This window comes from Salarias fasciatus, chromosome 14, assembly GCF_902148845.1.
Source record: "Salarias fasciatus chromosome 14, fSalaFa1.1, whole genome shotgun sequence".
Taxonomy (NCBI): domain Eukaryota; kingdom Metazoa; phylum Chordata; class Actinopteri; order Blenniiformes; family Blenniidae; genus Salarias; species Salarias fasciatus.
In genome coordinates, this window is record NC_043758.1 from 24,878,062 (window position 1) to 24,949,656 (window position 71,595).

General features: G+C 42.7%; 3 protein-coding genes across 5 annotated transcripts; 1 reads left to right on the forward strand and 2 right to left on the reverse strand.

Moving 5' to 3' along the window:
- Positions 1 to 257: 257 nt before the first annotated feature.
- Positions 258 to 22,659, forward strand: mrps22 (mitochondrial ribosomal protein S22). Of its 2 annotated transcripts, none has more exons than XM_030108572.1 (8): positions 258 to 360; positions 19,396 to 19,553; positions 19,651 to 19,815; positions 19,929 to 20,072; positions 20,634 to 20,717; positions 20,914 to 21,059; positions 21,143 to 21,251; positions 22,349 to 22,659. In XM_030108572.1, the coding sequence occupies exons 1-8, from the start codon at positions 264 to 266 to the stop codon at positions 22,439 to 22,441; spliced, it is 996 nt and encodes a 331-aa protein (XP_029964432.1). In that variant the 5' UTR covers positions 258 to 263; the 3' UTR covers positions 22,442 to 22,659. The 2 variants fall into 2 exon arrangements, with proteins under 2 accessions (XP_029964432.1, XP_029964431.1); XM_030108571.1 differs by lacking the exon at positions 258 to 360 and adding an exon at positions 17,122 to 17,279.
- A 218-nt stretch (positions 22,660 to 22,877) lies between these two features.
- Positions 22,878 to 37,397, reverse strand: LOC115401018 (COPI coat complex subunit beta 2). The gene is made up of 22 exons (XM_030109143.1): positions 37,286 to 37,397; positions 36,728 to 36,865; positions 36,547 to 36,633; positions 35,374 to 35,500; positions 35,126 to 35,274; positions 33,594 to 33,740; positions 33,335 to 33,434; positions 33,081 to 33,223; positions 31,716 to 31,915; positions 31,392 to 31,502; positions 31,109 to 31,197; positions 30,919 to 31,025; positions 30,694 to 30,837; positions 30,483 to 30,613; positions 30,179 to 30,386; positions 29,828 to 29,938; positions 28,649 to 28,863; positions 28,481 to 28,573; positions 26,733 to 26,913; positions 26,524 to 26,595; positions 24,132 to 25,100; positions 22,878 to 24,052 (listed from the first exon to the last, which is right to left on the reverse strand). Exons 1-22 carry the CDS (start codon positions 37,286 to 37,288, stop codon positions 23,963 to 23,965), a joined length of 3,615 nt encoding a protein of 1,204 aa, XP_029965003.1. The 5' UTR covers positions 37,289 to 37,397; the 3' UTR covers positions 22,878 to 23,962.
- Positions 37,398 to 39,192: 1,795 nt separating this feature from the next.
- On the reverse strand, positions 39,193 to 41,072 carry LOC115400669 (retinol-binding protein 2). Of its 2 annotated transcripts, none has more exons than XM_030108681.1 (4): positions 40,929 to 41,072; positions 39,783 to 39,955; positions 39,579 to 39,680; positions 39,193 to 39,302 (listed from the first exon to the last, which is right to left on the reverse strand). In XM_030108681.1, the coding sequence occupies exons 1-4, from the start codon at positions 40,999 to 41,001 to the stop codon at positions 39,249 to 39,251; spliced, it is 402 nt and encodes a 133-aa protein (XP_029964541.1). In that variant the 5' UTR covers positions 41,002 to 41,072; the 3' UTR covers positions 39,193 to 39,248. The 2 variants fall into 2 exon arrangements, with proteins under 2 accessions (XP_029964541.1, XP_029964540.1); XM_030108680.1 differs by having other exon boundaries at positions 39,777 to 39,955.
- Positions 41,073 to 71,595: the final 30,523 nt, after the last annotated feature.

A 71,595-nucleotide genomic window follows, 5' to 3' on the forward strand; every position in this document is an offset into this window, starting at 1 on the left:
TTTCTGTATTGATGAATGTTGTCAGATGGATGGAGAAGACTTTGATGGATTCTACTTTTTCTTGTAATTGTTTCTTGTAAAATTCCAAAGAAAACAGTGGTGAAATGAATTAAGACCTCTTCACGTCTCAGGGAGGAAACCAGCGCTGGACTGTTGGAGCAGCCGCTGCCAGGTTAGGCGTCATTAATCCTGTCCTCCCTTCTTTATCAACCTCCAGCATCTGTAGTAATCCTGTTTCGCATGTAAACCTCCAACAGATACTCATGCAAAGAAGCCGGGGACTTTCACTGAAGAGCTGGCAGAGAACCAACAGGAACTACCGTGAGGATGAGGGTGGATGGGAGCCACTCCAAGAGCAAGGTGAGCAGAGTGCAAAGAGAAGGCGATGTCCTCCATGAGCCGGAGACAGTTCCAGGGCAGCAGCAGCGCCTTTTTCTCCAACTGCCCAACACTGTTGCTTTGGACTTGTCATAACCGTATTGCAACAATATGGGCATGCAGAGCTGTGGTTGTAATCAGGCATAACAAAAACTCTTCACATTACATCATGACAAGTCGCACAAGTTTAGTCAAACGTCTCCCTGCAGGTTATGAAGAACAGAAACAAATTAAACTCGGCGGAAACAAAAATGATTCGCAGCACACGCCTCCATTTTGGAAAATTCGGGAAAAACACTTTTTTAGTCCGCCCACTTTTATCCTAACATCCACATCACAAACAAAGATGCCATTGACACCAAATATTCACAACAGCCCCGAAATAAGGAGACCATGCCTCGCTCGTGTGCTAACCAAGCCCGTACTTCCAAACCAGATACGGATCTCATCTGATCCACATTGAGCATTTGGAAATACTCAAGAACACTTTAATTATTATTGCTGTATAAGTGAGCGCTATAATAAGACAAAAAAGGTTCAAAATTCAAAATGTGCATGACAGGTTTGATCGCATTAGCAGGGCATTTAAAGCATTTTGAGCTGACACACAGTGTGGTACTTGTGCAGTAATTTGAGAAGGGGGGGCTTTCAGAGGAAAGAGGCTCAAAGCTAAGTGAGAGCAGCTGATGTTGCATCATACTTCAAACATTCTTCAAATTAACAATATGTCAAAGGCTATGGCGCGCACACACACACACACACACACACACACACACACACACACACACACACACACACACACTGATCTGCTTTGAGATAAGGAGAAACTCCAGCACTTCCACAGACAAGTCCTCGCTGTGTGTCAGGTTAATACGACGAGGAGCTTTAGAAGCTGATCTCAGCGCCTCAACCTTTCAGAATTGCATCTTGGGACCATAAAAGGGACAGGTCCCAAAAGTCGTGGGGGTGGAGTTGCACCCCACGACAATATCATGCCTTAATCCAACCGTCTCCTATAATCCTGAGGTTATGTTCTGAAGCGGCAGGGGGGGAGATTCTCACCAGTGGCGGACGTCGCAGATGTTTCTGGAGCCGTCCGAGGCCAGCTGTTGGAATGTTTTCCCACCGCATGAAGAGGCAAGGCCTCAATGAGTCACGTGATGGAGGTCATGTGACCAAGATCCTGACCGACACATCCGAAAGCACGCTGGGGAGTCACACACCAGGCTGGTTGAACCCTTGACTCGTCATTGTCACAGTAGTAAACATGTAAACCTGAGTTGGTTGGACTGACGCATCTAACTTGTTTGGGTTTAGAAGGGACATCTTAGCATAATCAACACATCCTCATATATCAAAAGCATAAATGCTCCAGTTTTCACAACGAAATGAACTAGAATGAACTACAACAACTGACAGACAGGAAATAACTTGTCAACATTCATGCAGCTCAGAACTCATAAAGGTACAAATTGCAAATCATTTTTCGCAGTTTGGAGTGTTCACATGACTAAAACAATGTCCATTCCATGAATGATTGGCACACAATGCTCTGCCATCCATGTAAACCACAACCAAATCAAACAAAGCTTGTAAAGTCAGTATTAATTGACGTTGCTTGTACACATGAGGAAATACTGCTGCCTTATGTAGTTTACCTGTGCTGAAGACTCCTGGCTATTTTCATTTCAACAACATTAAGAATGGTTTATCTATTCAGAAAATACTAAAATTGCTCATGTAGATCCACAAATGCCATTGCACTAAGTTATTGAAACTTCTCACTTTCAAGTTTCCAGTTTTGAATTTTACATTCAGGTGCCTTTCTTCTACTTGTAGGTGGTAACTTTCCTATGAATAATTTACTCAAAATTACATCAGCATTTACAAGAATACTGAACTTTCTGGACTGTAACTTGCAACATTTGTAGTTGTTTGTCTGGTCATGCTACTTACTTAAAGAGGTGACTTGCATATCAAAATTTAACTGCAAAATAATCAAATACATACTATTTCTGACAACTAGAAGTCACTATTTGACAACAGAAAGCTGCTACGGTACCCCTCAACTGTTGCCAAAGCACAGCTTTGGTCAGATGCACTTTGTATTTATCTTTTTATAGTAGATCACTTGTCTTGTCATATAGTACTTATCTTTATATACTATTTATTCCCATGAATTTTTCATATTTATGTCCTTGTTATCGTGTGTGTTTCTTTATTCATTGAATGGGTCTGCACACAACTCCGATGTTTCAGGACAATGACAGTGGACAGTGTAAGATACTATTCTATAAACCTCCATTACCACTGTATTTCACTGACAAAGCAAGGATTGATTAATTGATTAATTGTTACCGGAAAGAAAATTGACAGAGGTGAAATGAAAGAAAAATGATAAAATCAGAAAGAGATTATGGTGTGTGAGGACCTTGTGAGGTCTCGGAGACAAGGAGAGAAACTGTTATTGTGATGGAGAAAAAAAGAAGGCAAATCATGAGCTGAAAATCATGACAGCCACTGATGAGGAACAAACTCACAGAAGGTTCTGATACTGCTGCTGGATCGGGATTATCTTTGGTGCAGTTATGCTGGAAAAGTTAAGTCCAACTTATATATGCCTTTTATTGCTTCTGGATGGCATGTTTTCTGACAGATATAGTCTGTAAAATATGTTTAAGTTCCAAATGAGTTGCTTCTGGTCTCTTTGAGGCACTAAAAATAGAAGGTTGATTTAAAAAAAAAGATCACAGTCTAGTGTAGATGTGCTTTATGTTGACTTGTTTGGGTTTATTGAAATTCTTCTCTCCATTGTGAGTTTTCTTATTCTTAACAGACAAGAGACAAAGTGTTGGACTATATCAGATTTTTTTGTGTGTCTTTTTATGCTTAATGCAACCACCAGAAGTCTCGTGGTGCACAGTGCTCCTCCTGACCTGTTCCTGCATTGAGTCTCAGAAAGAATGAGCTGTTCCTCACACTGCAAATAGAAGCTTTACATGAGTATGAAGATGTTTGTATTGACTTGTGTGGATGTATTGAACATGAGCAAGGCTCTCCTGGGTAAAAGTTTGACGCGTCCGACCGCCCCATCCTCCTCCCTAAATAGATGCAAACTCCATCAAATCACTCCACATAATTAGTACAACCACAACAAAACAAGCACATAATGGTCTCCTCAGTACCCTGGAGCAGTTGACCCGTGGTGCTGTTTTTAGTATGAGGACGGGTCCAACTGATCAGGGGGCCTCGCAGCTGACTTTTGTCATTGCGGCCGTCTCACTGGGTCGACCGGCCTCTGGGCCACTGATCTGTCGCCAGAGGGAGAAGAGAGGAGGCGACAGGCAGCCGCATCAAACGCCCGGAGCCTCCCTCTCACAGGGGGATGCACACAGTCTGCAGGGCGTCACTCTCATGGAGAAGAGGTGATTGCTTTACAGATCACATTTAGAGTATGACGATATCATCCTGTAACTTCACAGGAATTTACCTGTGGCAGATTGAACAGGTGCAAACTGGGTAATCGCCAAAGCAGCAAGGGCCACTGCAGCTGATTTACTGGGAACCGGCTCAGCTCTAAGTGATCAACGCTGACAGACACGTCCAAACATCTCTAATGTCGGCTGCTAATTGAGATTAAACCCTTCTGCAAAGCACTGACAAGCAATATAATATAAGGGTGTAGGGTGTCTGGGTGTGTACACGTGTGCGTCTGTGCGTCTGTGTGTAGGAAGGAGTGTGTGCTGTGTGATGATGTGTGAAACATCTTCTGACATTACATTTAAACATGCAGACTCAGTGGTGGTAAATTTTAACAATTTTGTGTTCAAGTGTAAAAGCTGCAAGCACCTGTCCACAGGAGTCACAACTTTTCATCTTTGCCTTTCTTCCAAATACATTTAAAATTTTAAAGACATCAGATTAAGATTTTGCACAAATACAACTGCTCTGACTCACTTTCAAAATCCACAAATGACAGTTTAAGTTATTTTTTTACATTAATTTTCCCGTGAAAAAGACAAAAACATTTAGTTGTAGTGTGATGGAGGCCATAAAATAATTGAAGCAAGTATTTTTCTTCAAAATTGTAATTACATCAGACTTTCTTTCCCTTCTTCTTTCTTTTGGTTACAAATTGATTACGTGGAGTCATATGTAAAAAACAAGAGACAGACAGCTCATTTATTTGAATAGATTCTTTACTTTGATTTATTTTCTTTAAAGTTCAATTACCCCTTCACTACCTGCACCTATCCCTTTGACAATATGAAAAAGGGACATGGAAAACCCATATCACTCATAAAATACAGTATGTCTTACATCAACAATTCCCTCTCATGAGGGAAAATCTGAAAATATACACTCATAATGTTAATGATAAAGTTGCATTATTGACTTTGCAGGACATTTGCAGGGTGTAACAAAAGCATCACTAGTGGTCATTGTGAGATAAATGTATAAATAACTCCAAATCCTTCAAACATACTCATTATTTGTGAGAAAGCACTTGAGTAGCTTTGAAGACAAAATATGTCAGATGTGCAAGTTTCATCAAATATATAGGAATAGAAATATATAGGGTGAAAAAACAGCAACATTGATGAACGTTTCAAACTTGTTCTGTTGCCACCCTGAGAGCTCTGACCTGACGCCCTCTAGTGGCTCTTCTGTATGATGTTGAATTCTGACTTTGAAGGAATATAACTTCTATTGAGATAACTACCTCAACTTTGCTTTCATTGAAAAAGTGTTCAGATGTGACGAAAATAATGAAATATTAAAAAGAAAACATAGAGAAAAAACATCAGTGTAATATGCATTCATTGTATCTGCACGTGAAATGCACATGTTAAACATGCAAACAATTTCATATGCATGCATTTTCCTGACAGTGCTTTTGAAAACATGCTCCGATTTTACTTATGTGAATGTTTTGGACAAATGATGCAAAACTAGCAGTTGATCTTTAGGCTTTCCTTATAAAAAAAAAAAAACAGCCATCCCTATCAGACACAAGTCGAGTTTTAAATCACTGGACAAAGTTAAGGAACGATTAATAAAAGGGTCCTATGTGACATGACATGTCTACAAAACCAAAAAGAGCATTATCAAGCAATCATCATCACCTTCTTTGACCGCCCCTCTGATTCTGAATGCTAACAACTTCCACCTGTCTGGACCCACCAAACCACTTAATGCAATTAAGCCGTTGTTGTTTTATCTGCGTGTTGCATCAACAGTAAACTATGCGGGTCGGGGGCTCCTTACATACTTTTAACGAGCAAAGTAACATGCAGACCCCTCCCGCCCGCACGTCAACAACAACAGCAGCTGTTAGCATCTCGCGTGTAACTCCATTTCCCCTCCTCGTGCTCGACTCTGCCGTGACAGACATGACAGTTATTAATCGCCTTTTCTTCCGCATGTTCCCAAAACCAAGCGTCCCAGCGTGCTTAAAGGGCCTCCGGTTTGGGAAGCCGTGACTAAAATTAGAAGCCGGCTCAATCAACAGGCCGATTTAGCGGTAGCAAGTGTGTGTTAATGCATGCGTGTGTGTGTGTGTGTGTTTGTTGTCTGAGTGCTGGGGCAGATCACAGGACTGATCCCACTGGATTTCCTGTGCTTATGGGTCACTGGTTTTGCTCCTTCGGGTTTCTCTCTGCAGTATTTTTCCTTAAACTTTTCTGTTATTGCTGAGTATCAAATGTTAAAATACGACTCCCCCAATCCCCAAATCTCTACAACCCCCCACCTCACACACACACACACACACACACACACACACACACACACACACACACACACACACACGCATGCAGCAACACCTCAACCTCCAGCAGTCAAGCAGAGTCAACCTCTGACCTTTCAAAAAGCTGGGTATTAGCTACTTTATCAGTGCCACGCTCCCCCTGTCACCTCATCTCCCACTTGCCCCCCGATCTAGAATTATAAAAATAACAGAGAGGAGGTGGGTGGGCGCAGAAGTGTGGTGTTGCTTCTCGGATAAACTCGGTGAGACTGTGTGAGTTCACGGGATAGGTTAGGGTGAGATGGAAGTCTGGTCGGTGACTGTAGATGGTGGAATGTTTTTGGGAGTGAAGAGTTTTTATTGACACAACCTTTTATCCCTGAGTTTTCATGCCGTTCTACTTACAGGTAACAAATGATTACATGTGATAAACTACTACGATACCTAAATATTAATAATATTTTTCCTCAATTAAAAAAAGTTGAACGGTGTATTTTCTCATGCATGGTGTTCCTCAAGGCTCTATCCTCGGCCCGTCTTTTTATTGCCTTTTGCCTCAGTGTGGATCTAAGTTTGGAAAATTCAAGCTTCTATTTCAAGCTTCAGTTCTTTTTTAGTTGCTCTAAACGTAAGAAGTGCTGCACAGCTTGCGTCAGTGTGTGAGCCTCAATATTCGAACAATTAGGTTAATTTCTTACACAGCAAGAAATCGGTTTGTTACACATTTGAGTCGGTAGAAATATACATAATTTCAGTTTACTAAAAAAGGAAAACACAGCTTTACTGTGCAGCACACAAAAAAGTACATCACATGTAGAAATAAAAAAACAAACAGAATCACAGGTGAAAAAAAAATGTTTATTTTAGATTCGTCCACATCTTTTTTAAAAACTTTATCATGAAGTAGAAAAACTTCTTTTGATATTGCCACTCAAAGTTGAAATTTCTAACATGACAGTTTTTGTTTTTGATAGTGATTGATCAGAGTTCATCGTGTTAAGTTTTTTTATACTTTCTCTCCTTGTTTGCCCCTCTTTCAAGCACTGATCATCAAACCTCTGAATACTTATTAGAAAACTGTTTATTTTTGACTACAATGAAACAATATAACTTTACAATGTTAGATGCATCCATCACCTACATAAAGTGTATTTCTCCTTTTGATACATCCCATGCATCTGCATTTAGTAAATCACTTTTTCATGGACTATCTATTCTGACTTTCACGGTCTATTCAAAGTGTCAGATCAAACATTGTGTTGTGATCTAATAGTGCAAAACATAAATGCCATGATGACAACATCCTGTAAGGTTTTGCGTTAATGCTAACGTGAAATTAAACGAATGGAGTTTGAAGAGGGTCATCAGCTGAACCTACCTTACATGTTTTTCATAACAGCTTCCCTTTTTCATTTACACAGTTACAATCAGTAACACAGAAAAACTGAGACCAACTTTGATGATGATGCTTTTGTAACTTTTGACTGCTAAATACCTGAAATTATGTAATATGATCATTTTTTTAAAAAAAAAGAAACTTTTCTTTACTTTGCTAGAAAATCCAAACTTTCCAAGTGCATTCAGATATTTTTATTAATAGTTTATTTTGCATTGGGGATCCAGGTTCCACACACACTGCTGTAAATGAACCAAAGGTTAAAGACTAGTTCTTCAGAGACTCTTGGAAGTGAAGGTTCCAGGAAATGATCTAGCTTGATAAACTGTCAATATCCCCAGTGGATGGTTTTCTTTATTATGACACTGATGAGAAGCTCCTTCTCTTCAAGGATTACTTCAGGTAAGGTTAGTCCAGAGCATGATTGCTTTGGCTCATAATTGGAAAAACCATTTTGAAATTAACAGCTCTATTAATCAGCAATTTATAAATCAGTAATATTCTAAGATGAAAACATGCAATCTCCCACCTGATCGGCCACATGACAGCAGTAATGAAGAAACATGGTTGCCTCCATCAGAGCAGCTTTAGTGCTGAAAACATGTCATGGTTGCAAACTCGGGAAAAACAACTCATTTTCACTTTTTGGTCAAACACAGCTGCTGCTTTTTTGCTGTTAGCAAATGTCTTATTTCTAGTAAGTTTTGTGATTATATGAACACTAGCAAACAGCGAGGAAAACAAGTCATCTGTGTTCAGAGGAAAGAGACTTTTCAACTTTCTTCATGAATTTCTGCTACTTTTAGTAAAATCAGACCAACTTTGCAACAATCTGTTTGGCTGCATTTTTCCCAACTTGGAACTTTTGAAACTTTATTCTTGAAAACATCACAGTTTTTAGTTAAATCAAAACTTTTCAGCTCACCAAGAGAAAGTGAAGTTTACCTTGGTGGAAATTCTCAAACCTTTAACTTTTATTTCCTGAAATTAATAAGCCTAACTTACAAGTTTGACTTGACCATCCATTTCAAATTCCTGTTGTCATGGTTTAAGGATACATAGAAATAGCCCTTTACCCTGTTTGCCACTGATGTTTGTTACTGATGTTATTATAACACAAACTCAGATGACCGTCAGTTCATATACAATATTGCTCTTCATTCTCTGCCTTTGAGTGAGAAAGCGAGTCTGAGTGGGAGGTTAGAGAAGTCGTTGGAGGCAATGTCACCATGCCCTCTGCCCCCCCCCTCCTCCCCCCTCCTCCCCCTGTGGCTCCCCCTCAGTGCTCCTATCGCTGCGGCTCCTCTGACCTTCTAGCTGCCCTCTCTCCCATCCTCATTCCTCTTCAAAGCCACAGAGGAGGAGGAGGAGGAGGCGGAGGAGGAGAGCTAAACTGGCCTTGACTGACTACTCCCGAGTCACAACAGCTCGCTCACAGGTGCGTACACACACACACACACACACACACACACACACACACACACACACACACACACACACACACACGCAGCAAAGTGTCATCAAACTTACATTTTTCCACAAAAAATCACTCCCCATAATTACTTCACCTTACATATTTAATGATTTCTTTATTAACAAGTGGGCCTTTTGAAAAAAACAAAATAAAACAAAAAAAAAAAAAAAAAAGATAAACAAAAATGTCCAGAAGGACCAAATGGCGGTTAAGAAAACAGACAAAACACCAAGTATTCACAGAGGTCACACACTCCACATTCCTGATAAAGCACCCAAAAAAACCTTTGTCACACACTGATGTTGCACAAACTTTTAATCTTCCCATAAAGTATGAGTGAAAAGAAATTAAATCAATTGCATCTGCAACCTCTAAGTTCACTGATGTTCTCAGCTCCTCAACGAAACACAAAGACATCTGGAAAAATTGTTTTAAAATACATTTTAAATCAATATGTTTCCTGAAAAAAGAAAAAAAAGGTTTCACAACTGGTCTCCATACAGAAACAGAGAAATAATTAGAAAAATATATGAAACAACTAAATGCCAACGAAAAAAAAACAAATAATTGTATACATGGAGCTTGACAGTGAATCAAACTTCACAAAAGTTCTCAATAGTGTTATTTTGAGCATTATTATTGAGAACCATTGTAAAGTTTGATGGCCACAGGAAGGATGTGCGCCTTCCATGTCTAATCTTTGAATAAATACATGAAATTAAGACACAAATGTAATCTAACTGTAGTAAAAATGTATGCTTTTTAAATAAATATAGATGTGAAAGATTATTTGAAAAAGGATTAAAAAAGAGACACGTCTCTCCATCGCTTCATGAAGCAGACGTGAAAACAGGGTCAGACTGACAGGGACCAGGTTCACAATCCATTCATTTGTTCCATCATCTCCTCTCAAAGTGCTTCATTTTTGACACTGTGGTTGTTTGACTACAGACACCCTCTGCACATTTTCACTCTCTTTCCACACACACACACACACACACACACACACACACACCTTTCCGTTTCACCCTGCTCTGAACCTGTTCTCCGTTGAGCATGCAGAAAGCTAAATAAACATATGCGGCCAGTCATTCCCAGAGTGCCCCACCACCACGCCCACCCCCACCACTCTCCTCACCCCCTGTATCTCTGCTCCCCTCCACCCCCCCATGCAGCCTGTCTTCCACACTCAGGTTTCACCTCTCAGCAGCTTCCTGCTGCTCACAGTCACGCTGACACACACTCTCACACTCAACCTCTGGACCGAGGCTGGAGCGGGACGCCACCAAGGGCTTTTCTCTTCTGGAGTTTAAGCAGCAAGATAAATCATGGAGTTACTTTGTTGTGATTCATTATTCTGCCAAATGAAAACATACTTAAATGATTGTACTTTAATCTGTATTTACTCTTTTTACACTATAAATTTCAAACATTTCTGACCTGTTTTACCACATTGTCTTTGTGTAATTTATATTTATTTTCCACTACTATTACTATGTGGAAAAACCTCTGTTTTAAATCTCCAACTTTGTTTCAGATTTTTAGATCTTCAATCTGTGGATGCTAATCTAATCTAATCTGAATCTGAATCTCTGATTGTAATCTCTCATTCTGATCTGTACCTGTAAAAATGCACATACACATTTGGTACAGAAAAGTACTGGCACATAAATGTCACAGAAAATATACACATCATAATCATAATAATACATAATAATCCAAGGTGAGTGTATCGTGTTGCATTTACACAACTAGAGCCCCGTTTCCACCTGGTATTAAAACGCCAACAGAGTTTTCTGAGCACATGTGGCGAGGTCAGAGGTAATAGTGTTTCCATTGACTTGTCCTTGTCAGGCGTACCGGGCTAGCCACTTCAGATCGGAATCTGGGAATCTCTTAAAGTCATTTCAGTCATGGTGATCGACCACGACTCAGAAATGACAACAAAAAATTAACAAAACAAAATAAACTGTAATACTAAATAATAACAAACTAACAATGTAAGCAAGCACTTCATTTTCTGTAAATAATCTGCAATAAAACAGCAGAAAAACACCTTGGAGTGCTGGACAAATCTCCCAAGGGAGGCAGGTCTTCATAGTGATTCCACCAAATAAATGACATTCAGTTAAACCAACCAGCTCCGTTTAATGGTTGCTGCTCATTTTACACTGTCCATTGCTATCTGATTAATAAACAGACTGTATTTCAGGGAACACTCGGAAAACTGGCTGAAATTAAAGAACACATGATCTTATTCTCCCAGACCATCTCAGGAAGTGGTCTGAGTAAATTCGCACGGGTGCCTGTTCCCACTTGTCTTTAGAACTCGTCACTTGTGCTGGGATCTCCCGACACGCGTTTTCATGCCAGGTGGAAACGGGGTCACTTTTTGACCTTTTGATTGTTCGACCGACCGTCCATCCATCCATCCATTTTCCAGCGGTGGAAAATGGATGTTCGACCGACCGTATTGTTTAAATTTGAGGGTTATCATGACACTATTTTACCAGTCTGGCCCACTCGAGATGAAACTGGACTAAAATGTGTTTGACACTCCTGACTTAGTCCTAAAAAAAGAAAAGAAAAGAAAAGAAAAAAAGAAAAAGGCAGATTGACTTTTTTTTCTTTTGTTGTTTTTTTTTTTGAGATTACCAACTGAAGAGCTGGATCAAACTTGATACTATAGTGACTCAATACTGCTAATAATGCACAAAAAGTGACATAACTGAAACAATATTGAAACTTGTCCATGTTTCAAAGATCTGGAAATATTTCACAGGGAAATACCCAACTGTCAGAATGAATTAACATTTTATCTGATTGTGGTTTTGATTGGATTTTACACTAGGTTTTGTTTAATTAAAATAGTAGATATGCAATCTAAGCATGCAGTTTTGTGATAAAAACTTTTATGAGGTTTGATTGTGGGGGTAAAAATAGAGAAAACAATTTAAAACCATCAAAGAAAAAAAATTATAGGTCATCTTAAATAGCTATTCTTGTATTTTCACATGAGCATTGTGAATCCTAAGAAAATAAGAGAAGAATTCATGTTTATTGAAGAAGTAACGAGGAGTAGATGTACAGATATCCAGATTTGGAGCGGTTGCCGTCACTGAGCCCTCCACTGGACATTCCCTCTCTCTCTTCCTGGCTCTGTGCTGCTCACAGGATCACTTTCTGTCAGCAGTGTGACAGCTGTGTACATCTGGCTGCGTAAGGGCCTCTTACATCTCAATCCACACGTCGTTTTGGCCGGTGTCTGGGCCTCCGGACTCGCTGCCACTGCTCACCTCATTACCAACAGAGCCACACCTCCATCTGTCTGCCTAATATCTAAATCCTGCAGCAGATTAGCGGGAGGGCTCGGGTTTGGGAGGGAACTCTGGTCCCAGACCAGGAGGTCAGGGTTTGTAGGATGCGGGAAATAAGATCCTGGAGGAAAGGTTGGTGAATGGGGTTAAATTAATGATCTCTTTGGGTTGTGTGGTTGTTGGGGGCAGAGAAAATGATGGCCGCTTGTGGACCACAGAGACCAACATGTGATTTCAGCTTCTGAAATAATCACGTGATGTAAAATCCCCATCTTCTAGTTTCACCCATGCAAACTCAACCTTCAGATTTTGAGTGTCATGTTGAAGTGTTTGCATAAATTTGGAAATGATCGGATCGGTGGAATTTCTTTAAAATCACTTTGAAAGCAGGGTGAGACTTGAAGCTCGTGGATTGGCAGCTATTGCTGCAATTCTGATTCTCAGGATGCAGTGAAACTGTCACTATGTTGAAGTGTAAATGCTTTTTTGGCTTGAAGGTGTTTTTGTGAATTTTAAACATCAAAATGAACCCAAATAAATAAATCTTAGCTTTCTGGTGTAAGAGTAACAAATTACAAATGCATGACTGTAATGAAGTATTATGTTTCAGTTACAATAATGACAGTTTTTCACAATGGTGTAATTTTGCTCATGCTTAAGTACAAGATGAAATCCATTTTTTTACTTTTAGAATCATAGGTTTCTACTGGAGCTGCACAATACATATATATAAATGTGTCTTTATTCTGATATCACTAAATGCAATTTAGATGCTGTGAAAAACTAACTGAACTAAGATGAATACTGTTTCTTGTATTTCATATCAAAACATGTTAAAATAAATGAAAGAAAAGTACAAGTAATTGTGACTGATTAAGAAACTTTATTCTCTGAAAACTGAGATTGATAATAGATAATGCGTATTGTTAATCTAATCTCAGCCTTGAATAAACACAGTGCAGTTAAAAGTGTTTTAAAATGTCAAACTAAAACATAAAAACATAAACTAAATAAAACATGAAACATAAACAAAAAAACATAAACAAAGACATAAAAACTGTCTTCTTGAGTATTTTCTAGCATGCGCAAGTTGACAATAAGGAATATCACAGGAATATAAAATGGTCTTTGTACTTCTTTCATCATAATCAAAATCAGAATTTCATTTTTCAAATTAAACTCTGTCACTGACCTCTGGCACGTGCAGCAAAATAGACCAAACCATTGAGAGGCAGAGGGGGCGGGGGGAGATGACATGTTTTTAATGCTCTGGATACACTATTTGTGTGAGAGATTTGCTTTTTGTTGCTTTAATGATAGCGTCTTTAACATTATGGATAGTGAGGCTATTTCTCAGCTTTGTCAGGAAATAAAGGGGGCCTCATGAACCGTGCTGCACCCTCCTCTTCATTTCCATCTAATTTATGTGTGCAGACAACCAAGAGTATCTCTTTGCTTGTTAACAGAAAGATGATTTGGTGGTTACAAACTGTTAAAACATAGCAGTAAATAAAAACCCAGACCATTTGTTATACCATAATATAATAGTTACATCTTTTACTCCTGTAACACTGGAGGATTTTTATTGTTTTCATGGTCATATGTGTTTACTAACAACAGTAAATTAATATTCACTGAATATAGATAGATAGATAGATAGATAGATTTTGGACTTCTATCAAGAAACTTTTAGCAATGCCTTATTTTTTGGAATTAAATATTTTGAACAGTGTTATACAATAAAACTGACTTTATTAAACATTAATCACAAAATTGCTCTTTCACTGAATTTCACAGCTTACTAGAGTGGCAAATTATGCTTTACTGAAAACTCAAGTTTTTGATTTTCCTAAATATTTCAGTGCTATCCTGAATTAAAATGTTATTCGGTTATTTAAGTGTGCTTGTGCAGGTTCTTGTTCAGGTATTTATCAGTTATAAATGAGCCATGATTTTGTGGTCATTATAAAGAGTCTCAGAGCCAGGAGCAACACTTCTGAATCAATCCTCTGTACTTCTTGGTCTTTGCATTCATTTCCAAACATGACTTAATGAGAGTAAAACATAAAAACTTCAACCACCTTTGTTTTTTAACATGTTTGAAAAATATGTGTGAGAAAAGAAAAGAAAAAGCCCTGCAATGTGATGACAATCTGAGCCACATATGTCTCTGAAAGGTTTGTTATAGCGTCCTTTTTCTTTTTCTTCACCTGATAGTGGTGATCACAGTTTCCATTCAAGGCTGGACGTGAGGAGAAAACACAGATAATGTATGCTTCAGTTTAATGCGGAATCTCTATTGCAGACATGGGATTCTGGAATCTTCCTTGCAGACTGCAAGATTGTTTCCAAAGGGTTTCACACAAGCAGTATCACTGGGTCCTGAACTGAGAATACATTTTAAATTATTATTTTAAATTTGTAATGTATGTGGATTTTATAGGCGTATGCATTTGATTCGGCTCCCTTCATATACATCCATTCAGTTAGCTCCAATCCTCGAAGTGTAGCCTTCCTATTGATTAAAGTTTTCAGTCTGAAAATCCAAATTGAGAGGCATCAGCTTCATTCATGTTATCATCATTAATGCATTTTTTCACTTTTTATATTAAGGTGAATCTAATCACCGTTAGGAACAAGCTGAGTAGAAATACAAATTAATACACTAATTTTTGATGTAAATGTGCAAAGAAGTGTATTTACACCTTGGAATCTGTGCTCTTTATTGAATAAAATCAGCTGATTCTCAAATGCAAATCATTTTGCCATGTTAGTGTTAAAGCTACAATATACAATATAATGATTTTGTTTTTGCAGTTTTTATGCAGTGAAAATATTCTGCATAGTGGATGCCACAGCCTCATCATCATTCAAACAACACAACACTTGCTTTCTCTGTTGTTGTTGTTTTATTCCATATCAGCAGCACGTTATGACATTATTTGCTTCATTCAAAATAGCCCCAGTGATTACATGAATGGCTGTTATCGGTTTCTTACAGGGGGAAATGCAAAATTTGAATTTCATGAAGTAAAATAATATCATAGCTATTAGACAGGAGAATGAATGGCTCATTGCATGACCTTATGGTACAGAATGAAATTAGAAAGATGATGTGTATCCATCAGCTTATTCCTGCTGCTCAATATACTGTAAATCTTTGGAGATACTGTTGAAGTTTCAAATGTAATTTCAGTATGATCTTATATGGAATATTAGACATTTGCCTTTAATTCAAATGCATCGTGTTTCTCCAAAACGTGACAGAATTCCCTTTTGATTGGATTTTGTGGAGGAAATTTAACACTTATCCTGTAGCGACTCGATAACATGAAGTTGTGCAGAACTTGAAGACGTATTGAAACAGTGTGTGACTCTTGAGCCACACTTATTTTAATTAGTCCCACAAGAGACCTTGAAAATAAAGCTGGGCATGGATACTCTGTGAGATGAGCATCATGGAGGCTGGTTCATGCTTTTTCCTTGCAGGCAGAGAGCGTAACTTTATCATGCAGACAAGACTCCACACTTATCGACTAATTCAGGAACAGACTGTGACAGAAAGTTAAGAATGTGTGTAGGCTACATGACAAAGATAAGCAGTGAGGAGTGTGAGAATCTGATTTAGATATTCAGTTTGTGTGAATATTCATTGTCTTTCCCACTTTCTTCACTGAGACACTCAGTCACACATGAAGATGATGTGGAATTTCCAAGATATTTGGTGGCATAGTGCCCCCTGCTGATCACAACGGATTTATTCTTCTTTTGGAAGTATTTAATATTGTTTTTTCTAGAAATCTCAAATGTGAACTTTAACTGTATTATTGTATGACATATTCTTGTTGTGAGATGATATTTAGCAAACACATGGCATTTGGAAGGAAAACCTGAGTGCCTTTTGTTTTGTTGCCCTGCTTTTGCCTTTTTATGTGAAGGTGCAATTTATGATGTAATTTCCTTTTTAACCTTCAGATTTCACTTTTTTCATGTGTAGTCTTTTTTTACAGCTATACATCAAGTGAAAATAAGCTAAAGTGCAGGTTTGACATTCAAACTTTCATCATAGATGTCACACTGATATCAGTTTCAGGCTAAAAAGAGAGTGGGAGATTTCACTGCTCCTACTGTTCTGATTCCGTTTTTTTTTTCTTTTTTTTAGAAATAAATCATGCTAGAAAGGATCAACTGGGGGAAATGCTTATTTCAACACATTTGTAGAATTTAACATGTTGTGAATGAGAATATGACAGATTATTAAAGAAACTAGTTGAAACTAGAAGTTGAAAGCCATGTAGCATGTGACCATTGCAGGGTCTGTTTAAAACCTACTTAAGCTTTCATGGAAATTAGCACATATTGTGTTCTGAAGGCCTTTAATTTTACTGTTGATCATTATGAATCACATTCATAAACAATTTATGTAAGCTGCCATGTTAAACATAGTTTCAAAAATAAATTATTTAAACGAGAAGATGGATCACATTTGAACACAGTTTTAATTAGTATACATTTCGAAGAACTATATAACGTTGACAGTAATCTGGAATTCAGTTTACCCTGACGACTGTTACAACATTACCAGATTAAAAAAAAAAACAAAAAAAAAAACAAACATTAAGACATTTTACTGGGTTTTTTTTTGTGTTTGTTTGTTTGTTTTTTCATTTTGTTTTTTATTTTGGTGGGGAGACGGAGGGTAGATTTTTTTACATTTAATGAAGTCCAAGATATCAGATTACATGAAATGAGCTCGCGTTTAAGAAATAATAAACTACATTTCCCAAGACAACTCAATAAACTTCGTTTCCGGTCTAGTACATGACGTCACAGGAAAGATGGCGGCGCTCGGTGGAGCACGGTGTTTGCTCCGGACCTGCTCCCGGGTACGAAACGTGCAGACCGGCCAGCGAGCATTGATGCGATGCGGCGGGAGAGCGTTTTGTAGCGAAGCACAAGATAACGGTATGATTTTATTGCTGTGAATGTAGATTTTGTGGATGATTTTTGTCCGGTCTCGCGCTGACCTTGTAGCTCCTCTTGTTAGCTTCACGCTGCGGCTACATCACTCATAACAAATACGGTATGCCTTTTTTTCTACTTCAATAAAGATGAAAAAATACAAATGTTAGGAAAACATCCAGTTACTTCTTGTGAAAACTGAACTTTTCTTCTGCGCTATGAGAGAAGTATTCGAAACGTTATCTATCTGCCTGTCTCCCTAAACCAGGGTTTTTTTTCTGGAAAAAGTAATTACTTTTAATTAATTAGTTGATTAAATTACTTGTTAGTAAAATCGTACCGCCATTTATTTCAACCCTGTTACTCCTATCGATGGTCTTGGCGATAATTCTCAGTTTGAACAAGATATGCAAATGAGCAAGCATGCAAATTAGAAGACGATGTCATTTAGAACTTTCTTGTCTGAGGAGTTGGCAACAATGTATCGCTTTAAATGACATATCTTATTTGACCTATGCAAATGAGCAGCTATGCAAAGTAGATGGTATTATTTAGAACTTTTCTGTCTGAGGAGTTGGAAACTGATGGACAACTGACAGAATAAGTTACAAACAGCAAACTCTAAATTTATCCAAATTACTGAAATGTTGCTGTGTGATAATATGAGACAAGACACTAATCAAATTTGATTCGTAACTGTAGGTAGCATCTCTACATTTGTAAAAGAATCATTAAACACAATAGATGTATGTCAATAGATATGTTCTTCCATTTTAAAGCTTCCTTTGAATGGTCAGGTTTCTCTATGGCTCTATCTCTGTCACATCACCTTTCCAATATGAGTCCACCTTTCTGTACATAAACTTGATGCTCCTTCGACTCAGCTGGACTCTGGCGGAGGAAAATCTACGCTGGAAGTGTGAATTATTGTAATCGAACCACACCTCATATTATTGGTAGTATTGGTAACGACCTGACTGTAACGCTGGAAAAAGTAACTAGTTAGAATACTGTTATTAGTAATGGTAACGCTGTTTATTGTAAAGCAGTTACTCCCATCACTGGTTATGATTCCCAGTCTGCTGAGGGATGGGATAGTATAAGGGACGGTGAGAGGAATCAAGACGACCACAACACACGCTAAATGACTACTAAAACAAACATGATGATTGTACAATTCAGTAAAACATCTACACTTTTCACAGTTGTTCATTAAAAAGTATGTAAAACAAGTTTTAAAATCATTAATTGTGAAAAGTTCTCATAATTTTAGTGATTTATGATGAGCATTCCAGCCAGGCAGAGGACAGTGTATGAATCCTTCTTCCAAACTCGGTCTTTGTTTTGAAGATAAGGAAGTTCAGAAGTTCAACGTGCACAAGCTGTGTGTTGGATTTGATCTGAGAGTGAGATATATGTAGATATATGACAGATACAGCCCAATAATTGTTTTTATATATATGAAAGTGTACCAGTGGTACTTTATTATTGAACTATTTCTGGAGATTGTTGTTATGTAATCATTACATTTAGTTGTTGAAGTAGGGAGCCATCTAAAACATGCAGGTTTACTATTGCAACAACACATCATCAGAGGGGTAAAACTGTCTAATCCCAGCTCACATTCCCTATTAGTAAGGATGGACGCTGCTGGTGTTGGTTATAGTTTGCAAGGATATTGTGACAGACTCGGTATCACTTTTAATGCATGTGACTCTTTACGTTCTCTAGTGGCTCCATGTTGCTTTAAAATATTGCCTTGATTAATCTTTGTCTTTTTTGTGCACAGCAAGCTTTCACAAGGTAGAATTATCTTGTCATCAGAGTTTCTAAATGTGACACGTGAATATCTTTTCTTTTCAAATGAATAACATAAATGTTTTGGCTCTTTTCCTATGAAATAGACAATTTGGACAGACATCAGTTAAACACATATTATAGTTTGCATAGCTAAGCTACATAGGGAAGCTTTTGAATTCTGAACACAGAGGTTGCATTTGATCAGTGGCCAAAAAATGACTCTTTGTTGCAAACCCCTGCTTTACATCATCACTACACTGTTCAGATACATTTGTAGATGCTTTGTTCAAGCCATGTACTTGTGTAATTTCCTCTGCAGCCGCAGCGAACAATGCGAAGCCCCACCTCTCAGATCCAGCTGTGCAGGACATCCTCACCAGGATAACGGGCCTCGACCTGCAGAAAGTGTTCCGGCCCATCAAACAGGAGCTGAAGCCGCCCACCTACAAACTCATGACAGACGAACAACTGGAGCAGGTGCTGTTTCACATTAGTGGTAGCCCTTCTCAATCACACACAGACACACACCTTTGTAAGTGTTTCATCGTTCATCACCCTGCATGTCTGCGTCCAGGCGGTCGAGGTTGCTAAAGAGCAGGCGAAGAAGCTGCTGCAGATGCCTCCTGTCTTGCCGGAGAGGAAACCCATCAATGACGTTCTGTCCGAAGACAGGATGCTGGAAGGGATGGACACGGCCAAATACGTCTTCACAGACATCACCTACGACATCCCACACAGGGTTTGTTTCATTGTGTCTGGTGTGCTTGAAGTGTCAGTTTAAATCACAAACTTTCAAATTGATGTCTATATTAGTCCCTTCTGAACTGCTTATGTTGTGTTTTCTTTCTCCAGGAGAGGTTCATAGTGGTCCGAGAGCCCAGTGGGGTTCTTCGGAAGGCGACATGGGAGGAAAGAGACCGGCTTATTCAGGTTTACTTCCCCAGAGAAGGACGCAAAATCACACCACCTCTCATTTTCAAAGAGGAGAACCTCAAGGTATGAAAGTGTATTATTTTCTCTCTGCAGTCTCTACCTTCTTCATTACGGCCCCTCTCTGAACCCTGTCATTCTCCACTTAGCTCTTTTTAATCCTCAGCTTTGAAATGCCTTGGATCACTGCAGTCACACTATGAATAATACTCACTCATTCAGTCTGACTTATATTGTTTCTATTAAAAAGACCTAATATTACAGCCTTAAGCAGCTCTTCCCGGAATCGTGACAGAGCTCAAACTGAATGTACTCTTGTCAGACAAGTTGATCACTATGAATGCATCACTGACTGAAAACTACATTTCTGTGTGTGTTTGATTTTCAGTCATACTGAAACACAAGTCAAATCAATAACCTGAATGCTGATTGTATCACATTATAGCAGCTTTTCTCATGTTTTTCTGGCTTGCTGTATTCAGTTACTCCAACATTTTTACAGTTACTCAGAATGACCACTCATATCTTGATGAGGAAAGCTTTTAATGTTAAAATCCATCCAAACCAGGTGTTTGTATCATGGTGTCGCAGAGGTGAGTTCATGTTTCCTCTTGTGCCCTGTGTCAGATGGTGTTCTCCCAGAACCGCCACGAGGACGTGCTGGACCTGTGTCTGGTCCAGTTCGAGCCCGACTCCTCAGAGTACATCAGGGTGAGCCGACATCGAGCTCCTTGTTATTTTGACCCGGTTGCCAGCTGTCAAATGTACAGAGCGTGAAATTTTCTCCCTCCTGTATTTGCTTTGCTTGGTTCGATATGAGCTGTAGAGGCAGTTGTGAATTATATACATTGTGCTGAGAGAGATTACTGTAAAGGTCAGGGTTTTGTTTTGTTTTTTTTTTGTATAGGTACATGCGGCCACGTATGAGGACTTGGAGAAGCACGGTAAATACGATCTACTGCGCTCCACCAGACACTTTGCAGGCATGGCCTGGTACCTGGTCAATGCTCGGAGGGTGGACGGGCTGGTGGTGGACATGCTGAGGAGGGAGCTGTGAGTGTTTGTCACTATCGTCTTTAAAACCAGGCAGAAGCCCGGATCTGAACCCACTCGTGTGCGTGTGTGTGTGTTTCCAGGTTCCAGGACGCAGTGAGCCTGGTCTCTCTGTTCCACATGGTTCATCCTCACAGCGAGTCGGCCCAAGAAGCCGCCAGCCAGCGAGCCACCGGCACCGAGCTGCTCAAGGTGAGAACACCAAACACGTGGTTCTACTGTCTGTTCCCACGGGGGACATCGATCGCACCCTTGCAGTGAATCAGGAGTCGTGTTCCAGGTCAACCAGATGTTGATGTTGCATATCAACCTGAACACATCATCCCACTGTGAAACACGGTGGTGGCAGCATCATGCTGTGGGGATGCTTCTCTTCAGGAGGGACAGGGAGGCTGGTCAGAGATGATGGGAAGATGGATGGAGCAAAAGTAGTTTGACCTCTTGGAAGAAAACTTGTTAGAGTCTGGAAAAGACTCGAGACTGAGGTGGAGGTTCACCATCCAGCAGGACAACAACCCAAAACACACAACCAGAGCTACAATAGTGAGGTTTATCAAAGCAGAATGGACACGTCAACGTCCAGACCTTCATCTGAGGAAGCTGACACCAACACTGACCTTGTCGAGGTGAAGACAGCTGGAGTCATTAATCTGCTGATTGGCAGCTGTGTCACACACCTTAGACTTTTTTCAACATGTCTGTACTGTGTGCTGCCATTGGATCCGGGTCCAGTAAATTGCTCCCCCTGCATATTCAGGGTGAATCAGGAGTCGGCGTAGCTCTCTCCAGAGGTCAAATCAAGTCTGTTTCATCTAAGGTTTCCTGCAGCAGAGGCTGGGGTGTTTCTCCAGCGTGGGAACCGCGGGGCCACGCTCAGGAAACATCAGGTCTCATTAGAGCTCGCAGCACGGCGGCCTTCAAACGAAGGGGAAGGGACATGCAGAGTGACAGCCATTTAATGTGGAAAGGCTAGGAGCAGGAGATGTGTGTGTGTATGTGTGTGTGTGTGTGTGTGTGTGTGTGTGTGTGTGTGTGTGTGTGTGTATGTGTGTATGTGTGTATGTGTGTATGTGTGTGTGTGTGTGTGTGTGTGTGTGTGTGTGTGTGTGTGTGTGTGTGTGTGCGTGCACACACTACAGTTCAGGCCTCTGATTGTGGAGCTTCTTTTATCTGCTCTGTTTTTAATACAATTAATACTGTGACTGTTGTGTACCGAGCAGCTTCAGTATAATTGAGGGGATAGTCAATGTTTCTCTAATTCGCCGACCTCTGACCCCTTGTTTCTGCAGATCTACGCCCAGAAGGAGTCCCAGCGGTCGGGCTACATTGAGCTGGCCATCCAAGCGTACGAGCAGATGTCTGCCGAGGGCTCCGCCGCCTGACCGCCCCGCGCATACAGATCGATACATAAATCCATCCACACTGAGAAAAACAGAAGACGGAGGCCAGGACGACGTCTCTCCTGTGGAAACAGTTCTTCTGATAACTGCTGGTGGGTTCAGGAGGCAGATTTGCCTCTTCACGGAAAGGAAACGTACTCTTGCTAAATGTGAAGCATCAGTGTCTGTATGTGCTGCAATATGTGTAAATAAAATAAAAATATTTGTACTGAAATGTTCTGTCATGTAGTTTGTTTGGGGAAAGAAACTGGAGTCTGGAGTTCCGAGTGGAGGGTTCTAGTGTCAAGCTTGTAGGGATGATTTGAAATTTACCCGAGGTGTGTGTGTGTGACGAGACTTTGGATGGATGGCAGATCATTCAGTGAGCGGAACGATTCGCAAAGCCGATCCGAAAAAATGAAGAACAGAAAAATATTTTTTCAGTCATTTTATTGCAGTGTAAAGTTAAAAATCCAAGTCATATCGATGACAGTACCAAGGTAATGTTTGCATGTTTGTTTTTTACAGGGCAAAAAGGTTTAGGAAGCAACAACTAATAAGAAGCAAGGACAAAGTTTCTACAACTTGCACAAAAATAATTCCCTCTCAAATTCGCAGAAACATGTATTATTTTAAAATTGAAAAGACAAAAGAGCAAAAATAAAGTTTAAAAACCAAAGAAAAGGCACTTGTAACAGCAACAATAGAACAGTGTGCTGACCCTTTCAATGAACTGCTGAAACAATCCCAGAAGACAGCGGAGGTGATGCATCGTTCAAAAATGGAGGCTTCAAACTGATCCTTCTGGTCCTGAACCTGTTCAGCATGTTTGAACGCAAACTACACAAGCAATTGCATAGAAGTGTATCAAATACTGAATTCAATAACAGCAGTGTAAGAGGTATGAAGAACAAGAAGAGGTACGAGGAGACGTTTCGATGACTGTTCTACTCATGTAAACATGTTTTGTAAACTAAATTGTTCGACTGACTGTGATGAGGTTCATCAATGCGGCTTATTATTTACACCACGTGTATAAAAATTGGCTCATAGTGATCTACACTAAAGTTTTTAACTAAAAAATAGCAACTCGACGCCCACCTCTGTCCGATCTCAGTCCATCATGAGCATTTGAGAAGTTCTGTGGTTGCAGATGAGCTCAGAAATGAGGGTCGTGTTTTATCTTCAGCACCGAAAGCTTTATATATTTAGAAATAAGACACTTAAAAACAGAACGAGGTCCCCAATGAGAGTGATCCCTAATTGCCCTTTAACAGTTTTGTCCCTTTTACCCTTGAAAGGTTTTGAAAAAGAGGGGTTTAGCTTGTGCTTGTGTCCAGCCTCAAATCAAAGACATCCTATTAGGCAGCCTGGGTATAAATAAAGCTTTAAAAGCCCCTGCTTGTTCATTACTATTTAAAGAAGGGGTGTGATTTAAAGGCATTTTAGTCTCCTGACTCGTCTGGAGTAATGGCTTTGTGTTATTTGGTCACTGAAACGCTGGCTTGAGAAAGACGCTGCTTTCTATTCACCCAGGAAATCGTCATCCAGGTTGACGTCGGTGGTGTCGATGTCTTCCAGGTCGAAATTGTCCAGATCCAAATCATCCAGGCCCTACAGGAGGAGAATCATTTCCCTGTGAGTGAAAGAACTTCAAGACAACAAACCATTTCTGGGTAAAACAGGAATTTACCTCGTCGCTGAGCTCTGCCGCGAGCTCCTCTGCTGCTTCCTGGGATTCCTGTGGCGCTGCCGCCTCCTCCTCCTCCTCCTCCTCCTCCTCTGCATCCCCCTCTTCCTGGGTGACTACAGGGGATGACGCCTCGAGCTCCGCCTCAGGTTCAAACAGAGGCTCTGACTTGTCCTCGGGCTCCGCTGGAGGCGTGAACGTGGGAGCCTTCTCCTCTTCGCCGTCTTGTGCCGGAGCTGGCTGCGTCGGGACTTCCAGGAGGTCGAGCAGCGGATCAAAGGCCGACCCGGAGGGAGTCTGGACCGGAACAGGAGCGTCCATCACCGAGGACTCGAAAGAGATGAGCTCCTCCACCGCGACATGTGAAGGTGCAGCTTCCGGAACGAGTTCTTGGCTGAGGGGAGTCTGCTCTGCTTCTGAAGGCGGAGGCTCCGTCACCGGGGGGGCTTCCGTGGAGAGTAAATCTGTTTCCACTTCTTCCTCGACGGCTGGTTCAGATTCAGCTGCAGCATCGATGATCAGCTTCGAGCTGACAGCATCAGCTAGCGCATCCTCCACGGCTCCCGCGTCACGCTCTGCGTCTACCGGTGACACCGCGGTTTCTGTGGCTGGAGCTTCAGGAGAGGGTTCCTCACGGTCTGGGCTGATGTCGTCTTCAGGAACGAACGGTGAAATCTCTGGCTCTGTGGCGGGAAGCTGACCGACGGGCTCGTCCGCCGCGTCGTCCTCCACCAAGGCTGAGGTCTCTGGTTCTGCTTCTACCTCGGGAGACACAGACTGAATCTCTGGTGGCTCCACAGCCTCTTCTGGGGGAGTCACATCCAGAACGGAGGCTGCCGTCACTGCTGTGAGGGCCGAGTCAAACAGGTCCTGCTGAGGAGGAACAGCTTCCTCTGCAACGGCAGCTTCTGAAGGTTCAGCGTCTGTAACAGCCGCCGTTCTCAGGGCTTCACTCACACTGTCCACCAGCTCCTAGACGGGAAGAAACATCACTTCAATTCAGTTTCTCAAGATCTAGATGACATTGTCGAGAACAGTCTGACTGAAGTTCATCAGTTCTTGCAGAAACTTAATCAGTTTTTCTCAAATTGGAATTTTAATTGGCGTTCACAGCATGCAGGGCCATTAGCTCTGCTTCTCAAAGTCAGTTTTCACATCACTTTCATCATTCATCAGAAAATAGTGCCGCCTCATCAGTGAACGTGACGAGAACAAGATGTTAAATATCCTGCGTGTGGCTTCTTTTTATATTCACTTTGAAGGAAAATCACACTTTGATTTAGGAGGAGAAAACAGTACCTCGTCAGTTGTTTAACATTAAATTTCACAAGTAAAATGACACATAACTGGCTAAATCACACAATTAACTAAACTAAAGAGTTTGCTGTTTTTATTTTTTTCCAATGTATGTGTTTCTTGTGATCAGTGTCCCTATATCTGCTAATATTAACACTCTCAAACATCTTCGAAAGTCTGTGACTGCACTCCTCTCAATGTATGACATAAAAACCACTGTTCATCAGCCAAAATCTGAGATATTTCCAACACTGATCTGTTATATGTCACACTGTGTTTATCTGTCTTCAGTTGTTGATCATATAATGAAAGGAGAAAATATCACATTCTATTCAAATTACAAGATTATAGTAAGAACGAGTCTTATTGTTATTTGTGAGTTTAATTTGGGATTTTTTAGTTTAGTTACCTTTTTATCACCTGAAATATATTGCTCAGTTCTCACCCTGAGAACTACAATACTGTCAACAAGAGTAAAATATAGTTCTCCTCTATAGTCGACCAGAAAATGTACAAATCAACCAATAACTTTAAAAATCGCACATTACATCTATTTTCAAACAGAAAGTTTCCTGATTTGGTTTTAAACTTCTCTCATTTGTTTGTCGTGTCCTGATGTTGACCCACATACCCAGCCGTGGCCCAAAGCCTCAAGTGTCGTCTCTGCTCCGTCAGCTGACCTTTGACCTTTAACTTTGAGGCGCAAACTGCTGTTGGACTGCCTGAGGATCTGTGGACATCTGGAAGCGTCCAGACCTTTAAGCTAACCTCTTCAGCATGGCTTGTGTCCAGAATGTGTATTTAGAAAGAATTAAACCATTGCTAAAGTTTGATTTAGATTTAATAACTCCATTCCTCTAACTAAACTTTAACTGTCTTTCAAACTTATCTTTATCTATTTTAAAAGATTTAGTGTACATTTTCCTGATATTTCAGAGCTTATTGTTATATTTTTATGAATATTTTCACTCCCTGGGTCTCTTTTTAAAGATATTTTGATCTATTAATGAAAACACCAAAAATCATTGACACCAACTTTATACAAAACTTGTGTTTTTTGTTTATTTGTCCAATATCTAACAATAACCTGGTGCCTCACCTCCTGCTCGGTGAGAACTCCTTCTGCTGTGAAACCTGCACTCTCCTCCAGAACATTCCGATCTTCATTTGGCTGGTGAACAGAAAAACAGATGGGCCTTCATTTGGGACTCACAATCCACCAATTCATCTCATTTTTGACAGTAATTCAGCATCAGTGACGGCGGAGTTGGTTGTTTGAAACGTGAATCGTCGGACTCGTCCACTGACCGTGATGAGAGGGTATTCCGCGGCCGGCCGGACCCCGGCGTGCGTCGCCTTCAGGTACTGCTCAGCCAGCAGAGCCTGCTGGAGGCCAGGGAAGAGGTTGCTGTACTGGGTGGGGTCGGCCAGAGCATCCGCCGCCTTCTGGTTGACCTTGGAGAGGCTCTCCTTCCACAGCTTCACCACCCTGAGGGGAGAGGGGCGTTTACAGCTCACCGGTAGCACACGAGGAGCGACAGGCACCGTCAGAGCTGTCACTAGTATTTTAACCTTTTCAACAATCCTCATTTTGACCTTGTGGCTTTTTTTGTGGCTGAATAATATACCACACATTCATCATCATCCTGAAATTAACGTACATCACGTGGTGGACTGTACTGCAAGAAAGCGGAGAGATCAGCCGGAGCACTGCTGCATTGTTGTTATGGGCGCCGCCTTCAGCAGGCTCCACTCGTCTCTGTGCTTTAACAGCTGTCAGCTGTGTGAAAGATTTGACAGGTTGCCGAGGGCGTAGCCAAACGAAGAAGAAACCCGACTGGAGCACGAGAGAGCGGCTGGTGCGGCCGTGGAGCTGTGTGACAGCTGCTCGGCATCAGACACTGATTGTCGGGCTGAGGGAGCAGCAGGGCTTCGGTGGCTGAAGCCTTGAGTTGTGCTGGATATTTGAAGGGGAGTAGCTTTAACTCTGCCTTTCCTATTTGTTCACTAAAATGTATCTGTTTGCTGATTTGTTAATCATTATGTACTTTTTTTTTAAACTCTTTTCTGTTTAAGTGTAGTGTGAAGTTTGATTTTTGTGTTTACTGTCAGCAGCTTAACTTCGTTGACACTGGTTTGTTTTGGTTCTTTTTGAGGCAGCTTTCCATTATATTTGTTCAAAAGAGAACAAAACAGATCACTTTGTTTAGCAAATTTCCGTCTGGTTTTTATGTTGCGCTCCCATTTTCCCACCTTGAACAGAAGTCATTAACAGTTGCCAACAAAGAATCATATTTCACTTCATTATTTCAACATTTCATCAAACCCGGTGATAATGGGAGAAAAGTCTGAAGCATAAATAATAAAAGAAAAGGCTCGGCTGCAGCTGGTTTGAATTAGGTGCATGAGAGAAAGTAATGTTATTTGTTAGAAAAAAACATCTAAAAGCAGAAATACATGAACAAATGTTTGTGTTGGAATGCAGGAAGTTGCATGATTTGACTGATTTCTAAGCTTTGCAGCACAAACAAAAGAAGTTCTTCACTAATCTGGCAGCCATCAATAAAGTGGCACTTTTCTCACTTTTCCATGAAAAAGTAAAAGAATCTACTGTGTCATGTGAAGAAAAAAAAGAAAAAGAAAAGAAACTTCTTTGCCGGTCTCAAAATATGCTGCTCTGTACTGATTTATGTGGCATTTATTTCCCCTTCTGTGTGATTTTATTATTCTGAAGGAAGACTGAGAGCGAGTTTAGCGGTGGAGACTTGGGGCTGCGGCGGCTGAAGCCAATTCCAGATGACTTTGGGCAAAGACAGGTTTTACTATGGAAATGCTGCCAGTTCATCACAGGACTAACACAGATAATCACACACACACACACACACACACACACACACACACACACACACACACACACACACACACACACAGGACATGCAAACTGTACACAGGAGGGCCCCCTAAACCAGGAACTGAACCAGAGATTTTCTTCATGTGAAATTCATAAATTCTGAAAAATGAAAGATGGATGACTGTGGTGTTTGGTTTCACTTTACCTGGGGACCTGGCTGGGCATGTACGTCCTCGCCAGGAAAGCCGCCTCGGGCAGTCGATCTGTTTTGATCAGGAGTTCCAGACACTTGTCCACTCTGAAGCAAAGCACAGAACAGCAGAGCGGTATGAACGCCGGGCTCCTCTCACTCCCCCGCCGCTCCGACACTCACCTCCCCTGCATGAAGTAGGTGAGGAAGGCCACGTTGGTCTTCCCGTCCCTCTCCGCGCCCTCGGCCAGTTTCCCCACCATGGCCGCGTTGCCCGAGGTGGTGGCCAGCAGCAGTAATCCGCCGTAATCCTGCGCTTGGTGCAGGCACTCCTGAGCCAAGCTAAACTGGCACTTTGTAGTGGCGAGCTCTGCCAGCTGCTTCCATTTGTGCTCCGACTAAAGCCCCCGCATGTGGAGGTGCCAGAGAGACAGGAGAGAGGATTATCACACGGCGAGAAGCATGAACCTCGACGAGAAGAAGCAGTCGGCGGAGTGCGGCGCGCCTCGGCTCTGACTCACCCTGACAGACGGAGTCTGTATCGTTCACATCACCTCGTTATTTCTGAACCATTTCACGAGAATGTATTCCGATGATTCATCTCATGTCTTCAGGATCTTTTCAACATTCCGACAAACACAGCGGACCTCCTACATGTATGTTTATGCTCACGGTGCATTGTTCACCGTCACGATGGATTTATTATACAGCTCAGAGTTAAAGCCAATAAGTTAGCATATCTATTTCCATAATCCATCTGGAGTTGGAGTGAATGTGTCTGAACCCGGTCCTTGTTAAATGTGGCTAAAGTGCTAGTTTGTTATCTTCCAAAGGCCAGGCTGCTGCCCCATTCCCCATCTCCACCTGTCCGTGTGTTTAAGTGTTGTTGTTATGATCCAGAAAAGCAGGGAATGACTGACCATGTGGAGCTGCATGATATTAGCCATAATGCGATCGTGATTTGATTTGCAAGCACTTTAGTAAATGACGTTAAGGTTCTTTATCTTTGTTTTCTCTCCTTCTGTGTAACAGTGCTCTTTCTCCTGCCGCTAATCAACATTAGTGTGGTTGTGTTGTGATTTTTTTCTCAAACTTTATGGTCTGAAATGCTCATACGTACCGAGTAGACGGACAATTAGAGCAGTAGGGCTACATCGGATTCACCGAATATTTAGACAACACATTAAACACATTAGCAACACATAATCATGGCTACAATATGTGATACACACATTAAGCAACACAATTCAAATCCATCACCTGATCTAAAAAAAAAAAAAAGTTTAAAGCACTGCTGTCTGTATTTCTGTTCAACTTGTAGCCACACACACACACACACACACACACACACTGTGGCCTGACCTCTGCCTCCAGAGCCAGTTGGTAGGCCGTCTTGAGCTCCCCCAGCTGCAGGGCCAGTTCAAACCTGTGCTCCGGGTCGGTGGACACAGCCAGGGCCTGCTGCCTGAAGCCCTGCAGCACACAGGAAAACAAAACACACAGCGGCGTGTCAGCCACTTCTACATCCTGCAGGCGCCTGACGAACCGATGAAACTACAGGATGAATATGTCTGTATTCTCTCACCCACGGCTCCTAAGTGATGGGTTAGAGATGGAGAGCTAATTTCATTCTACATCGGTTGCACCTGTGACAAATAAATTACTCTCTTCTAAAGATTGACTTCCAGCGACAAAACTTTAAGATGCATGTACCTGTTTCTCCAGGAAAAGCGCCACCCTGGTCCTCTGCTCCTTGGGGATTGTGGGTAGAACTTTATCGGCCGTGCTGAAGTCTTTCCTCATGACGGCCGTCTGGTACTCCAGCATGGAGAGCAGAAGAGAGTAGCTGATGATATTCAGCTCCTTGTCTCCCAGGTACAGGCGGTCGTCCTTTGGGATGTAGCCCAGCAGATACATGGTCCTGAACCGAGAGAGACACCTTGGTCATGTATTTCACGGAAATTGATTGAATGCAACAGGAGAGGATAAAACTTTGAGGAATTCCTGTGGTTTCTACCTGTCCATGTGAGCGATGGTGATGATCTCTCCTCCGACGTAGTAGTTGAGTCTGTTGAGGGAGCTGGTGTAGATGAAGCAGTCTCCCACCCACAGCCCCGTCTTCACCACCTCCTGCACCTCCCCGAGCACCTGCTCATCAGAGCGCCGAGCAATGAGGAGTGTGTCGTTCCCTGACGGTGTGTAAACCCATGTGAACGCTGCTTTCTGACCTCAAACGCGTCCTCGATCCCGTCTTCAGCCATCGCCTCCTTGGCTTCCTGGGCGGCCAACACTCGCTCCGGCAGGTAACGCAGCACAAAAAAAGACTCGTCTGTGGCGATGCTCACCAGTTCCCCGGAGTCGGACCAGAAAATCTGAAGATAACAAAGAAATATGAGATGACCAAAAAAAAAAACACTGAGCGTGAATTTGTCGGCCCTGAGAGCGTGACAGACGTGTTTCGGTTGGATCTCGATGCGGCGGATCAGCTCGTTGTTCTCCCAGTCGAAGAAGGCCAAGCCGCTGTTTGACTTCACTCCCAGTAAGAAGCCTCCAAAGATTCCTGTTAGGCAAGCCGATGTTAATTAGTAGAGATGGGACACACACACACACACACACAATACTTAAGATGTAAATTAAGCCCACCCTCGGCCCCAAAGTCAGGCTTGAAGGCTTTCTTCTGTTTGAAGTTCTTGAATATTTTCACCATGCTGCTGCCTTCCCTGGTGGCATACCTGGAAACATAATTCAGCTTTTATGGATTTATTTGGACATTAAGGTGTAAAAGTTGATCCGATTACGTCTAAAAGCTCCATAAACTATTTATTTGTCTCCATAATGTTCAGAGAGGATCCATGAATGTGCTGCATTCTGTGAAAACCCCTGATTTTCAATTCTGTCTCTGTTTGAAAGGAGCACTCAGACTTACTGTGAGGAGTCATGCGCCCAGACAAACTCCTGAGCAGCACCGAAGCTCTTGTTCCTCAACGCCATGGCGGTGTATATGATGTATTCCCCATCTCCACACACCACCACAAACCTGCAAGCAAAAATAAAACACGACACTGTACGTGCTTTCATTTGAACCTAACCCTACACTGTCCGTTGGACATCTTTAGTGTAGGTGTTAAATTAGTTGGATAAAATGGAAACAGTTCTTCAAATCTCTTGAGGCTCCCTCCACACACACACACACACACACACACACACACACACACACACACACACACACACACACAGCCAGCTCTCTCACCTCCCGTTGGGGCTGTGCTGGATACTCTGCGGGTAAATCTCGCAGCTCCCCATGTCTTTGACGCCCAGCGGGAGCCTCTCCCCGTCCATGACCTCGGTGTCTCCCATGGCCTTCAGGTTGGCCTGCTGCACCTCGGAGTGGCGAGCCCACATGATCTTCCCGCTGGAGTCCATGGACATGGCCGGCTCCTCTCGGCCCAGCTGCGTACAGAGGGGGTGCGAGACAGATGAGGGGAGTGTTTCTAATACAGCAGGTCAAAGGGTTAATTCACCTCATCCACCGAGTCAGACAATCTCGTTGAGTGTCTCAATACACTGTCTTGTGGTGACGCATGTATTTGAAAGCTAAACAGCACTGGTTCAGAGGGGAAACTAGAAAACTTTGGTCGATATCACAGCAGTAAATCATAAAGTTGTCTGTAAAATAACACTGGAGCAGTTATTTTTCTTTCAGCAAGCCAAACATTAGAGATTACACCAATTTACAGCAAAGTAAAATATCATTAAGCAATTTAGAAAGAGAAATTATCATCTCAAGAAAGAAACTCAATAAAATGTGTGAAGTCACATCGAGCATGGACTATTTAGTTTTTTAATTTGCAAAAATTCAGGTGATTTTTTTTTTTTATAATAGTAAAATTTATTGTCACTACATCTTTTTATCCCATCTTTAAAACCCACATTTTGTTTTAGGTTTTTAGGTTTTTATAAGCTTGCAGTTGAAGATGACTAAAAAGGGACTCTTATTAAGTGCTCTATCAGAAAATATTCCAAATTCATTGAAAATAAAATTAAAAAAAATACATATAAATGAATGAATGAATGAATAAATAAATGTGGGAAATATTGTTTTTCCTGACCCAAAACAAAGGGTTGAATGGTGATCCGCTCTGAACAGTGAGTGTTTGGGTTGAATTTCTCAGTTATTTTTAGATTTAACCCCATTTTGAAGCAGATATTTTTAGCATGTAAGCCAGACTCATCCAATTGACACACATCAGTGAGCGTGCAGCAGGTTGTAAGCTCCTCTAAGGCCCTGCTGACCTCCTCTGCTGCTCCGCTCAACCCCATATCCACTCATGCAGATGAACATGTGGCGCTTTATGAAGAAAGACGAATTGAAAGGAAACTTTTTCAGATTTCATATTTACACTGTGTGTAAATCCTGAAGTTTACGGATTAATTTGATCAACAAAGTCCATAAATTTCTTCTTATCAACGTGAAACAGGTCATAGCCGGCTCCTCATCCTTTATTGTGTGCAGCTTGTGTTTTCCATGTTCCCCTCTTCTGTTCCTCAGACCTTTATCTGCTCTCACGCAGAACTCAGCGTAACACCAGGAGGTGAGTATAAAACCCTGGCCCACCTTGATGATGATGCTGCCTTCATCGTAGCCGATAGCCACGTTGTTGGAGCCCTGCAGACCGCAGATGCACCACGCCCGCTCCATGCCGTAGTTGAGTGTGTTTTCCAGCCGGTAGGTGTTGGAATGCCACACTCGCACAGTGCCTACGGAGAAGAAGAAGAAGAAGAAGAAGTCAAACCGCAGCAGGATGCTGTGCTGATTCTGGACGACACAGTTGCTAAGAGTTTGTGTGTGAAAGTGTGAGGTTTGCCCACCGTCCTCGGAGCCGGTGAGGATGATGGGCAGCTCGGGGTGGAAGCTGACGCAGGTCACGTTCTGAGCGTGGCCCTCCAAGGTCTGGACGCAGGTTTTGTTCTGGAGGGGAAACACAAAGCAGTGATCACAGAGTTGTGCATAAAGATTCCCTAACATGACAGAATGGAGACTCTTGTGAGAATGTTTTAAATCCTGCACATAGAAAACAAGACCATGAAGCAGAACAACAGAAACACAAAGAGAGTAGAGCGTTCCTACCTGGTAATCCCAGATCTTCACCAGGCGATCATCGGCCCCTGATATGAGGTAGGGCTTGTCTCCTCCGCTGTAATAATCGATACAGTTCACTCCCTTCTCGTGGCCCTCCAGAGTGAAGTTGGGGGTCTTGGAGCCGAGCTGCCACACCTGCGGGACCCCATACACCGGTGAACTACAGTCTGGCAGCTTTGTTGTTATATTTCTCAAACTTCAAATGACACTTCCCACAATTCCTGTTGATTCTTGCATGTTGTCCTTTAAAACTTCACTTCGTCTGTTTGTAACTTTATCCTAATGTGATAGTAATAACACTAATTAAGTGGGATCTCTTTTTTGTGTGTGTGTGTGTGTGTCCTTGATTTACCTTGTGGGGATCAAACATTTGCACTCCCAATATCTTAAACGCAAACACTTTGTCACTGTTGTGATTTTAGAACTGACATTACTTCTCAGCCAAAGTTAGAGTTAAAATAAATCACTTAGCTGTAGGCAGCTCAGATGAGTGTAAGGAGGCCCTGCAGTAACTGATAATGTAATGATGGGGAATGATATTCATTTTTGCAGTTTATATACAATAAAGCCAGTATTATAATAACTTGCCATTAGTGTGTTACATTTTGGCAATAATTACATCAGGTACCATTATTATTTGCTGACTGTTCCATTGTAAAGGTAGAAGTAAAAACTCATTTGAAAATGTAATAAATACATGAAAGTAGCGATACATGAATCAGTCCTTGACAATCAAATATTTTTTAACAGTTTTTTCTGCAGTTTGTTTATCAAAATAGAAACAGTGGATATCAGAGTTGTCATACTGATTCACAGAGGATAAATATCCTAGATAGACTAAAATACTCATTAGCTTTATTACATCTAAAATAGCCCAAATTATTTTGCTGTTGGCATGTGAATTTTATTAAACTCCAGTCCATTAATAAAATATAAAAGCACACATATGTTATACTCATTGGGCTGCTGATTCATTCGCTAATTAATTCCTGGGATACAGTTTTTCATCTTCTGTCTCTTTCACATGTCTGAATATGAATAAATTAAATTTCTTATCTAAAGAATGCATTATTATACTGCCTGGGAAACATAATTAATGCTGTATGATTGCATTTATCCCTGTTTTAATTCATTTAATTGGACGACAACCTGCAAGATTCTGTACAAAACGCAGAATCCACAGCATTTTCCTAGTATTCAAAGGTTCATACTTAGTCTCAGTTATGAGGAAATGAGTCAGTTCAGGTAGGACTTCAGTATGTGGAGGATTATCTTACTGTGTTATTGTGTGCGAGTTGGTCCCACATGTAATCCTGTGCAGTTGTGTGGGTGTCCTTGTTTTGGATTTTGCATCGTTTTGCATGTTTTCAAGGTTTAGGGATAAGAATAAATGTATTCAAGATTTGGGCTGGAAATGGCAAGAGGTAGGATTTGAGTTAGAGGCACTAGAAGTGGCAGAAAAGTGGGATTTTTTTTCTTTTTTTCTACAAGTGATGCTCTCTAAATGTGCGTGTGTGTACCTTAATGGTCCTGTCCAAAGATGCACTGGCAAACTGGTTGTTGTCTTTGGGGTTGATGACGATCTGCATGACGTAATGAGTGTGTCCCTCAAACACCTGACTGCAAATCCACTTTTTGTCCCAGTCCCACAGCTTGATCAGCATGTCATCTGAAAACACACACAACACAAACAATGATTACAAAGTAAGACGTCCGAGCTACCGCCTGGTAAACTCTTCAATATGTTACAGCAGGCGTCGCCTCCTACCGCTGCTGGTGAGGATGTAGGGCTGCGTGGGGTGGACGGCGATGCAGCGGATGTAGTCGGAGTGAGCCTCGAACAAGTAAACTCTCTCCAGAGTGTTGTAGTTGAACACTCGGATCTGCATGTCATCCTGCAGACAGACACAAACGTCTCGAAGTGCCTTGACGAGGACATGAAACTAACTGTGGCTGCGTTATAAGAGAATCTTAACTGTAACCTCTTACTTACCCATTTCAATTTTTTACATTTATTTTACGTCAAAATAATCTCAGGTTTATAATTCATGAGTGCTGGGATTGTATTAATAATTGGTGAGTCGCAGTGGAAGAGTATTTTTACTGACATTTCTGTCATGATATGTAAGATAAAATAAGCAGAAATTAAAAGTGTTCTGTGATTTGGGAGAAGTCAATATGACATCTCTGATAACTTCAGTAACAGAAAAGCTCTCACAGAAACAAGAACTCAACAAACTGTGATGTTGAGGTTTTGGTTTATGGAGACCAGGGGAGTCAGACATATTTTAATGAAACCGTCTGGTGTAAAATGCAGTGAAATGTCCCAAACCAACTTCCCATAGCTGTTTCATGATGCATGTTTTTACAAACTTCCCTGATGTAGATGAAATAGCTTCAGTGTACACTCATTTGTTCATTTCCAAACTTTTAAGGTTAGACCAACTGCTGTCATCGTGAAGTTTTCATCATGAAACACCCTCAATCAAATCAAGCTTTAGAGAATATGTATATATGTACTACAAATCTGGGCTTGTACCAGCTAAATATGTAAATGACATGTTACTAGCAATGTAATGAAGTGTAACTTTATAGATATCGTGTGTGAAACTTCAGCAAAGCCACTTGCGTGCACCGGGTGGCAGTAGTGAGCTACACAGCACCTGTCACTCTGGCTTTCGCAGTTTCTTTTTGCAAATTTTTAATTAATGTTTGATTTATGTGACATACAAATAAGACATTTTCCAAAAGAGATTGCATGAGGACATTAATCTATCTGTAAAAATTACAAGTGAGACCAAAGTCTTGTACACTCACAGACAGAACAGATGCCTGGTGCCTCATTACACCCTCTTGTGGTGAAATGTGGAATTACCATAGTGAATGAGTTGGTGTATCACAAACATTCGCACATAACGTGGCATTTTATATAAAAACTCACTGCTCCAGCAATGAGCCAGTGCTTCCTGGCAATGAACCGAACCACTCTGACCGGCAGATCGCACAGCTCGAAGGTTTTGACGATTGTCTGCAAACAGAGAAAAACACAAAGCATCATCAGATTGCGGACGGACATGGAAGAGTCAGCAGTCAGCGGGTGGATGCAGGTGTAAATTGAGGACCTGGGACTCATAGTTCCAGACCACCACGGTGCCGCTGTACAGGCTGACCACCATCCACGGCTCGGTGGGGTGCAGGTCAGCACTCTTCACCCGATCCGACCGGGCAGTCAGCTTTCGCTTGATGTCCAAACGTAGAGGCTGTTGAATTGAAAAAAGGGAAGATATCAAAACAATGACTTCGTTAATCAGCTTTATTGTTTCAATCAGATTCCGGTCAGTTTTCACTGTATCCAATGAGAAGAGCTGAGTTCAGATGGGTGGGGGGTGTGTCCATTCACCATTCTCATACCACATTTCATATGCATGCCTGCTTCTGTCACATCCTATCAGATCAGTAATCACAGCATTTCATTTATATCCCTCAAACACATGATCACGCAACCCATGAGGAGTGTTTAGTTCTTTTTTCTGCTGTAACTGTACATTATGTTTCTGCATATGGCGACAGCAGGCAGGCTGAACACCGCGTTATGAAGTTTTCACCTGAGATAAAAGTTAAAATTCTGCTCGAAAACAGGACGAAAACCGCGTCGTGTGGCTGTTGTTGTTGTCACCCACCATGTTTCCAGGTCCGGGAGTCCCCGCGGTGCTGTGTAGAATTGTAGCCGGTCCCCCTGATGCCCTCTCCGGGCTTCGTCCCAGGATTTCAGCGCAGAGGAACTTCCATGAATCTCTCAGCACGCACGATGATAGACGGACTTCCGGTGGGAGAATTCACAATAAAACACATAGAATCGTCACACAGACGCGCAAACTAACATGTTGGAGAGCCACTTAGAGCTTTGCAGTTTATAGTTTTTTATTATAGGGGCTTCTAACAAAAACAAATTCTGATGTGGCCTCATCTTTAACTGATCTGTCGATTCCAAAAGTAAGTTTTAATTAGTGAAATGCAAAATATATTTTGAGTGAATGCATCTGTTCTAGGAGCATCTCAGTTTTATCAGCACATTAAGCGGGCAGTGGATGCTTTATGAAGACGCCAACACTAGGCTGAACACTCAAAACGTTGGATTAATAGGACTTAAACTGAATAATTTGCATGTCTGCAGAATATGGAGGCAACAAAAGACGTCTTAATGCAATACTATGAAGCATAAAATGCAAAAAAAAAATAAAAAAATAAAAAAATAAAAAAAACAATTAAGGCGGTTGAAAACGCATTAGCGCTCAGTGGTTTTATTTTGAAACAGGAGCCCCTCGTTTCCGGTCCGCTGCCGTGTAACTTGATGCGGTTTCTTTTGTTGACGTGGATCCTTCAGCTTCCTGTGGAGCAGTTCAAGATCCGGTGAACCAGGAGAACCGGGAGAACACGCTGTACCTGCAGCACACTGTAAAAACACAGCAACAGTGCGACCTTTCTCAGGCTGTACCTGCACACACTGTAAAAACCAACAACATGACCGCTCACACTCAGATTTTCTTCCTCCAAAGTATTTTTTTTAAACTTATTGGAATTTTTTAAAGTGAAATTAACCATTCCCTACGAATTTAATTTGGATCATTTTATGTAGTGCATCATCATAGTTTAAATTTAGATCTTTTTGTAGAACAATTAATGAAATCGTTTACATATAAAAACCATTATGAATATCATTCAGCAGAAGTTCAGGTAAATAAATGACTTTCAGCCAGTCCTTAAACATTTAAAGTTAATGTAAAATATGAAAATTATAACATGAAAAAGATGCAGGGTAATCAGATAAAACGGCTAAGTTACTCTCATGGTTCATGCTTTGTTTCTTGTGTTCTTTTTTAGATTCTGACTCTGTGTCTGGTTTCAGGCTCCTTGACTTCCTCTCATCGTGTCTGGTTGTTGTTCCCTCCCTGTGTGGTTGTCTTCACCTGGTCGCTGTGGTATATATCAGCATCTTCTGTGTTGTGTTTGTTGGTTAATCTGTTTGTCTGTTTGCGCAGTTCTCTTGGGTATCAGTCTGTGTCACTGTGGCCTGCTTTTCATTTCCTTATAATTAAGTAATTATTGTGATCTCATTCACTTTATTTTGACCCAAAGACTTTAGTAAAATAGTAACAAAGCTGCTCTTCATGGGAGACTAATGTTTTCAAGACCTGACCCAATGCTGAGTCAAGACAAATTCCAGAGTGTCCCAAGACCAAGATTTTAAGGGGTAGAGACTGTAGACCACAATCTTAAAAATATGTACCTATCTCAACTACTACAACACAGAGCTTCTCATTGAGCTCAACAAAAAAAATGCAACAGCTTCCAAACTGTACAACAAAGGGAATAGGTAACACTAGTTTTATAAAAGTAATCAGATTCTGACTGGTTACTGAATGAAAAAATTACAAAATTAGTGGAATGGTCTCTTGTTTGTTTGTGTTAAATGTGCTATAAAACAAAGTAACACAAGTGAAAGTTTTATGGCTCGACACAATAATCGACGAGCATGTGTTCAAAGAATTTATTGCATCTCTCCACAGTCACATTATAAATAAACAATCGCATGTATAGTTTTACAACAGCAGGCAGTTAGTGCAGAAGTTATTCAGTCCGATCTCACTGTGCCTTCTTGAATACTTGGCGGCACAGTTTGTCCTCAACATGAATCTCCTGGAAAGAGAGAAGGGTAACAAAACAGACCTTCAGACTTTGAGGCTGCAATAGACATGCTCCTCAATAAACTACTTCATCAGACAGATTATGTGGTTCAGATAAAGACTGTAATCTCCTTGCTGTTATTACCTTTGTATATGAGGTGAATTATGGCAGTGTCATTAGGAATTGTGTTATAGGCTGTGCTTAATTGTTTTTTTATGGAATGTTTTTGTTGGGTTTGCAGCCATGAAAAACCTTGAAAATCAAAGTAAATAAAGCTTTATTTCTCACCAGGTGCAGCAGATCTCCCTCAATCCACTGTTTCCAGCCACGATTCTCCTTCTCCCCTTTCATAACACACACCAGCTTGTCCCCATCCCAGGTAACCAACGTCTGTTGCATCACAGAAACAAAGAGGCGATAATGAATCGGTTGTTCTTCTTGCCTCATCAGCTGCTCAGACGCATATCACTGAGGAAACGTTCTCACCTTGACCTTGCGGTTATCCAGGCCCTTGGTGTACTCCTCGAACTCCTCGCCGATGGTGAAGTTGACCTCGTAGTTCCTGAAGGTGCTGAGGGTCTTGGTTTCGAACTTGTCTCCGTTCTGGACGATGACCTTGGTCTGGTGCAGGTGGGTGGCGATCTTTCTGGTGGCAAAGTCGATGTCTGCAAGGACACAGGAGGGAACTGAACGTCAGCTAAGGCACAAAGAAAGACTTGGGTTAGTGTGTGTATGTGTGCGTAGGCGCGCAACACCATAGGCCACTTATTAGGATTCGTCTTGGTGCTTCCCGAAATGCTCGTTTACCTTTTAAAAATGACCTTGCTCCTTGTCAGATGGTCCCAAATGAGTTTCCCCGCCTCCAGTTTTGGCACTCTGCTCTGCCCGTGAAAACCACCCAGCCCGACTGTTTAGATATTCATATCCCATTTGCACTAAAGTGAAAATTCAATTTCTTCCCATCACTCTTACAGATGAGGCCCCCATATTTACCCATCCAAATGATATTTTTGACCCATTTCCATCAAGATGTCATTTTCCCCATGCTGCTGGATGGAAATGAGGTTGAAGCATTGAGGATTTCCCGGATTTCGTGGGTGAGCGCAGTGTATCGAGGGGGTTGTTTTATGAATTGCAGATAGAGTCGTGAATAATGGAAGTGTTTCTGGGCCTGATCAATGACGCACCACAAGGAGAGGAGGGAAGCCTGATTTTTACCCCCACATCCTTTGAAAATGACGAGCTGGCTCATCGCCTGATCCGGGACTGGAATTCGTCTTCCTTTCCGGCGGATCAGGAGGATGAAAATGCAGACAGGAGTGAATCAATATTTATTTGGCGAGGTAGGAGACGGCAACCGCTCACGGAGTGGAGGTTAACTTGGCCTGACAGCAGCTCAATGAGGAAATGAAGCAGTGCCACAGCACTACAGTCTTTTCCCTCTCTACCTCTCTCTCTCTCTCTCTCTCTCTCTCTCTCTCCCTCTCTGTTACACCCATGCCAGATCCTCTGCTCTCTTCACTCAGTTGTATCTTTAAATGCAGCTCGCTCATTAATCTTCGTTTTTAAAGAGGGCTACACGCCACCTTTCTTCCTCCTTTTCTGCAACGTTACACATTTAGTACGACTCCAACTCACCGAGGGCCTTCATGACGTCCTCAAAGTTTTCATTGGTCACCATTTCCCAGCGTCCATTGTAGTCGGCAGGCATTTTTGAAGGGAGTGTGTGAGAGCGGTGTGAGAGAAGGAGTTACGCTTGAAGTTCGTCTCAGACGAGAGACCGTTCAACGTCTCAACCCTTTATATACACTGTGCGCATGCTCGTGTGTGTGTGTGTGTGTGTATGTGTGTGTGTGTGTGTGTGTGTGTGTGTGTGTGTGTGGGCCAAAGGGCAGGGTTTGCCTGATAATTCTCTGGCACAGTGTGTGTGTTTAAATGTGTGTGTATAATGTATAGTACCCATTCGCCTAATTACGTGCGATAAAAGACGTCTTCTCTCAGTGTGCAGTTGCTGCACATGCGACTGTGCATTAAGCTGCTCCACTCACATAGTCTGCTGCACAATATTATTTCAATCCCCATTTCCTCCCAATGAAGCAGCTTCTGCAATTATTCATTCTAATGTGCTGGGATGGAAAGAAGATGGCATGGAGCATGAACAGATGAAGAGTGCTTATTAGCCACAGCCTCAAGTTTATTTCTGGAGTCCATTTCTTGGCTCGCCGTCGAAGGATTGGTCAGTTTTTAAGATCTGCAGCACGAAATTCTTTCGATTCAAATGCAAATACACGTTGGCTCAATCCTTTTGCATAAATGCCTTGAAGATTTTAGACTCACTTCTGGAGTTATTTCAAGATGAGAAGTTAATGCTTATCGATGCAGGACTATCAGATGGAGTTGGTTTATCAGTGAAGGAGTGGCAGCTGACAAGTTAAAGGAAGTGTTGGACCACTGTGTGTCTGCACATTAATACGGTGCAACTCTACCTTTGATTTTGAGCTCGACTGAAAGAGAAGAAACGGCAACCTTCAAAAAGATTTGAGGTTTTGATCCTGCAGGTGAGCAGTCTAGGTCCAAACTCTTCAATAGCATTCCACTGGATCTGGATCTAACGGATGTGGGTGCAGAATATGATCCACATCCTCTCCGTGCTTATCAAACGATCAGGCAACCCTCTGGATGGAAACAAGACACCACTTCTGTTAAAAGGAGGGTGTTTCATCATCGGAAAGTGTGTTATCTCGTGATAAGGACTCATCCCTCTGTCGAGTTTACATGTTTTCTCTGTGCCTGGGGCGGTGGAGGTCCCTCTGGGTGCTGCACCGTAGGACACCCACTGCTCCTGCTGTGTTTTCTTAAGGTTGGTTATGAATAGGGTGGGTTAAATGCAGAGGAATAATTTCCCCAAGGAGATCAATAACGTATGTTTCCTTTGAGTGGATTTCCTTAAAGACCTCCCTCATGTTGCTCCAGTTTTTCATTGAGCTTGTGTGTGTGTGTGCGTGCGTGCGTGCGTGCGTGCGTGCGTGCGTGCGTGTGTGTGTGTGTGTGTGTGTGTGTGTGTGTTAGCTTTGTGATGGACTAATGCACTGTCTAGAAATACAGAAGATAAATGGAGTGATAAGAGGATGGACAGCTGATTTGCACTGAAGCTTCCTCTGAGGCACTGCGTGTCAAATGTTCACTGCTGCCAGAGACATGAGATATGTTAAACTATAAATATGTAATCTATAAACTTTAAACTGTCTGGCTCTTTCTACACTCGATAAAGATTTAAATATGGATTAGATAAACCGCTTTACATATTCAATATTCCTATTTCCAAGGCAAATAACCCTAAAGCCTTCCAAAGCAAGTACATAACATACACATTAAGCTACCCGTAAAACCTGACAATAAAACTGTATTTTAGAACTCCTGAATAAATTTAATGATGCCATCAAACAATCTTTTCATTTTTGAATCTGAATGTCATGGAAGAACAGTTCATTTTACCTTTAGGTGGACTTGACTGGGCTTTGGAGAAGGATGATGTTATTGCTATTAATTTTTATTTATCGGATTTCAGTTGTATGTGCACTAAATCGTCATGTCTGCAACAAATTTTCTAGACCGAGATAATTTTGTCATTTTTACCTCAAGACGGAGGGGAATTAGGATGCATTGCATCAGTGTCTGTGTTTTAGTCCACCTCACTGTTACACTGGTCTTCAGCTTGTAATGAGGCTCTAATGCACTGCAGTCCCATTACAAAGGACTTCTCAGTGTCACTCCTGACACTATCACTCACCTGAGAAATACCTTATGCACTGACAATACTGACATGGTGGTGATAACAGCCAAGCATATTTAACCTGATTAAATCACCCAGAGAGCATCTCTTCCGAGTGTATCATGTGATCCAACTGTGCGCAAACATATGTTTTTATTATGTTTCCAGGTTTTAAATCTCATCTATCATTGCAGTGTTAAAAAAAAAAGTTGCTAGTTGCTCTGACTTGAGGCTTGGAACTGTTAACAAACCTGAAAGCGATTGCTTGCCACCCTAGACACTTGTTTTCCATTCAGCCTTCATCCCAGACGTCCCAGCAGAGACCATCTTTCAGCAACATTCTGAATCAATACAGTTTACTCTCTGGGCCTCGTTCTGCAGCTGAAGAGCTATCAGATCGTAAAATATCCTGCTGCAGGGATTCAGAGTCATGACTACAGCAGTTTGCGGTTCTGTGTGACAGGATCACTCCGTTGATCTTGTAATGCTGAGTTTGTAGTTGGAGGGTCAAAGGTGAGATAGGAGTGTGTCATGGTTTATCAGAGCTGATAAGATATTTTCATCTGAAGAGAATTTTATCTTTGACTTTCAATGGCTGTATTATGTCACTGATTTCCCTTGATGTACTATGAAAGGTAACAAACACATCTTGTTGTTTATTCTGTTCTTGAACCTTTATGAATGATTGCATGATTTTCCTTTTTAAATTATGACAGTAAACCGTGACTCAACCAGCGATGTTATATTTTTTGACATTCTAAATGTAATCAAACTTATAAAATAACTTGCAAGTAATGTAATAAAATACAAATTAAATGCTTTTCTTTAACACAGAATTTGTCATGGAAGTTGAAAGTGTGAGTGTGTGTGACTGTGTCTCTGTGTGTTTGCCACATGCAATACAGTTAATTAAAAAATAGTCATTCAAGTACCTAAAACCTTGAATCTTTTATATTTGCGTGAATAAGAAATAACATTTATTGTGTGTACAAATTTCACCAGTATTCATGGAGTTGGTGAAAAAGGATTTCATTTATTTATTGCCTTTAAACTGTTGAAGCAGCTCAAAAGAGCTTCAGACTGTTCATCACACATTCACATGCACTCACTCTCTCACCAGTGGAGGCAGCTGCGTTGTGAAGTGCTCAATCCGTCAGGAAGCAATTCAGGACACAGAAGGACATTAGGGGATGGGGAATCGAACCTACAACCTCCAATTGACAATTGAGAGTTAAATATTCCACTTCAACAAACCATAAGCTGTGATTGTTCTTCTCAGCCTCCAGCTCGGCATTTTTGTAATTTCTCCACAAAGGGGCAATGTTGCTTTATGTGAGTCACGGCTCTACTTTACAAACAGCAGCTATACCTCCTGCTTATTTTTTTTTTTTTTTTTTTTTTTTTGGGCAAATCCATGATGATTAAAGTTAAGATGACAGAGAGCCATCTGGGAAGTGAGAGGACAAGACTTTTTGGAAAAGCCACTCCCTGAAGATTGTTTCCTTCGTCCTCTTAAAAGAGAGGGGGGGTAACTGTAAACACCAGGACACAGAAAACGAGATGTGAGCATTTGAATACCAAACTGCACTGAATAATTTAGCGAACGAGAGGCAATCGTGTAAGAAACAACTGCGTGCACGTGCAAGTAGGCAGCATCATGCAATTTATTTAAATGCACAACAGCGGCTTCCGTTTCACTTTTTGCCTAATTCTTCGCACCCTGTAACTGTAACCTTGAACGGAAACACACAAACTGTGTGTGTGTGTGTGTGTGTGTGTGTGTGTGTGTGTGTGTGTGTGTGTGTGTGTGTGTGCGTGTACTCATCATACATGTCAATGCAGGAAACGTGTGTTGCATGCCTCTGAACGTTTCCGGCTGAGGTTCTCACCTTCCAGCGTGCTTCGCCTCATGCATAATATCAGAGTTGATCCAGATGGCACGGAAGCAGAGAGACTTTGAAATAATCTGGAAATTCTATTTCCCCTCACCCTCTCCTTCCTCTTGAGGTTTGAGTTTCTTACTCCGTCCTCCACATCTCGGCCTAATCTCCTCACACTGACATGCTGTGTCACTCTCCGCGACTTCAATATCCTGTCTGATACAATTCAATTTGCTTCATTAGCGCAGCGTTCGGAGCTTTGCATTACCAAAGTCTTTACACCCTCAACACCGGCCCCATCTTTTCCTCCTCCTCCCTGTTGTTTTAAAAACATCAAAGGTGAGATTAATCATTGCTCTCGAAGGAGAACGGATGACTGAGCGAAGGCTGCTCTTTGTTATGAAACCCCAGTTGTGGATTTCGGCGGAGTAGATGTATTTGTAATATATTTTCATCCCACCCATGGACTCTAATAGTGCGGCGTCTTGCTGTGTGCTTTGATGTCCCGGTGAGAATTGAAAGGGCCCCAGTGTTCTCACACAATTGAATGATTTTATCCTCCTTATGGAAGTGTGTGTGTGTGTGTGTGTGTGTGTGTGTGTCGGGGGGGGGGGGGTGCAAATACAGGAGGAATCCATGCCTACACAATAGAAATCGATGCAGAAAATGGCATTTTATACCAAGACAGACCCAACATTTACAATTTCTGACAGCTGGCTTTTTTATTTTTATGTCTTCTATGCATTGACAAACTGTAAGCAGACCTTTGGGAGGCAGGAAATAAGAGATCTGTGGTATAAACATATATATATATAAACAGCCTTGATGTTAGCAGACAGGGGCTCTTTCAGATATCTCAAAGAGAAGTACCTGTGGAGGCACACTCAGTGTCAAGGTCGCTCAGTTCATACACCAGGTGCATGCTGCTTCAAACAAATGGCCAGGTTAAATAGAAAAAAAAAGAAGAGAAAAAAAGCAGTCTGGCTGCCCTCTGCCTCTGTATGCTGTCATGAATGTATGCATGCACTGTACAGGCTCGCCCGTGGTTGTTTGTCCATTTATGCATGCTAAATGCCTCACCTTGCCCGAGCATCATCGCTCTCCCTTTGCACGGCACGGTTTGATTGCACCCATTCTTCTCCTCATAAATCAAAATCCCATGTTCCACCTCTCCATGTGCCACCCCCTCTCAGGGAGAGGAAAAGAAAAAAAAAAAAAAAAAAACAAACTCAGGAGGCTGACCTCCTTCATATCCACATGGTCCTTCCTCTGGACTTTCCCAGATTATCACAGGAGGAAAACATACTAAAGCTCCCTGCAATTTCACATTTTTTTTGCCCACTAGTTTCCCCCCCTCAAGAAGTTTGAGCTGGAAAGTAGAGAGGGGAAGGAGGGGATGACAATGCTAAATATTTCATGTTTTCCTCTTGGTAATTCCGTACAGTCGAAACGAGACCTCGTTTTCCACTGAAACAGGAGCAACTGTGGGAGTGATTGCGGGAGCCTGGGAAGCTCTGTGTTGCTCTTTACTACTTTTTTATTTTTTTTTTTGCTTCTCAGCTCCGAAATAGGGCTGGATGGTGATGCATAATGCATGGGGCTTCCTATGTGGAGATGGAAAAGGGCTGTGTGGGTCCTAAGGGATCAGCCAGGGAAAAAGGTGTCCAGATTCACATTCTGCAGCTCAGGCATGTTCATGTCCAAGACCAGGGAAGGAAGAGGAGGATTAGTTTTGTCCTGTACGTGATGTGATGTGTTATAATGTTGTGGCTTTTGTTACATGATTTTTATTTTTTATCTTATTCTGTTATGCAGTGCAGAATGCTATTTCGGTGTCAAATACCTTTCCCAAAACTTTAACGCAGTATATTTTATAGGCTAAACCAGAAGTGTCAGACCTCTGGCCTTTTGTTCCAGACTGGTCCACCCAGAATTTCGAATCTGACCTGTGGGATGACTTTGCTAAGTGGAAAAATAGTACCCACATTTTTTTCTGCTGTAAAATAACGGTTTTCCTAATTTGTCTTCTGGGAATACCACAGTTCACTGTGACATAGAACTGATGAGCAGATTACTGCAAGATGCTGCAGTGTAAGCCAGCCAGCGAGGGAATTCTGTAACTGTTCTCCTTTACGGTTCATGCATTATGACAATTTCTGCACATTTAGCTTTAACACTTTTGGCTTTTAGCTCACATATGTGAGCACTGAGCAGGTGAAGCACTGAGCAAGTAAAATACAGACAACAATACATTTGCGTATGTGTTTACCAGGAACTGCCTCATGCGTTGAATGGCTGTGTGAGTTGTTGACATCAGTAGAAAGAAGTGTGTGTGTTAGCTGAGTGCTGTAGTGGTATTGGCAGAAGAAACCTTGCCAAAAAAAAAGAACATTTTATGAACTCATGTCTGAGGTAGAAGTTAATAAGGAGGAGCTCTTTGGAAGTCTGAAAACTGGAATTAAAGGAACCAAAAATACCGTCTGGAAGAAGATCACACCGGCAGTGAACAGTGTTGCCATGGACCAACGGATACTGGCTGAAGTTTGAATGAATTACAGGTCTGCCAATTTAACCCCGAGAGTATTGCAAATAATTAGACTTACACATGTTACACAGGTTATATTTCTATTGTTTCATTTAATGAGTCATACACCAGTGGCACGGCAGCCTAGTGTAAGACCGGCACATCAAAAGACACTCCACTGGCCAATGCAATGATTGTGGAAAACTTCACAGGCCAAAATCATGCCACACACTTTTTCGGAGGTACACAGCAATGCTGCAACAAGACCACCTTCGAGCAGACTGAAGCAGCGCTCCACAGTGACGCGTCTGGACGCAATACTAAAATGGTGCTTTTGTTCTGTGGCAGGTTTTCCAGTGGGGTTATTGAAAGTTGAAAATCCTTTATTAGTCCCACAGGGAGAAATTTAGTAAGTATTCTGTAAGGGCATTATTTTATTTTTTTATCTTTTCCTTTTTAATCTGTACTGAAGATGTGGCTGCTTGTGCTTCATCACGTTTGAGGTTTGATTTATAATTCTTTTCAAGCTCCACCAGGTTTTTCTGTGCAGCACCGCAAATCCACGCTGACCCAAACGTGCGTACACAACGTGAGACCGGTCTTGAGATTTGATCTTTCCGTATGCTTGCTTCCAAATTAATAAATGCCGATCCTCAAACAAAAGATTTACCTTTATGATTCATGCTTTTGAATATTCATCAATCTGTTGTGGCTCAGTGTACAGTAAGTATAAAAACGGGTGTTTCTAGATAATGGCTGTGGTATGGATCATTTAAAGAAGGTTGAATCTGGCCAAGCAGTGACTCACACTAAATGAGTGTATTTATCGACTGACTCGCTCGCTCAGCTGACAGTCGACCATAACAAATAATGTCATCATAATTCATGAAAAAATAGATTTTCTTTCATTTGAATATCACACAATGCACCTGTTTTATGCTTTATGCATTTAAAATTGTTTACTTCCTTTTTATATACGCACTTGTGCATTCTCTGATGCTGGCAGTTCATCTTTAATAACCTGCGGCCATTTGAAGTCTTATGAACATAAAATGTTTGATGACCTCTACTGTTCAAGCCACATAGTAAATAACTGCTATTTTCTTCAAATTTTCATGTTATTGAGTAATTATAGAAGATGTGGGAGAAAAAAACAGCACTGCTCAGTCTGATCTGACTGGAGCAGGGATATATCTTTCAAGTGGTCTCACAACAATAAAATATAAATTACCCAGTAATGGTGTTTCTTTTAGTGTTATTTCAAAGTCTTCACACAATCTCTCTGCACGTTAAGCGTTCAAGTGTGGAACAAGAATACAACATGCTGAGGTGATGTTTCACACTGAATAAGTAAAAATACAATATTTATGTCAAAAACACGATGAAATAACATTCCATGCAATTGGAATTTTTTTCTTTGGGATGTTTCTCGACAGTTCTAAACATTTTCTTTAACCCTACTTGCTCCACATGTGGTTATTGCCTCTAAAAAGCGACCTTGGGCTGAAGGCACCGCAACTGATGTTTCTATTTAAAGCAGCTCAGAATGTCTCTCACTTCCTCCAGCTTGAAGGTGAGAGAGATCACAAGAACTTTTTGACTCACTGAACACAGTTTGAACTTCTACCCAGTTGCGCCTCTAGCTCTGGATGCAATCAGGATGCCACTGATAAAGATCTGTAAGTAATAAAGTGACTTTATATCTGTAAAAATCAAACACACAAAAGATGTGCCCAATGTCGAATTGTCAATGCTTGCTATTAAAAAAAATAAATAAAATAAAGGCGAAATTTGAAAAAATATATGGCAATTTAGAAATACTAACTTTCTACAACTGGGCAACACTAGTAATAACAGCAAAGTGTAGGCAATATAATGTGTACGTTTGGGCTACACTGTATCATTATAATGTTTTAAAAATGTAGTTTTACACAAAGACGGTTCATTCCTGGAGGATCTCTTCCAGAACTGCTTAACAATGCATCCACAATCAGTGGTGTCTTTGTGCTGCCATCAAACCCTGAGAGAGACTGAATGGCTGTGCAGGTTTCAGGGAGAGAATGAAAGCCTGTTTCTGCTGAGAGAGCCGCTTGCCAGTCCATCTGGGTATGGAAAGTGGTCCAGTTGTCACAAACACTCTGCATGTATGTCTGCATGGAGAGAGAAAGGGAGACGGACTGAGATGGGGATTGATGAAGAAAGAGAGCGGGGAAGTGAGATGAAGAAAGAGTAAAAACTGAGAAAACGAGTGGGGAGGAACAATAAAGAGGGAGAAGGTTCTGGTTTTGTAACATTTGCTGTCCTATGCCAAAGCCCTCGATGTGATGCAGCAGAGAGAAATGAGAACACTTTGGCCCAGGTTCACCATTAATTTCTCTTAGTTATTTGGCCTTTCGGCTCATGGAGCTTTCAATCGCTGAGACCCTCGGGGGGAGTCCAGATTATCGCTTTCGTTTGGAGAAAATGAGCTGAGCTGGAAGCTACATTACCTCTCCTGCTTTATGCGAGCTCATTTTTTTCCCCCCACACCGCCATTAGCTGGCGAAAGCCATTTGGAGATGCACAGTGGAGTGTTTCCATGTTCATCAGTAAGTGGCTGGCATTCCTTCAGTCAATTATCACCCGAACTGTCTCTGTGTGATAATACAGGCCTGGGGCTTGTCTCTCTGTGCCAGGGAGGACATACAAGGGACATAGTTTATGGAGGCTTTCAGCAGAGAATCCGAATTCAAAGAATTCAGTCATCGCTGCTCTATACTCACACACATGACTGGGTGACATAGCTATAGGAACGTTACTTAATCCAGTGAGTGCAATCCAAAGTTAGTCAGTTGTTTAATTGTGCAGTATGCATTTCTATTGAAAAGCAAAAGAGCTAAACATAAGATTCTCTGTTAATGGCACACATTAGCTTGTGTATGTTTCAATTTGTTTTTCTGTGGTGCCAGGTTATTTGTTCTCTGTGATTAAGCATTACAACTTCTGGAGCCATTATAGTGGCGTTTGCACCGTGTTTTAAATGCTGCAATTTAAATACAACAGAACGGAATGGAATGGGACAGGAAGACTTGATTAACCCTGGAGGGAATTCCTGCAACATAGCTCCACTCCAAAAGAACACACACACAAACACACACACACACACACACACACACACACACACACACACACACACACACACACACACACACACACACAACTTCGGGCATTTACTGTGAGCATCAAATGCAACAAGGACCAAGTGGTTCTCCCGAGGCCCAGTGAAGATGACGTGTACTGTCTGCCATGGTTCTTCAGGTCAGTCCCAAGGATGTAAGGGAGCCAGCTGTGGGCGGTTTCTTAGTTTCTGACAAGGCAACACATGGCTTAGCCTTCTCCTCTATCGCTGGCCACCAAAAATAACTGATTGCAGTTTCCTTCATGTGCACCACACCACATCCAGAGTGGAGTTCATCCAACACTTTCTCTCTCAGTGGTGGTGAAACAGTCACACGATTACCCCTCAATAGACAACCAGCCCAGAGAGAGTTTGTTCCTTCTTACCAGATGTGGCTTCAAGCTGGGTGTCATCTCTCCCTTTCCCCCATGACTTCCGATAAAATCGGGTCAATGCTGGTGTATCTTTTCACGTAGGTTGAGCTAATAGGGACCGCTGCCTGTGGTCATCCACCTTCCTGTACTTGATCTCGTACTGATGAGAAGAAAGTAATAGAGCCCACTGCTGCATATGACATGAAAGCAAGTGAGGGGATGTCAATCTGGGGCCCAAAGATGGAAATGACAGGGAGAAGATCAGTCAGCAGAATGAATTTTTTTTACCAAAGAGGTAATTGTGAAATTTCTTGATTGCAAATATTGTTGCTTAGTGTTCAAAGGTCAAAGTCAAAGTCAGCTTTATTGTCAAATATGCTATAGATACATGACATACAGCACACATAAAATTTCAGTCCTCTCGGACCCACGGTGCAAACAGACAATATGTCAGTTAAAAAAAAATTATAATAGCCTACTTAAATCTACCACACCACACCACAGTCATCACTCGGCCTTCCATCCTTTTTCATGACAGGAACTACTGGGGCAGCCCAGTCACTTGTACTCACTGGCTCCAATACTCCTTCTTCCACTAATCTGTCGAGTTCTGCCTCTACCTTGGGTTTTCTGGAAAAGGGGACAGGCCAGGAAACCAGGAATTCCTTTTGAGTGCTTTGAGTAAAACCAGGAAGTCCTTTTGAGTGCTTTCTGGTTTGATGGTCAGTTTTACAGTGATGCCTTCAATACTTCCAAGTTCTTCACTACAATCTTTGGAGTGCTTCCTTAAAATGTCCTGTAGAGGGTCATTATCTTAATTCCTGACCATAAACACATCCACTCTGTTCAGTCTGAGGTGTTTCAGCCACTTATGACCTAACAATGCTGGTAGGTTTTCCAGAATGATGTACAGTGGAAGACATTTCCTCTGACCATTGTGTTGCACAATGACATCCACTGCTCCAAAATCTGGAACGGATTCACTAGTGTAGGTTCTCAACTTCAACTTAGTTGCTCTCATGATAAGATGTTGCAGCTTCCCCTTGCAAACAGTCTCAGATACCATGGAAATGTGTGCTCATGTCATTTTGCATTTTCACTGGTTCATTCTCCAACAGTGGTGTGACCCAGAGTCAGTGATGGGATGGATTAACAGGGAGCCACCTGAGGGAAATACATTTCACAAAAATGACAGATTATCACATTGTGTGTCATACATTAATCTATTTGCACAAACTCCTTTACAGTATTTTGGTCTGGAGCACACATCTGATTCATATGTTTCGTTTCATTCGGTTTCTTTCTCAGTGCATCATATTTATGGTTCAACTTCAATTTGTGTATGAGCAACACAAATCCTGCACTCATTTTTGTCTGCACAAACCTTTAGTAGGTCGGGCCCACTGCTTGTATTGTTTATCCCACTTGTTGATTTATGTATTTTAAACAACAAATAAGTTTTTGTTTTTTTTTTTTTTTTCTTATGAGATTGTGGAGGACTACTCAGCATGTCACGGGGGACTATTGTGTTTGTAGCTTTAAGCTGGATTCTGCAGAACCTTCTGCATTTGTCCAACATCAGACTCATAGTATATCAAGACACAGATATGCTGCTCTTTTGGAGTTCCCTTTCAGTCGATTCACTCGGTACAACACATATTGTATGGGATATCACGCCCCTTACGGCCTGCTGAAGACACCTCTATTCACGCCTTTATGGCAGATGATCTGTGATGACGTGGATGGCCCGCCCTCCGCTTATAAGCGGCCGTCATCACAGACATCCCTCAGTTCTTACGCTCTTCACTGCGCTAAGAACACCTCGCCGAGACAGGTTAGCTAGCTGCTGCTAGTTAGCTTGTTTTCTCCGGTGCTGGAATTAGCTAAACAGCTCGCTGTTGGTGTTAGCCTCTGCTACTGCTGTAGCAGGTGACTGCCCGCGGAGCGCTAATTTCGGACTGGTACAGGCTTCGTGTCTCGTCATGAGCACGAGGCCGAAGGTGGGGAAGAAGTCTTCTGTTCGTCCCTGTCCTCAGGGATGCGGCTTCTCCTTACACGAGAAGGACCAGCACGAGGCTTGTCCCGTCTGTTTGGGTGTTGTCCACGCCAGGAGGGCGTTGGCGGACCCCGAAGTGTGTGAGTTTTGTCTCCAGCTTCAGCGGTCGACACTCGAGAGACGGGTCAAGTTCGTGGAAAAAGTGCTGGGTGCTTCAGCAGCACGGCAGGACCCCCTCCTCTCCGAGTCCAGGGACCCAGCTTCGTCTGGCTCCGACGACGAGGAGCTCCAGGTCGAAGTCCCCGCTACTAGCTGGGCGGACCACATGGAGCAAGTGGAGGAAGCAGCCGGGTTTGACCCCGGGTCCTCCGAGCTGGCTGACCAGCCCTTTGGTCTGGCAGCCCATCATGACGACGATGACGTGCTGGACATCGGTCTGGACATGCATGGGCTGTCGGAGGACGAGGGCTTGCCGTCAGAGCAGTTAGCCGCAGCCACGGCTTCGGCTAACTGCGACGACAATTCATTTCTCTCGCTGTTTCGCAGAGCAGCGGAGAAGCTGGAGGTGGAGTGGCCGTCTCCTCCGCCGTCCCAGAAACCGTCACGGTTTGCGGGGTTTTTTCTACCCCCCGAGCCGGCAGCGGTGAAAAATATTCTGCCAATGTTCCCGGACTTTGTGGCGGAGCTAACATCGTCATGGGACAAACCACTGTCCACCCGCGTCACGGTGCCCGGCTATGGACAATATTCGGACTTGGACGGAGCGGAGAAGGCGGGTTTGGTTAACCCGCCACCGATGGAGCCGTCTCTGGCGGCCTACCTGGCCCCGTCCCATAACCATGGTGTCGGCGGGGCCCCCTCCCTCCCGTCCAAGCACTGCAGATTTTCAGCGTCACAGCTGGAAAAAATTTACCGAGCTCAGGCGGGTGCTGCCCGCGCGCTGAGCTCTGTCACTATGCTGCAGACGTACCAGGCTATGTGTCTGGCGGAGCTGGGTTCGCACTTGCCCCCAGACAACCCGCTGTCTCCTCTCCTGGACGAGGTCAGAGTCGCCACAGACTACATTCTCCGTGTGGCTCGCGGTGCAGCGCTTTCCCTCGGCAGAGGAATGGCGTCTACCGTGGTAGCGCAGAGACATCTGTGGCTGACTCTGTCTGATGTCCCGGAGAGAGACAGGGCCTTGTATCTGGACGGACCCGTCTCCACTGCGGGCCTGTTTGGTCAGTCGCTGGACGCCATCCAGGCGAGATTTGAGCTGGGGAAGAAGCAGAACGAAGCTCTGCGCAGCATCATTCCCAGACGGGAGGTAAAACCCAGATCCGCATCCGGATCCCGCAGGCCTGTAGCCGTGCAGCCGCTCCCTAAGAGGGCGACTCCGACGGCCAATGTCCAGGAGGGACAACAGGCGCGACACCAACTACCCGCTCAGCCTCCACGCCACTCGGCTTGGAGTAAGGGCCCACCTCCAGGCATCCGGAAGGATTCGGCGTCTAAGAGGAAGAAGAACCAGCCGTCCTAACCCTGGGATGGAGTCAGGAAGGGCCCGTGCAGCAGGGAGACGCTGCGGCCCTTCATGTTTTGCCCCCCGTGAGGCGGGTTCAATGTTATGTTCAGGGGATCAGTCCCAAACGGCGCTGTACTCCCCAAACATGGTCTCCCAAGCACTTTCCCCCCACACACTCAAATGTTTCTGGTGCGTGTCGTGTTCAAAACCTTGTTCTAATAAAGAATGTTATGGTTTTTCAAAAAATAAAGCAACGAAGTCGCTTTCAAATAAGTGGCAGTCAGGTGATGTCATTCCCTGCTGGCACGCTAGAGGGCAGCAGTCCTCTACCTTCTGTGCAGAAGGGCAGCCAAACGGTGTCATTCCCCCCTGGTACGCTAGGGGGCGACATCTCTCCACTTACAGTGCCCCAGATCAGCAGACTGGCGGCACGTCTCTCTCAGTGGCGCGCATGCGCACTATCCCCCTGGGTAGAGCGCACCGTTGCTACGGGTTACCGTCTGCAGTTCCGAGTCAGACCTCCGCGGTTCACGTCAGTGGTAAACACCGTGGTTTCTGGGGCAGCTGCGGCAGTGATGAGAGAAGAAATACGGACCCTTCTGCTCAAGAGGGCGATTCGAGTGGTCCCCGCCTCAGAGGAAAACAAAGGTTGGTACAGCCGGTATTTTGTTATTCCGAAAAAGGGGGGCGGTCTCCGTCCTATTTTGGACTTGAGAGTGTTAAACAGACGTCGAAGGACTTACAAGTTCAAGATGTTAACTCTCAGACAACTTCTTACCGCGGTCAGCCCGGGGGACTGGTTTGCATCCGTGGATTTAACAGACGCGTACTTCCACGTCGCGATTCATCCCGACCACAGGCAGTACCTGAGGTTTGCATTCGAGGGCTCGGTTTACGAGTACCTGGTGCTGCCGTTCGGCTTGTCTCTCGCCCCACGCACTTTCAGCAAGTGTGTAGAAGCGGCGCTGTCTCCCCTCAGAGAGAGGGGCGTGCGTATTTTGGCGTATCTGGACGACTGGGCTCTGGTGGCCAGCTCCAGAGAGCAGGCGGCGGCGCAGCTGTCGCTGCTACTGTCGCACATTCAGTCACTAGGATTTTCTGTGAATCCTCAGAAGAGCTCTCTGGTTCCGCGGCAACAGTTTTCATTCCTCGGACTGGAAATATGTTCAATTACGGGCCGAGCACGGTTGTCAGAACACAGAGTGACCGCGTTTCACCGTTGCCTCGCTCAGTTTCAATTGGGACGCAGACTCCGTTTTCGCACGGTTTTACAGCTGACCGGCATGATGGCCTCCATGATAGCAGTGGTGCCGCTGGGTCTGCTGAAGATGCGGGCCTTTCAACGCTGGTCTCGCTCTCACCGGTTGTGCCCAGCGCGGCATCTTCAGAGAAAGCTGACGGTGACGCCTTCCTGCTTGCTAGCTCTCCGGCCATGGCGGGAGCCCGGCCTGCTGTGTCAGGGCTCCCCGATAGGCAGGGTGACGTTGCGCAAGGTGGTGTCCACGGATGCTTCCCTGAAGGGCTGGGGGGGTCTGTGCGACGGGGCGACGGTGAGAGGAATCTGGTCACCGACTCAGTGCAGGCTGCACATCAATCTCTTGGAGATGCTAGCGGTTTTCTTAACTCTGCAGCATTTCTGTCAGTACCTGGCCGGCCAGCATGTCCTGGTCAGGACGGACAACACGACAGTGGTGTCCTATATAAACAGGCAGGGCGGCACTCATTCGCTTCCCCTGCTGAGGATGTGTCACTCTCTGTTGCAGTGGTGCAGTGTCAATTTCCTGTCAGTCCGAGCTACCCACGTTCCCGGTTGTCTGAATCTGGGGGCGGATCTTCTCTCCAGGGGGGGTCCTATGGTGAGAGAATGGAGGTTGCACCCACGGGTGGTGGCTCAGATATGGGAAAGGTTCGGCAGGGCAGAGGTGGATCTGTTTGCAACCGCAGCGAACACGCACTGTCCTCGGTTCTTTTCCATAATGGACCGCAATGCTCCTCTGGGGATGGACGCTCTGGCCCACCCGTGGCCGAACGTGCTCCTCTATGCATTTCCTCCAGTGGAGATGATATTGTCAATACTGGAGAGGGTGCGGCAGCAGGGCCTGCTCATGATCTTGGTGGCCCCTCAGTGGCCAGCGAAGTCATGGTATGCGGAGATAATCAGCTTACTGGCAGCAACGCCATGGCGGCTCCCAGTCTGCGAGGATCTCCTCTCTCAAGCGGGGGGTCAGGTGTTGCATCCGCGCCCGGAACTGTGGCGGCTGCATGCCTACCTGTTGAAAGGTCCATCTTATTAGCGAGAGGTCTGCCCCCTAATGTGGTGGCGACAATTCAGAGTGCTCGGGCCTCGTCCACCAGGGGTCTTTATGCATATAAATGGCGGGCCTTTGAACAGTGGTGTCAGGACCGCAGTGTTCTCCCGTTTCAGTGCTCTATTGCTGACGTTTTGACGTTTCTGCAGGAGCTTCTGGATAAGGGTCTCTCCTTTTCCACCATTAAAGTCTATTTGGCGGCCATATCGGCTTGTCATGTGGGCTTTGATGGTGTGTCTCCAGGCGCGCACCCTCTTGCCGTACGGTTTTTACGAGGAGTCCGCCGTCTGAGGCCGGTGATTCGATCTGGCGTTCCTTCGTGGGATCTAACTCTGGTGTTGGAGGCCTTATGTGGGCCGCCGTTTGAACCTATTGAGTCTGTGGATATGAAATTTCTTTCATACAAAACTGCATTGCTTCTCGCCTTGTGCTCTGCGAAGAGAGTGGATGCATGCTTTATCAGTGAGTCCTTCATGCACCCGGTTTTCTGGTGATGGGACTAAGGTTACTTTACGCCCGAATGTGGCGTATTTACCTAAGGTCATCCCTGCAGCCTACAGCGCTATGACCTTTGAACTTTTGAGTTTTTGTCCGCCTCCTTTTGAGTCTGAGGAACAGAGGAGGTTGCATTTATTATGTCCGGTGCGGGCTCTACGCGCCTACATTGACCGTACGCAGGATGTGCGTTCGTGTGACCAGCTGTTTGTTTGCTTTGCTAATCCAGCTAGGGGTAAGGCCCTGTCTAAGCAGCGGCTTTCTCACTGGATTGTGCAGGCTATTTCCTCCGCCTACAGCAGCAGAGGCCTCCCGCTGCCCCGGGGAGTGAGAGCTCATTCTACCAGGGGCCTGGCTACTTCCTGGGCGATGTTTAAGGGAGTGTCTATAACTGATGTTTGTGCTGCAGCTGACTGGTCATCTCCTCATACTTTTATGCGGTTTTATCGGCTGGACGTGACGGCCCCTTCGGTGGCTCAGTCTGTCCTTTCTGCTGGGTCGGCTTCGCACTAGGTTGCAGGCTAGGCTCGGGTTCGGTGGCAGCTCTGCGGGGCGTGTATATATGTCCCATACAATATGTGTTGTACCGAGTGAATCAACTGAAAGGGAACGAAATGTTATGTCTATAACTTCGGTTCCCTGAAGGAGAGGAACGAGGTACAACACTTGATTGCCCCGCAGTCAGCTGGGCTTCGTGAAGAGCGGCTATCGAACTGAGGGATGTCTGTGATGACGGCCGCTTATAAGCGGAGGGCGGGCCATCCACGTCATCACAGATCATCTGCCGTAAAGGCGTGAATAGAGGTGTCTTCAGCAGGCCGTAAGGGGCGTGATATCCCATACAATATGTGTTGTACCTCGTTCCTCTCCTTCAGGGAACCGAAGTTATAGACATAACATTTCGTTTTGTTGCTGCTGTGGGGGTGTATAACAAAGGCGCAGATGTGCTGAATGTGACTCCAGTGGCTGCAGTGTTGCTGCTCATTTATTTAGTTTACATGAAAAGTGAATTGTATCATCAGTGTGATAAAAAAAAACTTGAAATCGCAAAGGGCTTGAGCATATCTCAGCAAACATAAGTCAACAGTCATTCACAGAATTAAGATAAAGAGCTATGGGCAAGCAGAGGCGTTTTTTTGTATTGCACATATCAGAAACAAAGCAATTCAAAGTGCTCTTTCATGTTGTGAAGAAAAAAATACAATTTGCAATGAGAAAGGTGAATTACAAATAATGGAAACATTTTAAAAAAATACATTGAAATAATAATAATAATAATAATAAACTAACTATTAAAAAAGAGGGCTCCTGCTTAATTGGTTGTGTAGTAGGTTTTCCATTAAAACCATCCACAGGAGCTTATGGCTGAGGCGTGCTTCCAAAACAGTTTGTCCTCCACAAAAGTTCCTCTTTTCACGTTTATTGAACAAAAATATACAAAAAATAGAAAATGTATGTTATGTCCAAATCAAGCATCAACCTCCGCTTATAAAACATGAAGATAATGCGGAAGTGCAAAAAAGCTGCAATTCCAGGGAAATTCCAGCAGGGGGCGATGATGTTGGTTTTAAAAAAGAGCCCCTGTATCGTTGGAACCCTTTCAAAAATGCAGATTTTCAGAGTGCGAATAAACATATAAAGCGCCTGGTTTCAGAACATGTTCTGGTCTCAATTTTTCTGGCTTCACCGGACTCTGATTTTCGTATAAATCATCTGTTGATTTTATATTACGAGTTAAAGTTTTGCATAAATCCCCCGATCACAGTGCCTCCTCTGTCCACATGATGCGATCACTTGACAGGCTGAACCAATCACATTTACATCCGGTCTGCTGAACTCGCTGAAGTCTTCAGAACGGCATTTGGGAACGCTATGGGTGACGTCACGAAAGCTCTTTCCATTGTATTTACAATCTGTGGTCCAAACACAGCTTTAAATATGCACAAAACCTGAAATTGTCATCAATTAACACAAACTATGTGTACTGCACCTTTGTTGGCTCCATTGATCTCAAAAGATCATGGGTTTTGAAGCCAGCACCACTTTCAGGCAGTGGTGCTATTTTACCCATAGCTGGGGGTTGCGACATGCAGACAGGGGCAGCTGCCCCACCCATACTGTACTGATAGGTTGCACAAAAGATCAAGCGAGGATGAAAACACAGATTCATCAAGCCAGGTGAAACCAATCCTGGATTAGCGGGTCCACACGATTCCTTAACAAGACCATCATCGATCACAGAATCATGGATTCACCATGTCAACCAGAGTGGCGTTTTTCTCTCCACCAGAACAAGAAATTCTCATGTAGGCATGTGAGGAGCCTGCACAGCTGGCAGCCACCGCCGCCGTGATCTGCAGCCCTCGACAGACTCTGTATGTGTAAAAGGGGTATTAGGGAAGATGATCTGATGGCGATGCTGCCATCAGGTGGTGTCTTGATGCTTTGGTGGTTGATCAGCTGTCATGGTGGCGTAGATTAAGTACTGTTGCATATTAGTGGCCTTAATAGTTGCATCGATTTTTGAATATATGTGTATTGTAGGATATATGTGTGTAATTTTTTTTTTTTTTTGGGGGGGGGGGGTTATTTTGTCACTGCTGACTAAGAATGAAACACTACGACATTCTACTGAGTCTAATGATCAGTTTTAAATTGTGAATGGAAAATTGAGCACTTGGAGAGTACCAATATACAGGCCTCAGCTCAGGGCTCCTTTGGTCAACAACAAAAACCAAGAATTTTGGTGAAATCAAAGAGAAAATACAGCATTTCTCAAAAAGTATTTAATGAAAAGGTCCTTACAAAATTGCATGTAGTTCTGAGACACTAAAAAGAGTTGCGGGTGTCATTCCACAGCAGCTACCTTCAGCTCTGGAAGGGTCGAGGTTGCAAATAACTATGAGAATGAAGAAGTATCCATAGTAACAAGTGTCCTTGTAACAGTTCTTGGCTACTTCAAATGTAAATGTTGTGGTATGCTCCCAGTACGCCCAGCACAAAGGGAGGGTAATCCGTAAAATCAGTACCTATCTTTACATGACTCAATACAATTTTTTTTGGTGCTGTTGAATCAGTACTGCAGCAGTCTCTTCATAAGTTCCTAGCAGCATCATTACATAAAAAATTATATTTTCCCAAGTCTGCATATATATTCGCATACAGAGGTGTTAAGAGGAGTTATGTACAACGTGACCTCAACTCCACCTTGAAGACTTTGAAAGATTAGAGACTTTTCTGTCAAAAAATAAGTCACCAAGTAAATAATTTAATTGCAAAAGAATACTTCACATCAAGGGATCCCCACAGTGATGAATTGCTTGGGAGCCAAATGATGGTTTTCAAGGCCAGCGTGTGGTACAGCGTGCTTCAAGTGGCATTATTCATGCTGGGCTGATCTGACGTTGCCGCGGGTCCGCAGGGTTCACAGCTGCATTGTGTTTTCACTGATTATCATGCGTTTAAAGTGGCACATCAGATAAGCGAAAAGGGGGCTTTTAAATGCCACATCTGGGTGTGAACTGCAATTGGTTATTCAGATGTTTTGTCCAGACTTTTAAAAACCCCTCAAGAAGTGCTTCTAACCTCTCTTTTCGGTCTCTTTCTCCCTGGCCTGGCCCGGCACTGTCTCAGCTAACATTTACTGCGAGTTATGGACCCCATGAATAATTGATCCTGATTCTATTTAAGATCCTGACGAGGACAAATGGCGCGGGGCTCCACTGGCCAATATTTCTCCCTCCACTGCCCTAATAGGAGGCCTCTTTCCCTACGCTACTGAAGTCATTTTTCCTTCCTCTCATATTATCTCCTCGTCTTCCCACCTCTCGTTTCCTTTTCTTGTACCTGGTTTTAGGCCCCTTGCACTATTTTAAGAGCTAAGAATGTGCAGGGGTGTCATTGAGGTGTAGCTGCAGCACAATGACAGACGATACTAACATCGGCCAATGGCAGAGAGGATTTATCTCTGTGGTTTTTTTTGGTAGAGCGGCCCTTCGGTGTCATAACCAGTTGGATCATTTGGAAACGACGACACCGAAGCCGAAGTACATCTATTAGCGACGTGAGGGGAGCACCGCGATCAATGCTTATCACATTGGCTCTCTGTGTCTGTGGGAGTAGTCCAATTTATTAGGCGTGTCTGCGTGTGATTGTGCACGTCGTCGTGCAGGATGGAGGGTGGAGGTACAGTAGATCATCCACGCCGGTGCGTCACCGCTCCGGAGCCACAGGAGCCACCTGGCAGATCATTAGAGTGTGTACAGGCTGCAGGGAAGACAGAGGATGTGCATCTAATGGACCGTAATGGACACACACACACACACACACAGACACACACACACACACAGGTATTGTGTGACTCACTCCAGCAGTAGCAAGTAATGAGCAATCCACCCCATGTTGTAGTGGTTATCTCGCTCCTTCTACTGTGAAATCACTGAAGGAAACAGGAGTCTTTGAGAAGCTCTTGGTTTGGACGGTACCCGCAGCAGTTTGTTGTTTCAGTTGGTGCACACAGTGACTTCTCCAGGCTGACATTTGCTTCGGCAAGATGTAAGAGCAATCAGAGGAGACGACAGACTTCAGGATGCATTTGTGCATGTGAAACAAACATGCCAGATATCACTCACTGAGAGCATGAATCCCGCATCCATGATACATCGTAAGCAGAGGAGCAGCTACCCTGATGGCGTATGTACAGACAGCTGCTCTCTTTGTCACTGTTCTTTATTTTCCCACCTCTCCATTCCTTTATGATGTGCATCATCCACTTATGTCCCCTATATTTCTGCACTCCCAGTTCCCACTTTGGGATTCAAACATTGATGAATCTCGTCTCTCGATCAAAGGTTTCTGTACATTATGATGTAAAATGAGAGGTCTGTAAATGTGGGTTGGAGTGGGCAGGATGAAAGGCTGCAGAAATAAATAAGGGGCAGGCAACATTAGTTTGATATATGAAGATGGGTCGGAGCCTCTCCTCTTGGCTTTGTCTCTGCTTTGCTGCCATTCCTGACAAAGACACACAGAAGAAAGCCCTGGCAGCTCAGTCACAGCACTCAGCACACGAGAGACACGCAGGGAGAATCCTTCATTCACAAATGAATAAACCTTCTCTTACACAGCTTTGTACAGATGCATATTTTAACAATATTTATTTCAGGTTTTGTTGGAGTTTGTTCAAAATTGTGATTGAATATTGATCAATCTTACCTACTTCAAGGAGGGATGGGGCCCTCAGGCAATCACATTTACAGTATACGATAAGTGACCTATCCCAATAAGCATGGAAGTCAGAATATATGGAGAAAGCACACACATAGAAACCCTGAATTTTGCCTATAAGGCAGCATAATGTTTACTGCTACACAACTGTTCAACGTGTCAGTCATTTGCATCATCGGGTCATGAAAGATTTAAATTTTTTCCACTGTAGCATGCCTAATGAGATGTTTTTGTTGGTTATAGATCAGAATTGTGACTTGTGGGTTGGACTGTTTTACAACCTCACTGGTTATAACCGAAATGTCAAAATTAATTTCAGTTCACGGCCCATTTTGATTTCAATTGGGTTGGACCATAAATCCAATTTCGCAAAGACCCAGAAATACCCTCCTTTTCCAAGTCTTCCCTTTATTTCAACAGTACATCATGAAAATGTTTCTGGGACTTTTTTTTTTTTTACAAAATCTACAGTATATTTGACCCTGTTGACATGAAAATGTTTTCAAGTGGAAAACAGGAAACTTTTCTGTACTTTTGGATGTCTGTTCATGCAAACAAGGTTGCTGAGACCCTCTGAAAACATTCATACTTATCATTAACTTAAGTGTTGGGTAATACGAACACAGCTGGCAGCCATGACAAGAAGCCCGTCTTAACATTGCACTAATATGCGTGTGGGGCAAGCCGGTTCAGTTCTGGATACAGGGTTACTTCTGAGTCCACAGCGGAGTGGAGGGTGAAGTGATGCTTGGCTCCGCCTCCCCCACACCGTGGGACTCAGAAACAGAAAAAAATAAACTCTAATACTAAATGATATTAAATTAACAATACGCATGCTTTATTTTCTGTAAATAATTAGTCAGTGTGGACCGCGTTTAGAGAACTACTACCTGGTGTAGACCAACCAAACAGTGGCTTTCATCTCTCACCCGGTCGTTGCTGCCACCAAAGAAAACAACAACAGCATTCGGCACAGTGGCAAATTACTAACTTGATGTGACAAAATGAAAAAAATTCTTAAATAACTTGATGATTAAACCTAATAAACATGCTACGAGTTAACGAGCGCCTGCAGTTAGCTTCCATCATCTCTGCAGTCTTTTCACATTTTTACAAACATGCAGCACAAAACAACGATCATTTTCACTCACCCACTCTTCCATTGAGGATATTTCTTCCTCAGGAAATCCTCGACCACGTATAAACTCTGCCCAGTCCGCATGTGGCTGCTTACCTGTTCCTACAGCACTCCGAAAAGGTCCCTTACAGGCACCCATACTTCTGACTTAAAGTCAGAATTGTGAGGAAATGTCAGAGTTTTGAGAATAAAGTTAGAATTATCAAAAAAAAAAAAAAAAACCCTCCAAAGTTAAGATTTTCTGTTCTTCCAGTGGTCCTAATCCTCTTCTGTACTTATCCCCAACTCCACGGGGTATGATGCATTTTCCGGCTGCGCTGCTGTCCGGACCAATTCAAGACATGTATAGTTTGCACCACAAAACATGTGAACAGTTGCACGCCAGACCAACTGCAAAGTGGTCTGAGTGAAGACGCATGAATGGTGTCTGCTTCACTTGTCTTCAGTACCCGACGCTTCACCCGAGATGCGTGTTAAAGCCACGTATGAACAAGGCCTTTTAGAAATCAGTAACCAAGGTGGAATTTCTTGAAAACACTCCGACCCCATCTTCGTGGAAGTGAGAAAGAACAACTTTTCTGAAACACTACTGGACACCACATTCGTGAATACACGGACAACGACTCTTCTGGTCGAGTGTGTTGCGGACCCAAGAGCTGACAAGGAGGCAGAGGTAAGCTGGTGGAAACCTTTATACTGGAGCGCTGCTAGACAGATGTGGTGAGGTCGTAGTGGAGACCGTGGCGGCCGGAGCTGCAGGCAGGCGCCGTCGCATACGGCAGCAGGCAGGGTAATCCACAGAGCGCACGGGCTCTGAACGCAGAGGAGCAAACAGGTCAAAAGCACGAACAACAGGAGCACGAGAGCTGAAACCTGAAGCCAGGTGAGCAGAACATCACAGAGGTTAAACAGACGATTCGGCGAGGGATGGAGGAAAGTCTGGAGAATTTATGGAGGAGATGATGCAGAGAGTTTACAGGTGTGCTGCTCCATCTGAGTGCTAGACATGCTGACTCTGCCTACACAAACACACACACACACACACACACACACACACACACACACACACACACACACACACACACACAGAACCACAGGAAGGGAGGGGAAAACAAGGAATGAAACGGCGCAACACACACAACAGCAAAAACTGTGACAATAACAATTATTGTCTTTATGACTTTTCTGCTGGTTTACTGCACTTATTGTTAAATCCATAATCTTTTATGCATTGCAAAAAAAAAAAAAAGCACCTTCAAATTTCCTCTAAAGGGAGATCTATCATTTTATCATGTGTTTACAGCATGCATTTGTCAGTGCAAAGTATGGTAGGCATGCATATCTCCTTCTCTGGTCCACATCCGATTCCAAATCTGATGGTAACAATGACTGATTTTCCCTGACATTTTTTTTTTCCCCAAAAAAAAAAAAAAAAGGAAATAAAAAATCAGTGTGAACATACATAGCTTATTCACAGCACTGAGGCACAAATAACAGGGAGGGAAAGAGTTCTCAGAAATTTCCGTAACCTGGTGGAAATGTACTGCAGTGAGGATATCTTCACTCATTATCTTTGTCTGGGGGAAAACTTGGGCGAGTCTGACTAATGCGCTTGCAGAAGTTGTGACTCCTGTCGCATTACGAAGCTGCAGTTCTTCAGCTCAAGAAAAGGTGTATACACTCAAATGTTACCCACTGAACGTTCTGTCTGCTGTTTGTTGAGTTTCGTGAGCAGTGAGGAAAGGATACTCGATCCCCCCCCATTAAAACTACTAATCTTATTTTCTCTCTTTTTAAAAATAGCAAATAATAGGCTTCATTAAGCATAGCGTTCATGTGTCCATGTTTACATACACACACATAGGCATGATAATCGTAAGACAGGAGCCAAAAGGTAATATATATTAAAACAATGAAATGAAAAAAATGAACAGACAAATGAAAATAGCCTGGTCAAACGACAGGATAAAGGGGAAATACCCCACGTTTCATCTCATTTGGCAGTTGAGTCTTTCATCATGTACCTTATTTTTTCCATCTTTACAAAGTTCAGAATATCTCTGAGTCTCTGGATAAGTACAGGTGTGGATGATTTCCACTTTAGTAAAATTAGGCACCTGGCAAGGACAGTTATGAAGGTAGGTCACAAAATCTGCCTGGCATGGCCATCGTGCCAGGTCAGGTCGTGCCAAAACAAGCTGCTCCAGATGTAGGCCTAACTGGGATGCCGATACCACTTACAATGGTTTGAAAGAGCTCTGACTGAAAATGCTGCAGGGCTGAGCAAAACCAAAACATATGACCGTGTGAGGCAGACATGAGTCATCAGAGCATTTTAATTGGTTTGTGGCTTGACATTAAGATCCTAGACATTAGATTAAGACATTAGACCAGCTGAGAACCAATGCAATCCACTAATGTGCATGTACAACGGAATGGTATTAAACAGTGGGTTTATCTTGAAGTTATTATAGCAGCGGACATGATGTACCTCTTTTAAAATCTGGATAATTTGATTCAAATCCATGTGGAAAAACAGATGTTGACTTTCACTTTGAGCTACCATGATGCTGCACAGAGTGGAAATTCATGGTTTGTGTGCATGCGTGTGATAAACCGGAAACTTGTGTCCTCCCTTTTGAGACCCTCAAAACAACTCAAATCAGTGTTTTCAAACATGGTCTTGTACGACAAAGCCTAGTCACTTTTGAGATAGTATGTTTCTTTGCTTTTCAGACCACTGGAATTAAAATGCCCTGAAATGCAGAATAAACCGTTTATATGACCACAGCTGGCCAAAAAGCACTGAGTTTAAGTGATAAAACAAAACACCCCAAACATTTTCCTTTAATAACTCAATAAACGTCCACTCGGCATTCTGAACTGCAGAAGCTGCTCTGCTCTGAAAGGCTCATTCAGCTGCAACATGAAGAGTTTATAGGCTGTGAGATCATCTGAAAAGGATTTATTAAGTACTAACTTCAGAGAACATCAGAAGCTTCTGCGCACATACTGTTGGAGAATGCATCAGAATTTGAACAATGGATCATTTTTATTATCGCTTTCCTACTTGAACTGGTTTTTACTTATTTTCACTTCAAAAACCAACAAATTATCCAATTTGCCCAGGGGTGCCCAAACTTGATTCTGTCATTAATACTTCCCAGCAACCGATGTGCCTGCTTTTGTGTCGGAGTAATTATCACATCCAGCGTGGCGCACGCACTGAAGTGACTTCTCCGTGTTCGGCGCTAATCACCAGACCTCTCTGATAATTCCTCCGAGAGACAAAGAGGAATTTCGTGAAGCGGCTTCATTTGCATGCTGAGTGTTTCAGAGGTAGGGGGGAAAAAAAGATGTGGTGAGAGGTACCTGCTGAATTTATGCAGCACTATCACACCTTCATTTCATTTGTTTGGTCCCAGTCATTGCAGATATTGTTTCATTTGTTTGTAGTCACACATACACACACACACGCACACAAAACAAAACAAAACAAAACAAATGCATACAGAGCAGCGTGTAGCACTCTCATACAAATGATACAAAAATAACTAAGATGGGTTTTGTGCATTTGTTTACTCCTTTTTTTTTCTCAACACATAAATTGTTAGTACTCTCATGCTTCAAAGATGTGTATATGCAGTATTTGTGTATTAGATAAATAATCAAACCAAGAAATAAATCATACAATTTGTGCCTGTAGTTTTATTTAGAGAAATGGAGCACTTCTAATTCAATACATGTTGTGTAAATAGTCAGAAAATAAAGGTGTAAAAAGGGAAGCAGATTTCACTCTTTTACACAAATGTTGTGTCCTTTTTTCCCAGATATTATGAAAAATGAGCCTGAAAACATGGACTTTTTATAAAGTTGAACATTGTTCCTTCATTTTGCCTCCATTCCCTCTGCCCTCCTCAGCTCCTCCCATTTCCTGTCACCTGATCTCCACCCATTCACACACCTGTACCTAGTTATCTCATTCTAACAGCCATGTTGTGTCTCACTCCAGATTTGACTCTCTTCCTCCTGGATTGTATGTTCATACCTCATAATGTAATGAAGTTAACTGTTTGCATTAGTTTGGAAACAAAAGCAGAATTAATTTAAAAAGAGCGAACGATGATGGAATCAGGGAGCAGTAACCTTCTCGTGGTTTCAGGAGAAAATCCTGAGATAATGGGATTGGGCCTCAGCACCAGGGTGAGTGAATTTATCCTGATCTATACATCAGTATTGATCTTACATCTACCAAAGTCACACGGCTTACTTTAATGAGCAACACAGGCATGGTTTAATTGGGTTTTGGTCATGAATGTGATGACATGTTGAACATGGATCAAACATTATCATAAAAGAAGTACAATTTATTGTATTTGTGGTAATGTTCTGATAAGAGAGGACATGTAAATCCTATTAAAACTCTGAATGCACAATAGTCGGTCAGTAATGTCAGAAATATCACATTGATGGGATTAGATTTGCCATCCACTCTCATTTTTCCCAGTAACTTCTTTGTTAAAAACAAACCAAACTAACTTTTTTCCTTCAAGCCAGGATGAAATGTTGAGGCTTACTCGGTTCTCTCCTAAGTGGGCTGAGTTAGTGCTTAAGTGAACAAATGCTGACAACCTGGCAAAGGTTTTACAGGACCAGATGTTTGCTTCGTGCCTAAAAATTTAATGTGGGGAAAATGTGTTTAGCCTTTTCACTTTCCTCATGAGATATGTGCTCATTGGATACGTGTTACCAATCGTCCCGCTCGCCAAATTTAGCTGCAGTGACTCATTTTCCTGAGCTGATCTGAGGACCTGCGCTTCAAGGTGCATTTGTGGTTTCAGTGGTATTGTTAATGTCGGCACAGATCAACACAACCAAAGCTCTAAGCAGTTTTTTTCCAGAGAAGAAATTACGGCAGACATGCTTTGGCAAGAAGGGAAATCCCTCTGAAGAGGCGAAGCCTTGCTCTCTGCACCAGTTTCGCCGTTCTCTGTGGGTTACCCTGAAGTGGTCTATTTATGGAGCCATCTGCATGTAGACATGCATGCGTCCATGTTTTTTGCGATACAACTTTCCATCCCCTCTCTGCTCCAACCAGGCTGGATTCTAACCTATCAGAATATTTTGGGTCTGGATGTGACAACTGCCTCTTCTTCAGCTTCCATGTGGGCTGTTTTCTGTGTATGTGTGTGTGTGTTTGTGTGTGTGCATGTGGCAGTGTGATAAAAGACAGCTGTCAGACCTAGACACAGATAGCATGGGAAGGAAGAGAGCAGGCCGGCCTCGGCCAAGTCTCCTCGAGTGGGTGGAGAAAGACAGTCAGAGATAGCAGCAGAGTGGCACATGTATAATTGACAACCTATGCTTCCTCTCCATAGACTTTATGACATTTTCTCTCTGTAATCTACTTTTCCTGGCCAGCACATAAGATGGTAGTGGGCCGGGCTGTGAGTTGGCGGCTTGGATGGAAATGGCAGAGTGGAGCATAAGCTTGGCGAGGAGAATGTGAAGTGCTGGAAATGCCAAGGCAGCCCTGACATTTTTTTTCTCCCTTTTTCCCTCCTTTCCTCTCCTTCAGTGTTGCACTTTTACCAAGAATCAGGTCTGTCGCTGATAAAAGCAGCGAGGATGGGAGGCATCCAGGGTGAGAAGACACCCTGCTAAAGCCAGTCAGGGTGTTTTGTTTCGGTATGGTGGGTGGGAGCTAAATAGGTGTTGATGTGAATGATGGAAAGTTAAAGTGAATGAGGGAGGAAAAAGAGCCCGAGGCTGAGTGCTGAATATGTTTTTGGGAGACTTCGGGTGGAAGAGTTTGCAGATATACACCAGCTTGAGTGTCTTGGCTCGGGTTCCCAACCGGAATGTTTACTGTGGAGCTTTTTAAGCAACCCTGCGTGTTGAGCAATTAGAAGCAAATCAATCCAGTTGTATTTTTAAAACACTGTTTTGAAGTGAAAATGAAAGTAGACTCATCACAGCTGTCTTCCAGTTTAGGGGCTGTGTCCTTATGGGGATCCTCAGGCTTGTAATGGTTCCGACACACTGTGTTTTTAGGCCTGCTGATGTAGTTTTCAGAAACATTTTTGAAAAACCAACTGATCGGTAATATTTAGTGCATCATTTATGTAAACTGACTATCAAATGTTCTGTAATTAAACTGCTAAATCATAAGTTAATCAGGTGTCATTGTTGCTGAGGGGTCTTTCATCGTGAACTCTAACTACAGCACATGTCAAGAAATGTTCTTTACTGTTCTGCACAGCTCCTAGCAGACTTTATTTGTTATGAATACTTTTTTTTTTATCATTTACATCTGAACAGGGAATCACAAAATATATATTTAAAAAGACTGCCAAAAAAAGAGACAAGTGTGAAACTTAAAGTAGAATAAATCTCTTTATCAAAATCTCATGGGAACAATTTACACTCTGTCACATTCTGACATCTTGCTTCTTTAGTCCTCTCAAAAGTGACAATCACATGAGCAGAACAGAAATAATTATAACAGTCTTTGAAAGTGGTGTTTCTTAAGCCATTTTATAAACGTCGACTCCAATACTTCACAATTTTGATGCAATATGAAGAAATCAGCTGTACCCACTTTTAGCACTGAACTCATGTTAAAGTATTTAATCAGAACTTTTTGTTATCCTGTGTTTTGTGGGGGGATTTAGAGCTATAGAAAACTTTTTATGGACTTTTAACTGTATTATGCAACAGACGGTTTCCTTCAGATTGGCATTATGTTGAAATTGTAACAATTTTCCGTTGGAATTATTTGTTTTTGTTTAGATATAGATGTTTTCATCATGTATAGCATGCAACAAACAAAAACATTAAAGGAATACTCCGAAGAATTTTGACCCATGCCCTATCCCTATCATTTGCAAAGTGAGATAAGCTCATAAATACCTTCTTTGTGTCTCTGCGTCCAGTGGCTGGCTCCCAGCTGTTAGCGTCCGAGTGAGCTTTGCTCAATTGCTGGAAGTCAATAGGGAACAGAGGCAAACTGACGAAAGTGGACAAAATACTCCTTACAGTGGTCCAGGGGATGGCGTATTAGCATGTGAAGTAAATCCGAATGGTTATAAAACATTTTAAAAGGCGTGTTATCTTTTCAATCCATTAAAATAACATTTTGATACACACAGACCTGCGCATGCGCAGTGCTCCACGTTAGGATATACCAGAGCACAGCAGCAGAAGCCGTAGACTCAGCTGCTGTGTGCCGGTATATCCTTCCGCGGAGCACTGTGCTTGTGCAGATCTGTGTGTATCAAAATGTTATTTTAACGGATTGAAAAGAAAACACATCTTTTAAAATGTTTTATAACCATTCGGATTTACTTCACGTGCTAGTACGCCGTCCCCTGGACCACTGTAAAGAGTACTTTGCCCACTTTCGTCTGTCCGGCTCTGTTCCCTATTGACTTCCAGCAATTGAGCTAAGCTAACTGCGATGCTAACAGCTGGGAACCAGCCACTGGACGCAAAGACGCAAAAAAGGTATTTATGAGCATGTCTAACTTTGTCAATGATAGGGATAGGGCGTGGGTCCAAAATCTTAGGAGTATTCCTTTGTTTAAGGTTATTGTGGCAGTATTTTACTGGTTCGGCCCTCTAAAGAAGAAACTGAACTGGATGTGATCAATGAACTAAAATGTGTTTTACACCCAAAAGAAATCCCTTCATGTTTTACTTGGGCTAATGTCAAAAATAGAAGAATATTCCTTCCTCCTCTTGTCCTCCTGGCCCTCTGCCCATGCATGCATATTTTGCTGACGACCCTGAGCTCATCTGTGGCAATGTGGTTTTCTCAAATCTGCAGAACTTTTACTTGTGACTGACACATAGGTGTCGACTTTGCAAGCAGTTCACGTTGCTTCCCACCGATCACGGAACAAAAAAAATCTTTTTTTTTTTTTCTGCA

Excerpts from the sequence above, each read along its gene's own strand:
- mrps22 (XM_030108571.1), top strand. The coding sequence starts at position 17,153 with ATGGCGGCGCTCGGTGGAGCACGGTGTTTGCTCCGGACCTGCTCCCGG. Across the intron at positions 17,280-19,395 it reads TAGCGAAGCACAAGATAACG|CCGCAGCGAACAATGCGAAG; the intron begins GTATGATTTTAT and ends TTTCCTCTGCAG. Across the intron at positions 19,554-19,650 it reads CAGACGAACAACTGGAGCAG|GCGGTCGAGGTTGCTAAAGA; the intron begins GTGCTGTTTCAC and ends GTCTGCGTCCAG.
- LOC115401018 (XM_030109143.1), bottom strand. Across the intron at positions 31,503-31,715 it reads CAGCACAGCCCCAACGGGAG|GTTTGTGGTGGTGTGTGGAG; the intron begins GTGAGAGAGCTG and ends TTTTGCTTGCAG. Across the intron at positions 24,053-24,131 it reads CGGCAGAGCTCAGCGACGAG|GGCCTGGATGATTTGGATCT; the intron begins GTAAATTCCTGT and ends CTCCTCCTGTAG.
- LOC115400669 (XM_030108680.1), bottom strand. The coding sequence starts at position 41,001 with ATGCCTGCCGACTACAATGGACGCTGGGAAATGGTGACCAATGAAAAC. Across the intron at positions 39,956-40,928 it reads GGACGTCATGAAGGCCCTCG|ACATCGACTTTGCCACCAGA; the intron begins GTGAGTTGGAGT and ends GTGTCCTTGCAG. Across the intron at positions 39,303-39,578 it reads AGGGAGATCTGCTGCACCTG|GAGATTCATGTTGAGGACAA; the intron begins GTGAGAAATAAA and ends CTCTCTTTCCAG.